This window comes from Quercus suber, unplaced genomic scaffold (assembly GCF_002906115.3).
Source record: "Quercus suber isolate HL8 unplaced genomic scaffold, Cork oak 2.0 scaffold_131, whole genome shotgun sequence".
In the NCBI taxonomy this organism is placed as follows: domain Eukaryota; kingdom Viridiplantae; phylum Streptophyta; class Magnoliopsida; order Fagales; family Fagaceae; genus Quercus; species Quercus suber.
The window spans coordinates 788,612-860,700 of NW_027069594.1; the positions used below are offsets into that span (position 1 = coordinate 788,612).

Here is a 72,089-nt window from a genome sequence, read left to right on the forward strand (position 1 = left end):
CTTCACATGAAAATGAATATATATATATATATATAAGTAAAAGATAATAAAAATAAACATCTAAAAAATTTACATACATTTTGGAGGATAGACAATGCATCTTTTGTTGCTTCACAGCTACCTTTCTGAAATGATCCACAAGTACCTTGTGGAGTACCAAAACTAGCAAATTTAATTGATGAAATTGGACGTTCATTGCATGACAATTCCAATGTATTATTACTCTCATTTGCGTTGCCACACACACTTCCAATTGTGATTGTTTGAAAACTGACTGATGATGGGTTACCACCAAATTCCTCAAACAATACCAATGTATTTTCATCATCTTTAATTAATGATCGTGGAACATGATACCTATAACAAAAATAAATAAATAAATTACATCTTAAAATTTAGAAAAATAAAATCAATTTTCAAAATCCCAAAATATAAAAATATAAATACTCTCACCATCTTTGTGTAGCTTGGCCACAATTGGTTAAACATTTTGAGCTACCATATGTACCACGATAATCACAAACTTCAACATCACAACCATCCTCATCGGCAATATAAGTTGGCCAATATCGCCCAATATTAAAGCCATTAACCCAAGCAAAACCTTTACCCATTCCTTGTAAATCTAAAACTATTGGATCTGTGCCCAAAGGAGCTTTAAATGTGGCCTGAAAAAAAAAATATAAGTAAATAAGTAAATAACTTGAATAATACAACAATAAAACAAGTAAATAGTAGTAAATTTAAATTAAAAAAAAAATTGTACAATTACCTTATACCAAGTGAAAGTCCTATTGATAGGAAATTGTTGGGCTTGCCATTTCCAAGCTTGGTGTGAATCCAAATCATAAAACTTATCTTCCAACCCTTTCAATCCAACCTTGTAAGTCCATTTATATGAAGATAAATCTTTAATAATTGTCTCGTCTCCTTTTTGTACTACCAATTGAACAGGTCCAGGAAGGCCCGTTTGTATCATATCAAACATTGGCCCATAATTCTGTTTACATTAAAATTATTTAATTAACAAAGAGACACCAAAAATCAAACCTTAATCCATATAAAAAAAAATTTTAAAATCAAACTTACTGCTAAACCGACTGTAACACTAAGCAACGCAATTTGATTTCTTCCTGGATTTAGTTGCACCTTTTGCTCAAATACAGAATTAGAAACTCCATACTTGGCCCACTCAGATCCTAATTTCAATAAAATTAAAATAAATAACCATTTAAACTCGCAATTAAAACTTGAAATATTAAAAATAGTTAAAGAATTGAATCACTTATTACCAATATATTTTCCATTGACATATGCATGAATGATTTGTCCGCTGCCATTTACTTTGAGGGACATTTCATGACTCCAAATTGGATCATATTCTTTAATATCCACACTATTAATTAAAAAAAAAAACTGATTAATAAAAAAATTGATCAATAAATGAAAAAATAAATAAATAAAAGTTAAGTCGTTTACCTTGTAATGTACCACAAATAATCACTAGTGTCATTAGTAGCAGCTTTTTGATCAATGAGTTGGTGTGCTGAAACATATCGTTTTCTTTGAAATACAGTATCCTTAAGAATCTCAGGCCTCCACGACCAACTAAGAGTTGCACCTTCATTCTCTGCTTTGTTTGCTGTCTTTACCATCACTGAAGTTTGAGTATTCACCTATAATCATATAATTATTATTCTATGTTAGTTAATCACAAATATTATTCTTTTACTATATCATAAACACTTTATAGTAAATAAATAAAAAACAGGTATAATATATATTAATATATAAATTACCTTTGCTGTATTGTATACTTCATTTTTACAATCTGGAAGGATGGTAACAGACCAAGCTGGAACCATATATTGATTCCCTTGAAAATTGATTGTAGCATCGGTGGTACTGTTTGCATTCCCCAAAAAGCAACTTGAAGATTCATTGGTTGCATATATAGTGGCCTAATTCAGATATATAATATGTCAAATTTTTCTACAGAAATACATATTTTTATAGAGTACTCATTACCATGACCCATTTTTATATTAAATAAATAAAATAGTGTGTGTCTTACCGAAACAGAATTGTTGAAGTCCATGGTAGAAACATTCCCATGAGTAAGAGTCATCTCCATTGACTTCAAAACTGCATGCAGTTGTTTCAAGTGCCCCCATTTTGGTTGATTTAAATTTCCTGTGATTTTGATAAATAAAGAATTATGGTATAACTTATTTAAAATTAGATATGTATAAAAATAAAAAATCTTAATGTAAAATAAAATATATAGTCACCATATTCATCAAGAGGAGCATCATAATCATATGAAGTGGTAATGTAGGGGCCACCAGCTGTGCGACCAAAATTAGTGCCACCGTGGTACTAAATAAAAACAACAATCATTTTCATCAGTTGCTATATAAACTAAGATAGTTCATTAATTTGTAATAAATAAATGAACATATTCATTCGAAATTTCAAACTCAATAATTAATAATAAGTACTAACCATATAATAATTTTGAAGTGTGCCTCCATTTTGGAAAAACCTTGCTACAGCAAAAGCAACATCCTCAGCAGTTCTGTGTGGATCTTTGTCACCCCAACTCTTAAACCTATAATTAATTCATAAGAAAATTTTAACAATATATTTTAATTAATTACATTAATACATGAAAATAATAATAATTATTCAACTAAATACAAAGTATAATACTCACCAGCCAGTCCAATTCTCAGTCCAGATTTTGGGACTATTAGGATTATTTGGAGTGAATGAATCACAGTAGAATCCATTGCATGTATTGATCTAATAAATGACAGTTAATTAGTAAATTCTAAAACTACTGTATAGTTATTTATAATATATATCAAAAAAAAAAAAAAAAATACTACCATTGGTTGTGGAGCATCGCTTTGTTGACACATAACCCATGGAACTCCTATTTGAAGTGATTCAGCCATATTTGCACACCAATCAATGTATGCTTTTCCAGCATCTCCATAAGATGTCATTACATTTCCATATTCATTCTCAATCTAAATAAAAATAAAAATAAAAACAAATTTTAGTACAACAAACAATTGGATCACCAGAAGAGAAACCATAAAGATGTATGGTAAATATTCATATCTCATGGAGAGAAAAACTAAAATAACTAAATTCAGATATATACCTGAGCAAGAATAATTGGACCTCCTTGTGATGCAAAAAGCTTCTCGTTTTTAACCATATTAACTATCATGGTTGTAAAATTTTGCATCTCATTCTATTTATAAAAAAAATAAATAAAAACATATATATTAGAAAGTACACAAAAAATTAATCATAACAATAATCCAATGAGAATTATAGAAGTTACCATAAATACACTATTTGCAGTCCGGAGCTCAATACCAGGCATATTATGCAACCAAACAGGTAACCCTCTAGGAAATTATCAAATCCATATTAGAAAATTTTAATTATCATAAGAATAATAAAAAATATCATGATGTTAAAAAAAGAAAATTAAAATATACCCATAGTTCCATTCGCCACAAATATAAGGCCCAATACGAAGAAAAACATAGAGTCCTTCATCTTGAACGGTTTTGAAAAACCTTATGAAATCAAGGTTATCGGAAAAATCATACTCGCGACGAGATGGCTCATGGGCATTCCAAAACACATAAGTCTCAATCATATCTAGTCCACCTTCTTTTGCTTTCTTTATTAGGTCGGGCCACATCTAAGAAATCACAAATAAAGTACATGTTAGAATCATAATCTGTACAATTTTACTAATAAGTAGTTACAAAAACCCTACTATCAAAAGAAGCAATCAACGAATGTGTCATTCCTAACTAGTAGGAGTAAATCCTAACGCTAACATATATAGATGAATATGGCTTAATCACTTATGCATCACCATCTAGTTAAGGTACACATCTTTTCTTTTCTTTTCTTTTTTCTGTTTTTTAATGAATATATAGTTTGAACTATGACCCACTACAAGTTTACTCCAAACTATGACTATATATGAGAAAATAATCAACCTAACGCACAACATGTTAAGTTTTTTTTATAAAACAACCCAAAACTAAAAATTCACAAGGATATTACTAATGTTATTCATATCATATATATATATATATATATATTAGCAATTCATGATAGTAAACAAAATAAAATGAAATAGTACGTACCCCAGGAGTGCTTCGAGGGTAATGAATTGAGCCAGAAATCAAAACCCTACGTGCGCCGTCAATGGTGATTGCTCTTCCATCATGAGAAACCTCATAGGCAGAAGTGCAAAGAGCGAGGAGGAAAAAACAGAAGCAGATAGCAGAGAAAATTTTTTGTGAAGCAGCCATGTTGCTGTGAACGATTGATTACTATGATTGATTCATTGAATCACCTATTATATTTATAGAGGGAGGAAAATCTTAACAAAAAAATCCTAGTGTAACTGATCTATTGTTATTATCCAATATCCATAATATTATCCAGCTAAGATATGATAAATAAATTTCCCCCTAAATCTCGTTTCAATCACGTATGGTAACAAATTTTATAAGTTGATAAAAAAGAATCTTAATTTGTTTCAATCCAAATTCTTCATCTAATCGTACTCTTAACATTTTCTCATATTGTCACCTAATTAATTGTCATGCATATATTTTAGGTTTTTTTTGTTCACTATACCTTTTAGTTGATAGAAAGTTTAACTTAAACCCAAGCCTTCCACAACTATCATATTGTACGTAAGTTATTTTTTTATTTTAAAAAAAAATTAAAAAATGAAGAAGGAAGTTTAGGATGGTTACAACGTTATCCCATAAAAGCTTTCTCAAAACAAAATAAAAAAGCTTATCCCATAAAAAAACTATAAATATACGTGAAGTGGGAAAAAAATATTGATATCATCAACAATTAAGCTTTTGTAGTATTTTTTAACAAAAAGTACTTCTTTAAATAAATCTTCTCAAAAAAAAACTTCTTTAAATAAAATAAAGATAAGTTGTTTTGTTATTATCAACTTCTTTAAATAAAGTAACAATAAGTAGTCGTTTATATCAAATTCTTTTTTTTTTTTTTTGGATAAATAACAAACTACGCTGTGAACATTAGTTTTAGATAAAGTAATAATAAGTATCAAATTTTTTAAATTTTTTTATTCTTGTTGTTATTTTTTTAAATACGTATCCTACTTGGTTTGTGCGCCAAACCAGCCAAAATTACATTTTGTTCGATCAATCTCATATTGTTCTCTCCTTTAGAATCGTTCTCAAATTGCTTTTTTTTTTTTTTTTTTTTTTTTTTAATGTTCTCAAATTGCTCATAATATTAAGCCCTATGCATATCACTAAATCCTACTTGAATTTGATCATAATTAAAATACTAATATGCGTCAAATACCCCTTCCAAAACTAATTAGATAAAGCGTGAATACCCAAAAAAAAAAAAAAATCTAATTAAAATGGAGACACCTAAACAAAAAGGAGAATCCGCATAAAAAGTGAGAAGATAATTTTATTACAATTGAAACACCATCTGCATCAAATAGATCTTCTAGGTATTAATGTTTTAGCTGTTATATATTGATTTCTTTTTCAAACGAAGTCTCTCTCTTGGTTTGAAAACAAAAAACTTTCTCACTCCCTCTCCAAGAAGTGGTTTGACATGGAAGACATCACCACCACTACAAGCAAGTATTTTTTTACACTTTACATGCACTTGATTGTCTTTCAAATATGCATACGGTTAATTTGGTCGTATATTTTATAATCATTTGCAAGATTAAAACGAAACTCTATTATGAATTTATGACTATCAAGATCTATAGATTCAACCAGCAAAAGACAAAGAAACACTATTCTAGCAAACAGATCATATAAGTAATGAACAATTGAAGGTAACAAATATAGTCATACAGTTATTTTGCATAATAAATTTGTATCAATCTGCTTCAATTGTATACATTTATTTTATAATAAATTTTTTTCCAAGTAAAATTAATCTTCTTGATGAATACTTCAATAAACCAGGATGCTAATGTTGTTGCGTGAAATACCTAGCTAATACCATAAAGACATACCTTATATCAAGACTAGACTCTTCAAAATAAAATTGGATCAGTTGATAAAAGTAGGCATACAAGGTCAGTAGTTTGGGAGAGTTATTGTAGCCTTGCAGGTATGATGAAAAATTATATATTATCATATAAAAAGCCTTCAAATTTCAAAATGACAATTTTTGCATGATTACATGTTAATTATAGTACTTATATATATAAAAAATATTATCACAATTAATATTTTTATTTACAAATAATTAAAAATATATTATTTGTTTTACGTAGTTTTTTACACTATTAAATTCCTAAAAAGAGGATTGCCTCATGCACATATTTTGATTTGGCTTCACATATGAAGCAGTAGCTCAATTCATGATGCATGCATGGATCATGTGATGTAGCAATTAAAAACTCATTATCCATTTCTTTATAATAATTATTTATTTTGTAATTGTTATTCAAGTAAAATATATATATTATAAGATTATGATAAAACCGTGCAATACAAGGGTCTTTAACTAGTATATATTGTGGGGGGAAAAGCCTAACCATACGTAGTGGGCCTAGAGCCCAATGTGAAGGTTATTGTATATCCGAAGAGGCTAAAATTGTTAAAGGGTACTTCGCACGAAAGAAGGATACTTGGGAGTGAAGAAGATCTGTCTGAAGAGAGCATCAGTATTTCGAAGAGATCATTCTTCTCGGATGTAAAGATTCTTGGTCATATAAGTATCTGGGGGGTTCGAATGAGTTTACTAATGATTTCAGCAGTCTAGATAAGTTTTGGATACGCTTGGAGATAAGAAGAATGGAGAAATATCTAAAAGGAAAAGCTGCCACCACCGTATTAAATGCACTGCAGCAACTTTTTTGGCCGCATTTATGTGGAGAAGACCCCTGAACAGTATAACCTCAGCTACCGCCACTCACAAAAAGCTAAGGAAGATACATGACATGACATGCACTCAAGTAGGGACCTAGATGAAGAACAAGTGGATGATGGGGATGATGGGGGAGGATGCTATATAAAGAAGAAGGGCTCATAATAAATGGGGGAGGAAAAAAAAAACAGAGGAGAAGAGAAAAAAGAAAGGTTTTACTGTAGCCATAAGAATTGTAACCAGTATTCAATTTATCATAAGTCTCTTCGGACTTCAGTTTATTTGATCTTTACGTGTATTTTTATGTTGGTTTATACTTGGATATTGTGATCAACCGTTGTGAGCTCCACAGTCAACTTAGCTTTATCATCCACACTCTACAAATTCATTGTTTTGGGCTTGGGCCACAAATCCTAACCCTATATATATATATATATTATTTAAAAAAATTGGATTGTTCTTCATTATTGAATTGAGGGTTTTCATATACTCTTTTTTTTTTAATTGTTTATTGGATTTTTTTTAGTTATTGAATTTAGAGAATGTTATGGTGATTGGTTAAGGATTAAAGCAATATTTAGTGACAAAAATATAGAATTAAGAATGCAGAGATATTACACTAGATGAAAATTTTGAAATGTATGCAATTTAGCTAATTGTTTCTCAATACAATTATATGTTTCATGTATTTATGATCATAATTTTACCATGCATAGGACTTTAACTAATTGTACAATTGAAATATATATATATATATATATACTTTTAACCAAATAATGGCCTCTTATTCTCTTTGATTATACTAGCAAGAGTTAGAACAACACGAATGCATCATAAAGGAAGAAACAAAAGATATACTAACAAAATGTGAAGTAGTTCCAAAGTATTTGCATGTAAAGCCATTTTTATGTATGCTATAAACAAGCCGAGTTTACACTCATCACCAAATAAGATTATGTCTTCAAACTTTGTTTATTTACATGTTGAGCAAACTCGAGCTTGTTTACAAGTTACTTGATTAACTTATTATTTTCCTATATATAGTAAACCCATGAGTAAAAAATGTTTTACTCCTTCACAAATATATGAGGTTTTACTACACATAGATTGTTTACGTTATGAATAAACTACAAATAATAATTTTATATCATATGAACTAATTAACAATCTTATAAAACTCAATTTCAAGTCTATATAAACATATTTTTAAACAAGTATACATAGTATTATATATATAGTTAATTCGAGCCCTCGTGTTCATGAACATATTAATATGTTTGAGTTTGGCTCATTTAATAATCGAGCCTAAAGTTGAGCTTGAGTTTGACTTATTTACTAAATAATTTTTTTCTTGAGTGAACTCATGCTAGGGAAGGAGCCTAAATCAACCCCCTTCTTTCTTATATTTTTTTCCGAGAAAAAAAAAAGTACAAAGAGATTTGACTCTCAAATGACCTATTTTTATTAAAACTGAAAACCCATCTAAAATGGAACCTAGTTTAAGCTATCAAACAAATTAGAACGGAAAATTATGAAAAATAACTAATAGGGATATAAATGGAGTCTTGGTTCATTTACAGCCCTATTTATATGTTAATTAAAGATGACACTTTATCTGCAATTCTAGACTTGCAAAATTTGAAAGAAAAAACATTTTATAATTAACATTTGAATAAAAAATAAAACTTTAGAATGATATTTTCGTATCAAATGGCCCTGACTTACATAACTCAATCTTCAACGAGGTGGTTGCTTTTTGTAGGATCTTCTTATTAATTATTAAGAATTCAAATGCAGCATCAAACAATTAACTTGAGCATCTTGGATTGTTGGAGAAAATTTTATATGTTGCAATGTAAAACAAACACCACATAAAATGTTGACTGGTACCTTTCTTTTCCTTGACCACGGAGACTCCATAATTTTACTTAAAATTCTCCAAATAGGGCTACAATTTTTATTGCGTTAGTCTTAATTATAAATTGACTATAAATTGACGCATCTCCAATTAGAAAGAGATAATTCAAAATTCAATTATAAATAGTTGAAATCTACCAATTACATTCATTACCATATCAGTTTGTAAGTTTTATATAGTAAAACTTGTAATACCATTAGTGATGGTACTCTCATCTTATAGCAGTATTGACATTAAACCAATATTATATTAACATTCAAAATTTTAGCAATAGCGGAATTGGTCAAAAGCTAAGTTGATCGAGAACATGGTTATTAGTATCCCAATTCGGATCTTAAGATGCTAACAACCTTAAAACGTCCTAATAAGATCTTTATTGGAAGGAAATCCATGTGAAATGTTGATCTTGTAGTAATACTAAAGATCCTATGCTATGAAAGAAAATTCAATTATCTTTTTCTTACTTTGGGCCTTCAAATGGAGCCTAAAGGTTGAACTTTAAAAATAAATAATACATATATATATATATATATAAAGATTAGCTTAGCGGCCCTAGTTCAAATTTTTTTTTAAAAAAAAAAACATTAAAACAATGCAAAAAAAAAAATCATGTCTCATGATACCTTAAAGGCTTAACCTAATCAAAAAAATCATAGAAGACAGAAGAGAAGAGACTAGAGTGTAGTGAGTGAGTGTGAGCACGATGGCGCCACTTTGAGAGAAACCATTGACACCTACGATGGTTTCTTTTTCTTTTTTTTTCCTTTTTTTCTTTTTTTTTTTTGTAATTCTAATGTTGATTAGTTACTTAGTTGCCTAACACAAACACTCACTAATTATACTTTTTCAGCAAACACTCACTAATTGTAGTTTCTCAATGTTACAAAGATTATTTGATAAATCTTACTGTCTTAGTCATTGTTTAATGGAATTGTTAGTTGTTTTGTGTTGTTAATGTGAGACATTATGTATTGCTATTTGTTTTTTGTTGTTTATGTGTGAGACATTATGTATATTTGTGTGTTAGAATTTAGAACTTGATATTTGTGAGTTGTAACTTTTGAACTTTTATTTATGTATTTGTAATTTGATACTTTTTCCTTTCATTAGTAATTTGTGTCAAAAAATTACTTTTTTTTTCAATTTTTCTTTAATATATATTATGAATTATAATTATATGTATTTTTTATTTTTTTTTTAATTAGAAAGTAAAATCTTATGATTCTCGTGCCAATTCTATGATCCGATTCACAAACCATCTCATTTATCCCATGTAGGATCTTGAACCTAATAACTTTGATCGAGAAAATGAAATCTAATCTTACTTAAATTAGACAAAATGTTCAAATGAAAATAATTAGAATTAAACTCGAATACTTAAAAATATATATTGATTAAAAAACTACCCTTAAACCTTGATTGCTTAAAGAACAAGCAATTTATTTAATCATCCCCCAATTATTGTCATAATTTATTGATGACATTGACAAATATAAGATTAATTCAGAGGCTGATTAGATGTCTTATATTATCCCCATATATATATATATATGGAATTTCATATTTTAAGAAACTCTTCTATTTCATCAAGTAAAAGTTACGGAATTTTATACTTTGAGAAACTCTGTCAGTTGATCAAATCCAAATATGTTAAATTTAGCTTCAATTTGTTCTCCCAAAAAAAAAAAAAAAAAAACTTCAATTTTTAATTTTTATAGAGATAGTATTAGGATAATCCAAGGCTTGACAATAATAATGGTACATATAATAATAGTAGTTGTAGGGACACAATTTGCGGCCCAAGCCCAAAGAAGAATTGGGTGATGGCCTAGTGAGCCAAATACAATAAATTTGTAGAGAATGAGTTAAAGAGTTAGGACTTAATGAAGTTAATAACGGCTACTATGAATTTAGAAGATGATCAAACAAGACAAGACTCAATGAATTGAATAAATTCACTGTCCGAAGAGATAATTTAGAGTATAAATCAACATAATAGATTATAAGTACAAGTTTGATTACTACAGCATTTCTTTTCTCTTTTTTCCTTCCTCCCCTTTCTCATAGGAGGTCTTTCATATTATATAATTCCTTTCTTTTCATCTTGATCCTACACTTGTCAATTATCTAGGTTTTCACTTGAGTGCATATCCCATCAGACATCCTCTTTAACTTTCGGTGAGTTGGGATAACTGAGATTGCACTGTTCAAGGGTATTTTTCACATAAATGCGGCCAGAAAAGTTGCTGCAGTGCATTTAATGCGGTGGTAGCAGTTTTTCCTTTAGGCTCCGCTTGGGAGGAGGAAATGGAATGGAAAGGAATAAAAATAATAATTTTAGAATATTCTTCCATTCTCTTATTTGGGAGTTTTAATGGAGGGAATGGAATGGGTAGGAGGAAACACTCATTCCTCTCTATTCCCTTAAAATCTCAAATTTTCATTCTCCCCAAAATTGGGAGGAATGGGAGGGAATAGAATTAGATTTAATAATTTTTTTACTAAAACTCCCAAAACACTCCTATATATTCAACCATTTATTTTAAAATAGGGGTCTAACAGTAATATTGTCATAAAATTATTCTATTCCATTCCCTCCATGTTGCTCCCAAACAGGATTACTTACATTCCATTTATTTTCATTCATTTCCATTCCTTTATTTTAAAACATCCAATCAAGGTTACTTAATTCCATTCCATTCCATTCTTTTTCATTCATTTCCCTTACTTAAATACATTCCATTTCATTCATTTTCATTCCCTTACGATCATTCCATTCCATTCCATTCTATTCCTTTATGAACTCCCAAGTGGAGCCTTAGATATTTATGAGTTCTTATCACCTTTGTATGTGCCTGAGGCTCATCCTTATCGTTAAAACTTCCTGGAAAGTCACGTAGATTGCCCAAATACAGATTTGATCAATATTCATCGTATCCGAGAATGAGCTCCTCCTCGGACTATATTTCTCCATTCTTTCCTTATGTGATTCTCAACTTTGAGGCCTCTCTCAATCATTTACTCTTCTTCGGATGTGCTCCTGTTCTCAGATAAGACACAAGGCCCAATATACAAATTTGGACTCTTGCCCTCGCAATAGTATATGGTGACATCATCATCCCTTTATCTTAGATTACATTACACGTTTATATCTCTGAAAACCACAAAAAAAATTTATTGTGTTTTAGATAAATTTTAGTTGTGAACGGATGGGGCTTAGGATTTATCTATCATCATACATATTTTAATTGGAGTTTGAGTTAGACTTTCTGAATTTGCATATATTATGTAAAAATTGGAGCTTGAGTTTGATTAAATATCTGACTAATAATAATTAAAAAGGGGGGGGGGGGGGGGGGGGTGATTTACAAAGGTAATCATGTAACTCCAAATATATCGTCAAAAAAAAAAAAAAAAAAAAAAAAAGGACCACCAAATATATCACTTTCAAGTTTCAGCTATTAATGAAAAATTAAGTAAAAGAAAAGAAGCCGATGTTTGAATCTTGACAGTAGAATTTTTTTTTTTTTTTTTTACCCTTAAAAGAAGCCAATGTTTTGAATCTTGACAGTAGAATTTTTTTTTTTTTTTTTTACCCTTAAAAAAAAAAAAAAAAAAGATTTGATTCACTAAAAGATAATAAGTACCGCCAAATATATCGTCAAAAAGATACCACCAAATATATCCCTGTCAGCCATTAATGAAAAACTAAGTGAAAGAACTCGGTTGATTCTTGACACCTCAAAAGGTTGTTTTTTTTTTTTTTTTTTTTTTTTTTTTTACATTTTAAAAATATGTTATAGATTAACTTGTTGATCTTTCTTGATATTTTTTTTAATTTTTTTATGAAAAAATTGAAAAAAATTTATTAAATCACTAAAAAAGAAGATATATCATGAATAAGAGTTTGTTCTATAAAACAAAGATTCCCTCCAATCTAAACACAACAAAAATCATCAATGCCCTTATAAAATTTTGTTAAAAGGTAAGTTGGCCTATTCTCTTGACGGCTTACGTGGGAGAATCCAACGTGGTGGAAATCCAAGCAGGCTTTTTGCACACTTATAATCACTGCATCCACTGATGGAGGAGGTGAGGCCAAATCAAGTATAGCATGACACACAACGCGGGAATCACCTTCATGTGTCAGGCCTCGAATGCCTACATCCTTGGCAAATTGCAACCCCATCTGAAAGGCCTTTGCTTCAGCTTCAACCACTCCCGAAGGTGCATGGATCTTTTTGCTCAAAGCTGCTATAGCCCTGCCTTTATCCTCTGGGTGTTTTGATTAAATGAAAATATTCAAGATTCAAATATTTGTTCTTCCATTTTGACTATTAAATTATAAAAATATAATAAAATATAGCAAAATATAATAATAAATTAGAATTTCCATCCTCTAACTGACCTATCTTCATTTTCGTCTCTATAAAATTTTTTTTTTATTGATATATATTTTTTCGATATAGTCTGTCTTGGTAAACAACTGGCATGCATTGCATAGAGGCATAAAAAATAAAATAAAATAAAATAAAATAAACCTCACATTGCAAAGACTTACGACTTAGGTGCTTAACATGAATAATGAAATATGATATCATTTGCAAAACATAAAACTTTTGTTTTTTCTTTTTCTTTTTTTGAGAAACAACGTAAAGCTTTTGTTAGTAGTTCCTTGTTCCACCCAAAATAACCATAACTCAATAAAATTTAATTCAATAGACTCTTTTTTTTTTTTTTTTGAGCAACTTCAATAGACTAATTTTAAAAGAGGAGTGTGTATATGCATAAGACATGTATACGCCTAGTTGGCAGTGTACATAGGCGGAGATAGCGGTGTCATGGGGTGAATTGCGAGAAATTATTACTTATACTAGGAGGACTGTTGATGTGGTCTACCCTAACTAATGAGATGATGCGACCTATAAAAATGTATATGTGAGCTTCCTAATCAGCACAAGGAATAAAGAATAAAAATTATCAGATGATGTCACATTTGCATAAATAACAGTATTTTATTAGTTGAGAGATCAAGGAGGATTACATCAGTAGTTCTCCTGGTAGACCTAATAATTTCTCGTGAATTGTACCCTTGATCCCACCAAAAATTACTTAAATAACTTGGTTTTTTAATTAATTTTCCCCCTTCCCGATCTTAAATTTTGAGCTTTCCTATTATTTTCTCTAATTTTTATGAATTTTATTTAATTTTTTTTATTTTATATAATAATTAATGGATTTTTTTTATGTCGTAAAAGTAAAATAAAAATACTTCCTATCTTATTAATGCCTCTTAAGTTAAATCTAATTTTTATGAATTTTATTTAATTTTTTTTATTTTATATAATAATTAATGGATTTTTTTTATGTCGTAAAAGTAAAATAAAAATACTTCCTATCTTATTAATGCCTCTTAAGTTAATGGGTTCAAAAACATATAAAATGACAACAAGGGTTAGGGAAGAAAAAATAATAATAATAATAATAGTGCAAGATTTTAATCCGGAGGAGGGGAAAAGAACACTATTATTATATTTAAAGTGATAAAAATAAAATAAAAAAAGAAGCTCAAATCCTTTATGTAATAACTTATCACTCTCTAAGAAAATTTGTATATAAGTAATAAAATATAAGAATAATTATATAATAAACACCTAAAATTAATATTGTTTTAAGGTTAAACAAATAAAAATAAATAATATTATCAATAAATGACACCTCGATTCTATTCTATTTTGTATGAAAATGAATAGAAAAAAAAAATTATTACCTTTAAAGTTATAAGAAAATGATATACAAAATAGGTCAAATTTCTTAATTTAATAATTTATCATCTTCTTAGAAAATTTGTATATAACTAATAAAGTATGAGAATAATTACATAATAAAATCCTCAATTTAATATTATTTTAAAGTTTCAAGTGCATATATGTCCACAATATATATTTTTTAAATGTTACAATTTGATCATTTGTTTAGGTTTATATTGATTAATATATTAGAATTTACATGAGTTATACTTGAATCTAGTGATAAATTTTGAATTAAAAAAATCACAAAATGGCGAAATTTTCCAACTTAACCTTTATATTAGTGGAGAATATATTTGGTATCAAATGATATTGTTGACGTGATACCATTCAAGGTTTTAAAAACCGGTCCAACAAATTGAACCTAGAATTAAGACCAGTCCAGTTCAGACAAATGCCTAAAATCGGTCGACAATCAAAAACTAGAGGCAAATCCAATTTTGCCCCAATCTAATTTTTAAAACTATAGTATCATTTGATACAAAATACTTTTTCACGTTAGTAGCGTGCTGCCAAGCCCATAGCAGGGTGTGCCCACACTAGCAACTTGAAAGAAAGTCATTCATACAACAAACCGGGTTGGTCACGTCTTGGAGGCACACAATCCTTTCTTGCATCTCTGCTCAAATTTTGTTGTTAAACCTTATTAATTTCTAATAATAGAACTACATTATTTTAAACTACATTTTAATGGTGAGAAGATGATGAAATGAGTAAATTGAATATATATATATATATGACTCCGGTTAATGTATACCCTAAAATATATATTACTTTTATATTTTTTCGTAAAAAAAATTTTAAAATAATTTATTAATGTATATTTTAAAGTAGTAAAACCCTATTAGAGTGAAAAATTAAACCTATAATGATAAAATAAATTAAAAATTAAAAACTAAAGGATGTTAAGCCAAAATAAATAATAGGACCCTCCAAAAAATTAATAATGGAAGGTGTCAACATCTTGAAGTTGAACCCTACACACAACCCCCGTAATATATGAGTACGACACGGAGGTCATTGTCATTGGATGAGCTCGTCACTCATCCAACGTGGTAACTCAGTTCACGTGGTATTAATGGAGCCAACCAATCAGAGTTTGACACCTATGAGTTCACACGGAAGTGGGCCCAGCACTGCTAGGTTATTATTGGAACGTGGGCCCACGGTTTTGAAGGCCGAGTTCTTAAAGCAACAATTCCGTGGGCTGACCGCTTGTTTACAAACTCAAAATGACTCTAATGCCCTGCTTCAACAGCTCTATGTCAATAATGTCCTTATTCACATTTCAAATCACGTAACTTCAATCTCTTCGTCTGTCCCCACTCCCTAGGAATCACTGAAATTTAGAATACAATTTTAAGACCGTAGTTTTACTTTTTTGGCTTCGTTCTGGGAAATTTTTTATTAATAAAAGAGATGCTTTTGTCTGCATGCATTCTTCACTATTGTTCTATGAAAATGATACTTTTGTATTATATGATATTGAGTTTGAATTAGAACACTACTTAATATTTTTCTTACTAACTTTAACATAAATATCATGTGATGTGAATCATGTTCTTCGTGGTTGCAGTTCTCCACTCCAAAAGAAAATTAAAAAATTAATCATGAAGAAGTGATTATTACTAATTACTATTAAATATTTTCCTACTAACTTTAACATAAATATCATGTTATGTGAATTATGTTCTTCGTGGTTGCAATTCCCCACTCCAAAAGAAAATCAAAAAAAATAATCTAGAGAAGTGATTATTACTAATTACTATTAAGGAAGGAAAAAAGTACAAGGATAAGAATTACAACTTTGATTTTTTTTTTGTTGGGTTTCAATTAACTTAATTTGTAAAAATATTTTATTGTCAAATAAGAAATCAAAAGTTCGACTCCTGCCTACAAAAAAAAACGGTATTGACTAAAACATATATTTACATAAGATTAAATTTAATTTATGGCCTCGACTAAAGCATTCACAATGGTTTCAACACCCTAAGTACCAAAAAAAATTTTTGATCTACATCTAATAAGCTATATCTAATTTTTGTTAGCGTATAGTAGCAATTTATTATAGCACCAAGCTAAACATTAAAAACTATTTTTTATTCAATTCTCTCTCTCTTCTATGCATAAAAAATAAAAATAGAAAATATAATAATAAAATAATATTTTATGTAGTGGTAAAAAAATAGAGTATAAAATGTATGATTGTATACTAAAATAAATAAATAAAAGTAAAATTTTAATGTATTAAATGCTAAATTATTAGCAAATCAAACACACACATTTAGCATAGAAAGTAAGATATTATGATATAGAATTTATTTAAATACCGTTTATTTTTGTTAAAAATTAAAAATTTATTATCAAAAATATTGTAACAAAATTATTTTTAAATTATAAATAATATCGTGGAATCCAAATTGATTGCTTATGCGCTTTTTTCACAAGTTTAGTTCTGTTGTGTACAGTGTTGTAGGACAAAAAAGGAAAAATAATTTCTAGTGCGTGTTGAGGTTTTCTAATAAAGTGTAACTTTTTAGTGTGGAGAGAGAGAGAGAGAGAGGGCATTTTAGTCATTAGCAAAGGCAAAAGAAACCTTTTGAGTACGGGACTAAGGAGTGGGTAGGCCTTAGCCACATCGCTTTCTACATTGACAAAACAAAACCCGGGCGGGCCTCCATTTTGTTTTCCAGTGGGCTCAGTGGTTTCAGTAATCATTGCTTCTCCACCTTCCCTAGATCTCTGCCACCTGCCCCTCAATCCAACGGTGCCAATTCACCCGGAATCTTTTTCACTCACAAAAACACGACTGTTGTGCCCACATCCCAACGTTTGGGTCCTAATCATTGGACATGGACATTTTATGAACATTGGGAATCCTTTTCAATAATACCACTCTACTTTAACAATATATTATATGTTGTGCACTTTATTATTATAATCAATTAAAGTCACATAATTACAAAACCAAACCATGGGCTTAGTCCAACCACTCCTATCATAAAATTAGGTAGCCAAAGATTTATAAAGCCACCAATTTTCATATCTCCCATTCCTACATAATTTTTTTTCATCTCTATCTCTTTTCTTGATACAAATCAAAAATTTTCCAATCATGCTAATCCAAAGACCTCGTCCCATGATCGGAAAGCTCTCTGAATTATTGGTCGCCGGCAACCGTGCCGGGTTTTCGGACATGGTCACGATTAGTCCAAGAGGTCCATTGGAGCTGAATAAGTTGCAATCACCTAGAGGTTTAAAGAACTATGACCTTGGTGGGGTTGGATTGGGTATTGTTGCTGCTCTTGAGAAATCTAGGGAAGGTTGTGGACGTGAAATTTTGGCCAAATATGCGGTTGCTACTGCCAATTTGAATCGATCAAGTCCTATTCCAGTTGATTCTAGCAAAAGTACCAGTACTTGTGGTAGGTATGGTAATAAAGGTTGTGAGGAACTTCTTCAAGGCGATAATTGTGAGGAAGATTATACTTACGTGACTTGTCATGGCCAAGGCAAGTCCATAACTAGGGTGTTTTATGAGATAGATGATTGTAGAACAAGTGGGCAGCAAAGAAATGGTCTCCAAAGATGTAATAAACGCAGCACTGTTACTGTTAAGGAATCGAGGCCAAGATACGAGGAAGATTTTTCAGCGTACCCAACTTCATATTTTCTCAGTTCATGTCACTTGTGCAGTAAAAAACTCCATGGCAAAGACATATACATGTATAGGTACAAATTCGAACACTTTCTCATTCTTTTCTTAGTCAAAATTTTGAAACTAAGCTCTTGTTATTGTTGTTGTTGTTATATAGAGTTTGTGAATGAATTATGAGACTAAGAATTGGTGTTTACATATGATATTTGCAGAGGAGAAAAAGCATTTTGTAGCCCGGAGTGTCGGTCAAGGCAAATAATGATGGACGAGAGAAAAGAACAACAGTGCAGATCAGAAGCACCAAGATCTGCAGATGTTTCGAGTTCATCATACACAAGAGGACAGATTTTCTCAACTGGAATTGTAGCAATTTAGCTTTTTTGGCCAAAACGAAAGATGACCGGACACCAAAATTAGTAGTGGTCATGATGAACTAGATGCATGGTGATAGTCCTTCGAGTATATATATACAATATACGGCTATTCTATACATACGAGAATTAATCAGATTGTTGTTGGGGTGGGAATTAAGGACAAAAGAAATATATTTTTGATATGATGCAAGTATAGAGAGCATATATATACATATGCTTTGATGATGAGAATCATATGCTTTGAATGAAAAGGGAACCCGTGAAAGAACTACAAACTTTGATATGTGGAAATTTTCTTTTCCCTTTTCCTTTCTTTTTTGCTGATAGTATATGAATAATAAGTGGATTAATCTCGACTTAGAACATAATGGTTAACGAAATCGATAGACGAACAAAAAATCCACACCCTTTTACTTTGAAATTCGAATCAAAACTTTCAATTGAGTTCTAACAAAAGATAATTATTTGACCCCGCTCACGTTAGGCGAGTTGATACTTCCTTAAGCCACGTTAGGCGAGTTGATAATTCCTTAAGTTTTAAAGGTTTGAGGGGTTCATAGTCCCAAGTTTGAGTGGTTCAGGGGTGGAGATACTGTGATTGTCAAAAATATATATATATATATATGTGTGTGTGTGTGTGTGATTTTTTATTTTTTATTTTAAAAAAAAAGAAAATGGGTGGAAATAAGTGCTTGTAACTCGAGTAGTAGTATATAATTTTTTTTTTTTCCTTTTCTTTTTGTTAATAAGTGGGAGAAGAGACTAGAATCTAAATTCTCACATTTCCACTAAGTTATAACTTATAAGTCAGTTGATTTAGATGGCTTCAAAGATATTACATACTACTATTTTTTTTTTCTTGATATCTTTACTACTATCACCTCCTCATTGTCATGGTCATGTTATCTCATTGTTTTTATTTCTTGTGTAATGGTTAAATGCAATCCATTTATGAACACTGTTTGGAACACCAAAAGTCTAAAAGATTCATCACTTGAAAGCTACTCATCTTTAATTATAAAGTCATTGTCAGATCATCCAAGACGGAACTCTCGCAATTTTACATTTTAGATCCCTACTTCAATTCACTATTGCGCTTTATATGACTTCCTTGCTTTACATTTCTTTTTAAACATGCAACAATATATAAGTTATAACACTGAGGAAAAGCAACAACACATTATTGTGCGATGAAATTTAAAAATGAAAATCAACTGAACCATTGATTATTGATATGACAATCATGAATTGAAAGAAGCTTTTCCTAATTGTCATCATGATGCAAAAAGGGGATAATATCTTAGGTTCCTCTCCCATCTAATAGTGGGTTTCATTAATTAAATTCATGGTGGAATCCATAATTTATATGAGGGTAGTATGTCCAGAGTATTCTATAACTTTCCTAAGTTCATAACCAAAATTCAAGCATTTTTTTCCCATAATCAACTTTATTAAGCAAAAGGGTCAAGAGGACCATAGAACCCAACCTCTTTACGCCTTGTAGAAAATATGTGCATGCCACATGATGAAACCTACCACTTGGGCCTCACCAAATTAACATGTTTGACCTAGAATAATCTAGAGGATTGGATGATCGGGGCCAAGTGGTCTCTCTCTCTCTCGATAATGACAAAGCAGTGAAGCATAGTGTGTGGGGGTCCCACTAAATAAATAAAAAAAAAAACAAAAAACTTACAACTATGTATTCCCATGAGCACCTACAACCACACCTCTCTATAAAAGGAAGACCATTTGGTTTAAGGGCTCTCTCTCTCTCTCTCTCTCTCCCCTAAGGACTCTCTCTAACTTTCTTAAGGGCTTTGTGTCATCGGAGGATACCTTACCGAGGACTCTCTCTTCACTCATCCATGTCTCTCTCTTTATTTGACCTTAATCTTCTCATGCTTTTCATGTTGTACCTTCAACAGAGCCTCCTTCAATCAATAAATTCATTGTAGGAATGTCAATCGAACCAAATTTGGGCCCACTACACACGGGCACCATAGACTTCACTATCCTCTCCCCTATTTTCTTCTCTATTCTCGCCTAATTTCTCAAATCTGTTCTATCATGGCCCGACCAATCTGATTTTTTTTTTATTATTATTGGTTGATCATTTAGATTGATTAGTATTTAAATTAGGGGTTGTCATGGATGTTTTGTGACAAGAGCCAAAAATGCAAGAATGGCCCAAATCTCTCATTGGGTTCTTTAGAAGTGATTATTTGTTGAGAGTAATCAAACCCAAAATTTCAATATTTAGTAAAGAAATGCTAATGGTGTTTTAACAAAAGAGAAATCAAAATGTCAATAACAAATATGCTAAAAATGCATAAAAACAACACAAGTTAGAAACTTTGACCTTGAGGAAGAAAGAGGTTATGAGGAAAAGAGGGAAGGTTTTCATGTACCCATATTTTTTATATAATGCAAGTATAGAGAGCATATATATATATATATATATATGCTTTGATGATGAGAATCATATACTTTGAATGAAAAGGGAACCCATGAAAGAACTACCAACTTTGATATGTGGAATTTTTCTTTTCTATTTTCCTTTCTTTTTTGCTCGTAGTATATGAATAATAAGTGGATTAATCTCGACTTAGAACATCATTAACGAAATCGATAGACAAGCAAAACACCACGCCCTTTTACTTTGAAATTCGAATCAAAAGTTTCGATCGAGTTCTAGCGAAAGATAACTATCTTACCACCGTCCACGTTAGACAAGTTGGTACTTCTACAAGCCTTAAAGGCTTGAGGGGTTCATGGACCTAGGTTCGAGTCGTTCCAGGGTAGAGAGGGATGCAGTTATACTGTTGATTGTCAACCAAAAAAAAGATAACTATCTGTGTGATTTTTTATTTTTTATTTTTTTTAAAAACAAGAAAATGGGTGGAAATAAGTGCTTGTAACTTGAGTAGCAGTATGTAATTTTTTTTTTCCTTTTTTTTTTTTTTGGGTTAATAAGTGGGAGAAGAGACTAGAATCTAAATTCTCACATTTCCACTAAGTTATAACTTATAAGTCAGTTGATTTAGATGGCTTCAAAGATATTACATACTACTATTTTTTTTTCTCGATATCTTTAATTACTATTATCACCTCCTCGTTGTCATGGTCATGTTATCTCATCATTTTTATTACTTGTGTAATGGTTAAATGCAATCCATTGATGAATTTATGAACACTGTTTGGAACACAAAAAGTCAAAGATTCATCATTCGAAAGCTACTCATCTTTAATTATAAAGTCATTGTCAATCATCTAAAGACGGAACTCTCACAATTTTACTTTTTAGATCCTTACTTCAATTCAATATTGCGCAATATTGTGCTTTATATGACTTCCTTTCTTTACATTTCTTTTTAAACTTGCAACAAGGAGGTGATATGACAATCATGAATTGAAAGACGCTTTTCCTAATTGTCATAATGATATTTGGTTTCATTGATATCTTACGTTCCTCTCTCATATAATAGTGAGTTTCATTAATTAAATTCATCGTGAGATCCATAATTTATGTAAGACGAGGGAAGTATGTCCAAAGTATTCTATAATTTTCTTAGGTTCATAACCAAAATTCAAGCCTTTTTTTTTCCCCATAATCAACTTTATTAAGCAAAAAAAGGGTCGAGGACCACAGAGCCCAACCTCTATACGCCTTGTAGAAAATATATGCATACTGCATGATGAAACCTAGGGTTGATCAAGCCCACTTGGACCTCATCAAATTAACAAGTTTGATCTAGAATAATCTAAAGGACTGGACGATCGGGGCCAAGCAGTCTCTCTCCCACTCAATAATGACAAAGCAGCAAAGCACTGTGTGTGTGTGTGTGTGTTNAATCTCCTCATGCTTTTCACATTGTACCTAGCTTCAACAGAGCCTCCTTCAGTCAGTATACTCATTGTAGGATTGTCAATTGAACCAGGTCTGGACCCAATACACACAGGCCGTACAGAACAATATATAATCTGTAAATCTGTAATCGTAATCTTATCTAAGACTTCTGGCTGAAAAAAGACAAAATAAACTTATCCAGGACTTCCTTGAAACCACTCTTTTAAACAAAGAAAAGCTGTAAAATGGATAGTGCATAGCTGAGTTGGATCGTCATATCCCCACAGAAAAATAGTACATTCTATCGCACACAACAGGTATCAAATAGAAATATAGCAAGCTAACCAGTACTAATGACAAGGGATTTTTTTTTTTTTTTTTTTTTTAAGGTAAAACATACTAGTCTTTAAGATGATCAACCCCCTGGCAAAGGTATAATGGGAGTTTTCAATTTATAATTTACTGGTAGTACATAAGATGCTGGGTTGCTGCAACATTCTGGAAGCCACCATCATATACAGCCTGATTAGCTCCAGCAGCACCAATTCCCATGGCTGCCTGCTTAAGGGCATATTGGCCTTGTGGATGCATAAGGGCTTGTGCACCTGCCATTTTGCTTAATGCAATATTTCGTTCATAGGCTGCAAGGTCAGCGGCTGAAAAACCTGGTATATGTGCAGCGGCTGGTGGGGGTAGAGGGTTGGAGCTTGTTCCTGGTGGAGTAGGCTTGCTACCCCATGAGCACTGCAAGACAAAATGTAAATCCAACAATGAAGCCAATTCTTCCCCTCCAAAAAAAAAGGTCAAGCCAACAATCCAATCAAGACATCTCCACCACAGACATTTTTGCTCATTACAAGCTGAGAATTCAAGGTTCTCCACCTACAGCCACTAGACTAGGCTCCCTCACATATCATAACTTCAACAAATCAGGCAAAGGTACTTGGGCCTTTATATTAAATTTTTCAAGAAACTATCAAACATCATTGAAGTGTAATAAAACCATTTTAAACATGCAGCAAAAAGCATGGATGCCAAACAAACACATTTATAAACTATGGCCTATGGGGGTTCAAAACCCGCCTAGGGAAAAGTCCCTCGCCTTAATAAAAAAATAAAAAGCCTATTTGATTTCCCACTTCTATTTAGTATTTACAGAGTTCGGGTGATCTGCATATAATTTAAAACAATGACTTGAGTTGAAATACATGTCAGTTCTGATAATATTTTGTTCATACGGTTATATGTCCCAATTCAATAACAAATAATCAAACAAAGAATTGAGGTCAACAATACTTCATCCTACCAGTAACTAAATCTAGTAAGCCAGCTTTATATCCAAAAATATACTCCCCAATGAAGAATGTACCTTTATTGGTTTGCCACAGAGGAACCGAGTATTCCCAATCTGAATAGCCAGAGCAGCTTCAGCATGTGTACTGTATCTCACAAAACCAAAACCTTTATCTCTTTGCACACGAATATCTTCAATGGTCCCAGCACCAAGAGCATGGAAATGACGGTGGAGATCAGCTGAAGTGACCTGTAGGTAAATGAGAAAGTCAAAAATCCAAACAGTGCATCAAGAATATTTGTAATATCAGCATGATTTTCAGAATCCTGATCCTGGATCTTAAAATCCTAAGATCCCCTAAGATCCTACCTCATAAAAACGATCCAGATTGATGTATAATCTTTCATGGGGTAGGATTTACATTGGATCACAATCTTGGATGATGGAATGTAAGACCTATGATCCTACTCTATAGAATCCTTACAATCCTATCCCATAGAATCAATTTGGACCAGTGTAGAATTGTTCATATAGCCTCTAAACTGACATCCAATAAAGTTATTATAATTATTTGTAATTATGTCTCACTATGGTGAGATTAAGATTGTCCAGCCCTATTGATCAAGTAATGGGTTCTGAGGGACTTGACATTTCTAATTATCTTAATACAATTAAAACAATTGCAAAATCTTTGTAACTTTGGAATTGGGATGATTTTCTTTTTGTAGCCAATGAAAGATTTGTTAATTTGGAACTTTACATATATTTTTGCTGTTGGAACTTGGAACTTGTAAGTTTGAAATTTGAAGTTTGTCATTTATTCATGCATTGGTAATTTGGTACTGAGTATTTAGTATCTTTTATGAGTAATTTGTCACATTTACTTTTTTTTCTTATGATTCTTTAACATATATTCTCAGTACTGATGATTTTTTCATTATGTTTTTTGTTACAGAAAGTGAAATCTTACGATTCTTGATCCGATTTCCCGATCCAATCCACGAAACCTCTCACCAATCCCACATAGGATACCAATCCTCACTGCCTTGACTATGTGGTTAAGTTGTTGCTACATGGTGAAGGAGATGAATCCAAGAAGGCTAAGATAGTCCACAGCCACTAAAAAAATATAGATCTAGAAAATTATATGCTAAAAATCATGAGTTAAGGCTTAACCCATCAGGGGTGAAGACCCTGGATTACAGGGCAACTAGTTATGGAGGGTTGGGTTAGTTGGGCATAAGTTTTACTGGGTAGAGGCCAGCTTAAAGGGCTCTTCTTTAGAAAGGTCCCCATGTTATCAAAGAAAAATAATAATAATGAGTCAATGAAACAAATACTTGCCTCTGGAGCAAGATTGCCCACATAAACGGTGGTATATTGAGGATTGTTCTCTGGAGCATCATCGTTAGTCTTCTCCTGACCATCGTCTGCACAAGGAAATATGTTATGGTTGTAATCTCTAAAACAACATAAATACATATATGTAAAAATCATATCTCAAGCCTTTATAAGACACTGGTTCCAACACATGCCCACAAAAAGGACAGAATAAATTATGCAAGCGAGACAACAAACTTTACTTTCACAACTAGATTTCCATTTAAAAAAAAAAATTTATTTAGTAAGCTATACATGCACCCAATGGGTCTCAGATGCATGACCTCACCCTGCACTTAGCACCTAGGGAGGAGGTGTCAGTTGAGATAGAGCTAATTTGCTAGAATATATGTGTGTGTGTGTGTGTGTGTAAGAACTTCAACTCTCAAGCTTAGCTCACCTGATGTTCCACTTGCAAGCTCCACAACACTCTTCGAGTCTACACTCTGCTTTTCATCATTATTAGTAGCACCTTTTGCAGCCCAATTACATCGAATTTGTCTACTTCCAAGCCACTTTCCTGTAATATCGAACCAAGGACTTAGGAGATGGAAATGTTGAAGGACTCACATGCATTATAAGATAAATTGGGTATTTCTACTAGTACAGATCTACAAATTAAAGGAGAACTTTATATTTCCTACAGAAATGTTTCAATAGTAGTCTTAAAGCACTAAACATGTTTCTTAGAATGCTAGCAAAATATTTCCTCCCCCCACCCCCCCCCCCCCCCCCCACCCCCAGAAAAAACCCTCCTCTGGTTTGATAAGCATTACAGGCTTCAGCTAATAATTCAAGAAATTTCTTATAAATTTTATCGTAAATATATGTTAAAAACCAATGACCTATATGTTTGCAAGAAATATCTCAATAAAACTTTAAGCCTTTCTACTTATTTCATATGATTTAAGTGTATACATTTCAAATTCTTTAAAAATTATCTGTCTGAATTTCCCACTTCTTTCCCATGTCATATCTTCAGTTTCTACACAGCTGATGATGGTCCATTCAGCAGAAGATAGAGTACTAAATAATAATTTACTTTAGAAATTAATTTTTTGAAGCATATGAGGAACAGGTATTTCCAATAATCACTCAGAAAATACGAAGCCACACCTAAATTTCAATGTTTTATTACTTCTTCATATGCTGATATTTCAAAAGAACAATACAAAGCAAAAAGAAGACTTAAATTAAAAATAATAAATAAAGGAGTATAAGAAAAAGAAAACAAGTCAAGGCAAAGAAATGTTACCATTTAAGTCATTTATTGCACCTTGGGCTTCCTGATAAAAATAAGATCAAATTACAATCATGAAATGAGGAGAGGATTTTTTTTTTTTTTTTTTTTGGGGGGTAAATAAATACATTTTTTTCCAATAAAATAATTCTACTACCTGCTGATTCCGAAAAGAAACAAATCCAAATCCCCTTGAACGCCCAGTTTTTTGATCCCACATCACCCTTGCATCACTGTAACCAGTGAACAAGTCAAATTAGTACCAAATATGCCAACTGTCAAGCACAAAATTTAAATGGAATACCACCAAAATTGCCATTGCCAATAACTCATTATGATAAAATAATATTGTATAATAAATAAAGGACCAGAATACAGTGCTTACGAACAACTGGGATAGACAGAAAAGCATGCAAATAATGTAGCATCAGTAACTTCAGGGCTAAGATCACCAACAAAAACATTGAAGTGACCTGATTGACAAAAAACAATATCAAAAGCTGTCAAAAACGATAGACACGACACCATCACTCAAAGGATAAAAAAGCTAATATATATATATATATATAAACCTGAGGTGTCCTCTCTCTGACTACTTGCATATGCCCAATTAACTTTAATAGGCTGCCCTGACCTGTACAAACATCCATTGAGAAATAGAACAGGAAAGTGTTAACCAACATTGAAAATTGAAGTAAGGTTAATACTTACAGAAGCCTCCCATTGAGAGTCACAATAGCAACTGCAGCTGATCTACGATCAAAGTAATCCACAAAACCATAGGATGACTGCATAAGGAAAAAAAAAAAGTAAGTTGAGACCTGATAAAGTAGGAAAGAAATCCATAGAAACATCTATGATGCAAATTGATAAAAAAATAAATAAAGAAGGTTGCTAAAACAAAGGCCCTAGACTTAAGCAGCTCAATTATTTCCCAGAAAGTATATAACACCCAAGTCTACCTTATCTTTCCTGATGAGTTTGCATCCTTCAAGGGGCCCAGCAGTAGCGAATACTTCTTGAAGGACGGGTTCAGTGACATTTGGGTGAATGTTACCTACATATCTGCATTTGCTCATAAACAAAAACATAAGCTTATTAAACACAAACATAAAGAAATACTGAAAATAGACTAGAGTGCTTTTAGTGTCTAATTGACATGCAAATTAATAAGGACCAGATACTTGGGACATGCATTGCATATGTAAGGGGGCTCATAAAATTACACAAGAAAGAACTATCAAATAAGATAAAGTGCATTATAAGTTTATGTGTGCACAAAAAATAATTGTCATGAAAATTAATAAAAGCATCTAAGAGACCAATAGATAGACTAATTAGGCAATAAAGCCACAAGCTTCACCTAATTCAAAATCATCCTATTGAAAATAAAAATGAATGAGAAAAAATGAAAAAAAAAAAGAAGAAAAGAAAATGTCTATACAACACTCACACACTGCGGCATGTACTTGAATCAAACCCAGGAGGCAGATTTCCACTCAAGATAGGCTCTATCTGCAAAGATAAAAATGTAAACAAAACAAGAAACCAAAAAAAAAAAAAAAAAACCCTAAAGAAAAACATCTACACTTCTCACATGGATTTCCAGGGATACATAAATAATTGTAAAAAAAAAAAAAAACCCATTAGACTCAAGCTTGTAATAACATATCAAAACCTAAAAACAAAAACACACAAAAATAATGAAGATATCCCAAAAGTTTCTAGGAAAAAGTTTCTAGAAGCTTAACAGGAGTTTTAACATGCATCAGTTTTTTAATTAGCCTTCTTCATTCTTTAACAGCATCCTACCCCAAAAAAAATAAAATAAAATAAAAAATTCTCTATTCCTTTTCTGATTAGGTAAGCACAACTCACACGCCCAACCCCACTTGCTTAAGTGAATTATTACAATGAAGAACATACAATTTGCGCTAAATAAAGAATTCTTTTTTAACTGTCAAAGCTCCTTGTGTTGTTTGAATTCATCTTAAATCAGCAAACCCCCCAACTATTGAACTAAACCCCCCCCCCCCCAAAACAAAAAAAAAAAAAAAAGGAGAGGAGTCTTTGCATATATATTCACCACATGGGTTTCATATGATCAAAGGGCAACAAATAATTACACCCACAAAAGAAGGTACTTCCAGTGTGTCACTAAACACATAAACTAGGGAACATGAAACACAATCTCAAACAATCAATCATATAACTAACTTTTTTTTTCTTTTATGATAATTCAATAGTTGGGATTTCAGGAAATGACAATTGAACTATTGACAATCACAATCATTTAAAATTTCAACCATGTAAAACCAACATAATATTTTAATCAGAACAAAAACACCACCCCAAAAAAAAAAAAAAAAACCAACTTTTCAACTGCAACCCCTTTATAAAAACTTTTTTGTGTAAAAAAAAATACATATAGAAAATTTTACAAACATATATTAACAAATCTCGACGTGCTAAAAGTTAAACGCTTTCATTAAAATAAATAATAATATTTGACGAAAAATGAAAGCAAAAGAGAGAAATGGAACCTGGGGTGCGGTGGCCAAGAGAGCAGGGTGGTGGTACAGTGATTGTTGCATCATCGCGTGCTGTTTAAACCTGTGCTGCTGTTGCATCTTCCTCAAAAGGAGATTGGGGATTGGGTTTTTTTTTTGTGTCACAGATTTCTAGGGTTAGGGTTTTAAGATGAATCAAAAGCCCAATCCAACGAGAAAAAAAAAAAGGAAAAAAATTGAAATCGAAGAAGAAAAATGAAAATAAAAATAAAAAGGAAAAAATAAAAAACCAAAAAGAAAAAAGGAAAAAAAAAAAAAAAAAAAAACCCTCGAAAGAGGGAGATGGAAACGAGGAGGAAGGATAAGGGAGAGAGAGAGAGAGAGTGAGAGTGTTCAGTAAAGAAAACGCAGTGTTTTTGTCTATGCTGCCCTTATAGTATAATGGGCACTCTATTTTACCCTTTTTATTATTTTTCTTTTAAGCATAGAATTTGATTTTTTTTTTGGTAAAATATCATTTTCGTCTCTAAACTATCACAAAAGTTCGATTTTCGTCCCTAAACTTTCAAAAGTTCTATTTTCGTCCCTAGACTATCACAAAAGTTCGTTTTTCATCCTTAAACTTTCAAAAGTTCTATTTTCGTCCCTAAACTTTGCCAAACGTATTGATTTTCGTCCCTCCTACATCAGCACTCTGTCAAGCCACGTCAGCACTCCGTCAGAACTTTTTAAAGTTTAGGGAAGAAAATAGAACTTTTGAAAGTTTAAGGACGAAAAACGAACTTTTGTGATAGTTTAGGGATGAAAATAGAACTTTTGAAAGTTTAGGGACGAAAAACGAACTTTTGTGATAGTTTAGGGACGAAAATGATATTTTACCTTTTTTTTTTCATAAGACCATTAAGGATAAATTACCTAGTTGGTCCTATCTTTTATATTAAATGTCAATTTGATCCTTAACTTTTTAATTATGTTAATTTAGTCCTTTCACTTTTTAGTGTCTTGTCAATTTAGTTATTACCGTTATCTATTGAATGGAAAAATTTAATGTGTCAAACAAAATAATAAAAAAGTATTTTCCCTGCCACGCTAATGGTCAACTGTGACATATCAGATTTATAAAAGAAAAAAAAAATTATGTTCACACAGTCGAATTGAAAGTAGAATACACCAGCCACCACAAAACAAAGAAAGCGACCAACAGCTGTTGTGGAAGTCTCTTCTTGGAAAAGCTTTCCAAGAAGAAACAGCTTCTTCTATAGCAACAACAGCAAAAGAAGTTGATAATAGCCGTTGGATGAAATAATATTATCAGATGGTTCGCTCTCTCACTCAGGCCAAGCTTCTAGCTAAGTGCATTGCAGATGGTTTTTCTCTCTTTATCCATCGACGGAGTTATGCGGCTGCATTACATGCCTCAGTGTCAGCAAGCTTAGCTAGTGGAGGAGGGTCTTGTAGTAGGAGTAGAATCCTGAGTAAAATAGAAGAGAGGGCTTATTGTGGGACACACGTGGTTTTTTTAGAGGATTCTGTGCTGCCCTTGGATTTACTGTAGAACCATTTCTAACTATGTTTGTTGTATTGCACCTTTGTTGAATTATCCATGGCAATGAATGACTATCTAGTACTGCGGTTTCAGTTATTTACATGAGGTAACCAATTAATTTTTATTTTTATGTAATAATAATGATGTTCTTTGTCTTTTAAAAAAATTAAAATTAGAATACACCTCCTAAAATTTTCTAAAAGACTAAAAACCCAGCCCAAGAACTAGGAGTGTCAAATTGGTGGGTTTAGAGTAGGCATAATTAGGTTGAGTATATAAAACTCATTTACCCATGAAAACTCATTTAACTAATTTCTTCTAACCTAAATCCAACTCAACCCAATTATTATGAGTAAACCCCAACCCACCAAATTACCCAATTATCAAAATTACAAAAATGCCACTAAAGTGAAAATGACCAAAGTACTCTAAAATCTTCAAAAATGACCCCAAAAAATTATGTAACAAGTTTTTAACGATAGATAAAAAAAAGTAATGTTAGTAGTAATTTCAAATAAGAACTAATAATAATTTGCTAAATATTATAAAATTATTGTAAAATTATGATGTGTACTGTATTTTCATGAGTCTTGGTTTTTAACTATGCTCAGTCCAGTTTAATATTTTATTAATAAATTTAATTTTCTTTTGACGTTTACACCACAGCTATTGTGATATATTTTATTTTTAATTTGTTGTGGACTAATATAATTGTAATTTAAAAAAAAAAATTCCCACCAAACCCAATTCCACGAATTTCAAGTCCAAAATAGAGAAACACAAAAAACCAGAAGAAAAACACACTTTCAAAGTTGTTAAAAAAAAAAAAAAAAAAACAGAGAGGTTTAACAAACCCTAAGCAGCTTTACTTATTCGTTGCGTACTCTGTATAGGATTCATCGAAAACAAAGGGCTCCATCCATTGACAATCACCGCTGCGCGAGCCATGGAGAGAAGGAGAAGATCGTGTGAGTAGTGCGAATCTTCCATAGCCATCTCCATTTCTGGCAAGTGAAAAGAGTAAAAAAAAAAAAAAAAAACTTTCGAAACCTATTTAAGATGTTGATTGCGGACTATTGGGTTTTTTTTTTTTTTTTTTTTTTATGGGGAGGGCTGGGTTGAATTTGAGTATATTGTTTTTGGGTTAAATGGGTCTCAATGGGTTTTTAGTTAAAACCCAATAATCATTGGGTCTAATTAGGTTGATGCCCATTTAACCCAACTAATAATTGGGTGGGTTTGGATTTAATTGGAGTGGGTGGGTTTGGGTGGGCAAATGGGTTTGGTCTTACTTTGCCACCCCAAGCAAGAACATGTTCTCGTCAACATCCAATAACTTCTCAACATATCTGCCATCGATTCCATCTGCTACAGCATCATCCTCCTCTCCATCAAGCTTCGCAGCAACCACCATCGAATCCCAGACCCCACCGCCCTCGTCACCAAATTCCTCGCTATCTAGCACGCCACATGTCACGAGAATGCTCATCACTACGGCGCTGATGCCGCTCAAATCCTCTTGATCAAAGGAGGAAGATTCACCATCCTATCGTCTATCGCTCTCCTCTTGATATTCCTAATTCTCCCTATCAATCTCTACGCCGAACCGCTTCTCTAAAACGACAATCAACCACATCACCAAAGGCTCTCCTTTACTCTGGATCCTTTTCCTCTTTGTCGTCGTTGTCATATTGGTTCATTTCTTTCTCTACATAACCTTTAATCCAGTGTGTTCTTGGACTGGGTTTTTAGGGATTTTAGAAAATTTTGAAAGTTTTAGGAAGGCCAATATGACTCCGTGGGAACATAAATTTTAGGTTTTTTTTTTTAAGGAATTAAAAAACAAATAAAATCCAACGTGGCTGCACAGTTAGTAATAATGTGTAGGAATTTTATTTATTTATTATTAATTTGCTTGACACATCGGATTTTTTCATCTGAAAGATAACGGCAGTGATTGAATTGACTCGACACTGAAAAGTTAAGGATCAAATTAACACAATTAAAATGTTAAGGACCAAATTGACATTTGGTGTAAAGGATAAGGACCAACTATGTAAGTTACCCTATCATTAAAACTCAAACAATTTCATTAGTTAACACATTTTCAAAACATTTTAGCAAAATAACATCTTGAGTGTAAAGAACTCGATTTTGTTGTGCTAAATCGAGCATAATAAACTCAAGTTCCATGCAACTCGAGATTCAAAGAATCAACTTCCAGGAAACCCAGATGCGAAGAAAATGAACAAACTTGAAGACAAAGAACAAACCCAAACCAGAAAATACAAAGAAGAAACCCAAACCAGAAAATACGAAGAAGAAACCCAAACAAAAACACAAGGAAACCCAAACAAAAGGTGTCCACAAAGGTTCAGCTTAGACTTCAGGCAGCGAGGGCAAAGCTCAAAGCGAAGGCTTGTTGAATTCCTTCATTTTCTTATCTGGGTAAAGGGGTTTGATGATGATTTGTTATTTTTCTTGTCTAAAACTTTGGTTTGATGATTTTTAGGTTTGTTGGAAATCGAGTTTATTACACTCGATTTAGAACCACAAAATCGATTCTCACACACTCGAGATGTTAGTTTGCTAAATAGTTTTGAAATCGTGCTAACTAACGAAATTGTTTGAGTTTTAATGTTATTTTGAAAAAAAAAATCCCATAGAATTCAGAAAATGCAATTTTTTTTTTTAATTACACTCTCCTCTTTTGAGATTTGAAAAAATAACACTCTACCCTAAACTTTAAAAAAAAAAAAAAAAAATACAATTCCCCCCTTAACATCCTATTGACCAAACTTTGTTAAATAAAATACTAAAAATGTTGTGTATTAACCTATCATTTTCTTAAGAGCATGTTTCCAAAATTATCTTATTTCATAGTATCTTAAATTAATACTAAGTGTGAACTTTGCATAGTATTTCTTTTTTCTTTTTTTAACTGGTTATAGAGAGATTTGTCATTGCAAGTGTTTTGGTACTTGATAAATTTTGCATTTTTATTATAAATTTATTAGTTATTTTTTTACTAAGTATTGTTAAAATTTTGTAAAGAGATTCTTATAAAAATTTAGAATATTTCATTAATAATATAAACAAAATGGGGGGACAGGGGAGTGTTAATTTCTTCAAACCTCAAGGGATGAGAGTATTTTCCCCCCCTTTTTCATTTGGGGTGGAGTATCATTCCCTAAACCTCAAGGGAGAGAGTGTAATTACCCTTTTTTTTTCTTTAAGAATGAAAAGGGTCAATAAAACTATCTAGTTATTTGAGGTTGTGTTTAGTTTAACAGAATTTGATTTCTAAAAATTATTTTCTACATTTGAGAATGTTTGGGGCAACATAAATTGTTGGTTAACCAGCAATTATTTTCCGTTGACCATAAAATAAAGAAACTTCTGGCAAAAAGTGGTTTACACTTTCATTTACCATAAAAACATTATCCGCTTGACCAAAACTCATCAACCAAATCTCTACCTCCCCACCCATCACTATCGTCGCCAACCGCTACCACCACCAATCGCCAATCACAATTTTTTTAAAAAATCTAAATTCTCCTTTTTTTATTATATATGCGCTTGGGAGATGAGAAAATGTGCAAAAGTAGTAGAAAATACATTTTCCATATTATTTTTAAGAACTCAACCAAAAAAACATTTGAAAATATGTTCACTTGAAAATATTTTCTAACCAAACATAACCTAAATCACCTATCTTATTCTTTTATCTAAAATAATCATGTAACTCATTTTTTTAGATTTCAATGGTCGGGAAGGGGGATTTAAACACTGAATGATTTATTCATTAGAAATACATAAAAGGTGTCAACTAGTTGTTGAGGTACAACTTTTCGCACATGCCACATGCCCAATCTTATTTGATCTTATTTACTCACTCACAAAAATTCCCAAATATCCTTCACATAATATTTTGGGCCTCTACAATTATTCCCCATCTTCTTTGCCTAAATTGGGTCATAATATAAACCATCACAAAAAAGCCCAAAGTCTCACATCCTATCCAATTTATATCATTATTTGGCAAAGCCAAAACCAACCCTATGAACCTAATAGATACATTTCATTTTATTCAAACCTATGCCCAAAGAACCATGACAATATTTATATCAAATCCCAAGATTATCCATGCTTGGCAATATTTATACCAAAACCCAAGACAATCCTTGCTTAGCAATATTTATATCAAAGCTCAAGATGACTACTTGACAATATCATAGCCCAAGATAAACGATTTGGCAATATCAAAAGCCCAAGACGATTACTGCTTGGCAAACATAAATTTTAAAACTCAAGACTTTTACCGCTTGACACACAAATATTTTGAAGCCCAATATCATTCAGCAAATATTATCATATTATTTCAAAAGCCTAAGACTGATATTGCTTGGCAAATCATATTATTTCAAAAGCTCAAGGCTAATAATGCTTAGCAAAACATTACTATTCTAAAAGCCCAATATTAATAATACTTGGCAAATAATATGATTTAAAGGCCCAAAATTAATAATACTTGGCAAATATATCCACAAGTGGTTCGGGTTAGGTTTGTACCCAACCCACAACCAACTTTATCAGATTGGGTGGGGAGTTCTCAAACTCACAACTGACTCGTAAGAGTGTCAAATTTCACTAGTCGGGTTTCCGTCAGGTGGTGATCAGTTTCGAATTAAGAATAAAAAAATTAGTATTCATTATAGAATTTGAGCTACAGTAAAAATAAATTATAGCACATTTGCAAAAAATTTTAAAAATAGCACCATCAATCTTCAATGTAGCATGTTTTTGGTGGTTAGGACTGAGAATTGTTAAAAATAGCAATATAGCAATTTGAGAGCATCACTACAAATGCTCTAAGATGTAAAAGCTTTGTTAATGTTTGGTTTGCTAAAATAACTTTATTGATGTAGAAACCCAATGTGAATGTTTTTAGGCTATCAATGGTCTGTTTGATAATGTTGTTCTAATAACGTTATTTAAATGTTGTGAAAATACATATTGTATTGCTTAAACAACAAAAACTGTTGTTTAAACAAAACTAACATTATTATTATTTTATTTTATTTAATAATTCAAGAGGAAAAACTAAAAAGAGGATCAGATTGGTAAAACAATGGCTTAAAAGTTAGGACCACAAAGGGTAGGTGGTGTTAGGCTACCCAATTGCCTCTTATTACTTATTACTAGGGCTGTCCAGATCAACCCGCCACCCGCCCGGACTCGACCCGGAACCACCCGATCTGACTACTCTGGCGGTCGGACTCGGGTCCTGACTCCAAAAAATTGACGCTGGCAAGTCGGTTTTGGATCTCTTCCTCAGGAAATCGTGGAACTCGACCCGCCCGAAGACCATAAAATCCAGCCATTTTTTCCAGATTTCGACCACTTTTTCATTTAAATCCGTTAATTTCTGGCATAATAAACACCGGATATGGCCGAACTGATGATTTCTCATCAAGATTTGACAGAAATCTCGCCAGATCCAACGAAATCTCACAGGATCTTGGATGGATCTAGCAAGATCTCACCGGATCAGGCGAGATCTCGCCGCGTTTCGCTAGACACTAGTGAATATCAGGTTCACTTGAAACCGACGACCTCCATCCAGCGACCCAAACCAACCAAACCGCTACTGTAACGAGTCGGTTTCGGGTTGAAAAATAGCCCACTTGAACTTCTACAGGTCGGTTGCGGGTTGGCCAAAAACCCGACCCGCCCGACCCATGGATAGCCCTACTTATTAAGCGAAAATGCATTTTTGGTCTCTACATTTTGGGCATATTCTCAATTTAGTCCCTAGGTCAGTCCTTAATTTTTAAAAATCATTTTTAAAATAGTTCTTACCATCAACCCAGTGACAAAAAAAGTTGAGGTGGCAAACGGAGGTCCTAGGTGTCAAACCCATTTATTAAAATAATAATTAAAAATCCAGCGTATCCCACTTACACCCACGTGACCCTACCACCTCATCTCCCACGGACTTAGCCCTCACATGTCCCTGCCATGTCAATTTTCCCGCCCATTTAGCCCACACGTGACCCTCTCGTGACTTAACTCATAAACTACCTTCAATCCTTCACTAAAAATCCCCAAATTTCACCTGGAAACTAAACCCTAACCTTTCCAAATCAACTCGTGTTCTTCCCCAACATCCAACTTGAAAACCGTAACATTCCCCTGAGAAAACCATTTCCCTGAAATGTGAAAACTAATAATCTGAGAAATCGTAATGAGTTAAAACAACAGAGACTTTTACCGCAGCTGATAAGCTGAGAGGTGCATATCTATTTCTTTCTATGTGTGTATCTATTTATGTGTGTATATGTGTGTATATCTAACTCTCTTTGAAAAGGTGTGAATGTGTGTATATTTGTCTCTGTCTTTGCCTCTTACTTTTAATGCTTTTTGTCTCTCTCATCGATTATGGACCACAATTTGAGTGCTTTATTATGCTTTTATTTATATAATGTTGTCTATTTGGTTGGTGTATTTTTTTGTTTGGCCTTTAAGGATCATGGTGGACCATGTGTGTTCCCTGTTATTAGTAAATGATATATATTTTGGCATTATTTTATGTTTAGAATATATAGAGTCAATGCATGTTTGACTGTTTGGTTTTGTTTTGTCTTTATTGAAATAAAATATTCGGTAGATAATTTTTCATGCATGCAGAATGGACGAGTCTTTTACTCTGTATGTGCATCATGGTGGACATTTTAGTGAAAATTATCAAGAGTATGTTGGGGGTGAGGTAGGGGTAGTAGATGGTTGTGATCCTGATAAGTGGTCTAAGGTGAAATTGAGTCCATCTATAAAGATTTCGGGTACACATGTGTGAGTATGCTGTGGTACACAAGACCTGGGGATGATCAGGAGGGTAGGATGTTCCACTTGATCAAGGATGACAAGGATGCAATGTTCATGACTGGTTTGGTGGGGGGTCATGGACATATTCATGTATATGTCTAGCATCCAGTACATGACCCTATCCTGATTAATAATGGTAATGGTGTGACATTGGACCTTGTTGTAGAGCCCTAGCCTGAGCCTGATGGGTATAGTTTTAGTGATGGGGAACCTGCTTATAAGGATGGAGATGACTTCTATGATGGTGATGATGATTTTGATGGTTATCAGTACTTCTATGAGGGTGATGAGGATGATAGGGATGATAGGGGTAGGGATGATTTTAATGGTTATTAGTATTTCTATAAGGGTGATAAGGATGATAGAGGTGAAGGTCCTGGTCCCACTAATGGAGATGGTAAAGGTCATGGACCCACTAATGGAGATGGTATCTAAAGTGATTCTAATATTGAAATACTTAGATGCCAGAAACCTAGTAAGGAACCAATTGTTGAGGAACCACAAGGGGATGGAGCTGTCACCACTGACAGTAATGAGAGTTCTAGTGATATTGAAATGGAAAGGACTACAAAACTGAACCCTAACCAAAAGTATGTGGGTGAAGATAATAATGATAGTTGGGACAATGATGTTGTGGTAACATTGCCAAATCAAATGGGGGTTGGTGTAATGAACTTAGATTACACTAGTGAAGAGCTGTTAAGTCTGACTGAGTCATCATTTAATGGTGATGATGAAGGGGTTGATGATAGTGACAGTGAGGGTGATGCTGCTCATAGACATGTGGATAATGTCACTAGGTAATGTCACTAGGAGGAAGAAGTTTCCAGTGTTCAAACCAGTTTCTAATCCTGAACACATGAGGTTTGAGAAGAATATGTTGTTTGTTTCCCCTAAACAGTTTAAGGATGCTATCATTGAGTATGCAGTGAATTGTGGATGGGGTGTGAAGTTTGTGAAGAATGATAAATTAAAGGGTTAGAGCCAAGTGTCAACCTCCCTGCAAGTTTACAGCTTACCTAGCAAAGCTACCAAGAGAGATGAATTACCTACTTAAGACCTTGAACTTGGAGCACACATGTACCAGGAGCTACAAAAATCCAAGATGCACTGACAAGTTCCTTGCAAGGAAGTTGATGGAAAAGGTAAGGAGACAACTTGATATAAAGCTGAAGGATATTCAAGAAGCAGTGCATGAGAAGTACGTGGCGAATATCAGTGCTGGGAAAGCCAACAGGGCTAGGGAAAAGGCTCAAGAGTTTGTTGATGGGTCTTACACAAAGCAGTACAATCAACTCTGGGATTATTGTGCAAAATTGAGGAGATTTAGTCTTGGTAGTACAATCATGATGAAAAATCACACTTATAATGAGGGAGACTTGGCAATTGAAATGGGTTTACAAACAGGATTGCCCTACTTTGAGAGATTGTACATTTGCTGGGCTAGGTGTAAGAAGAGATTCTTGGCAAGTTGTAGGCCAATAATTGGATTGGATGCTTGCCATCTTAAACCCTAGGTGGGGGAGGGGGGGACAACTGATTGTTGCAATTGCAAGGGACCCCAATGAAGAATATTTCCCTTTAGCTGTGGCAGTGGTGGAAGCTGAAACCAAGGACTCATGGACTTGGTTTATAAACTTGTTGCTAGCTGATATTAGTGACAACAAGAGGTGAACATTCATATCAGACCAACATAAGATATTTCTATATTTTATTTTTATAACATGAGAAATATGAACAACAATTATATGTGATGTATATATACTTACTTCTTGTTGTCTGCATTTGGCAGGAATTAATGCAGTCATTTGCAGAGAACTGGCCTCATTTTGAACATAGGATCTGTTGTAGACATTTGTACAACAACTTGAGGAAGCAACATCTTGATCTCCTAATTAGAGAATTGTTTTAGAGAGCAGTAAATGCAACTTATGCATAGAAATTTGAAAGGGCAATGAATAAGATGAAAGATATTGATGAGGGTGCATACTTTTGGTTGAAAGGACACACCACAACAATATGAGCTAGACATATGTTCAAGGGTAATGGGCTAAGTGATACTGTCCTCAACAATATGTGTGAAAGTTTCAACAGTAGAATCATAAAATTTAGAGAGAAGCCCATTATTAGCATGGTATACAAATTTCCTATACTTTATATATGTAGGTTTGAGTTATATATTTTTTAGCATGCACTAATATATGGGTTGTTTATGTAAGCAACTTGAAGACATTAGGTTGTATTTGATGAATAGGTCCCAACAAAATAGACTGAATATTTTGAAGGTAAAGTCTGAGTTGTGCTTTAAAGTATGTAAAAGATTGCATACGGGGAAGATGAGTAGCAATAAATGGTTGGCTTGTTGGTCTTCTCACACAAGATTTAAGGTTAAGAATGGGCTACAAAGTTTCATTGTGGACTTGGATAAGAGGACATGTACTTGTAGGAAATGGGACATCATTGGTATTCCATGCTGCGATGCAATTTCATGCATATTCTTCAATAGGGAGGCAGTTAAGAAATACACCAATGACTGCTACAAAGTCAGCACATACAAGACATGCTATGAGCCCATCATTAATCCCATTAATGGTCAAAATATGTGGACCCCAACTAAACTCCTACCTGTGCAGTCTCCAATAAAGAGAAGGCCACCTGGCAGGCCCAAGAAGAAGAGAGTAAGGGAACCCAATGAACCAAAAAGAGGTCATAGCAAGGGGTTGGGTATTGCCAAGAGGTGTAAGTCATATAAGAAGATAAGCCATAATAAAAGAAGTTGCAAAAGTGAGGTTAGAAGGAATTCTTCACTGCCTACAACTGCTGGTGGTGGTCCAAACAACAGGAGTTCTAGACTAAAACAGGTATAATACTTGTTTGTGCATGAATTTTTTTTTTTTTGTTTGTACTTGTTTCAATTTTTTAATGTTAACTTGATTGTATGTGTTGTTTATAGACAATTAATAGGGCTCATGCTGGTGGAGCAAGTGGAGGAGTGGCCATCAATGAGCCAAATCCACCAAGGGTACTGCCTACCAAATAAGCTGGAAGCAGTGCAGTAACCACCAAACAAGCTACAAGCAGTGTACCCCCTAATAGTACGACATCCAATCCAGACAAGAACACACATGGAAATCCAAAGAAGAGAAAGAAGGGCAGTGTCACAAGTGAGACTTTGAATGCATCAAGAAATGCATCTAGGTACAGAGAAGCATTGAGGTTTGCTGAGAGTCAGTCATCTGTGCATGGGCCAATGGGATAAGCTGGTGGAGACTAAGCAAATTCCTTTCTTTTCTTTTTTTTTTGAACTTTTTTGTGGTAGTTACTGTGAAAGTTTGTCAGTGGCAGCAAAATGCCTTTTTGTTGGTTGTAATTATTGCTAAATTATGGTTAAATTATGTACATTTTGGTAGTGTTGAACTATAGCAGCTAAGTACTGCAATTTGAGATGCAATCACCTTTTTATTTTTGTTGCCTAAATAATGGCTAAATTATGCAAATGAAGGTGTAACTTGAATTGAATGCAAATTTTAGTATCTGATGGTTTTTTTTATTTTTGGCAAGTAATATTGTGATTTGTTTATTGTGGCAAGGATTGCCAATATGGTTTGTGTATTGTAATTTAAGTATTATGCCTATGTGGTTTATGTATTGTGATTTGTGTAATATGGTAGGAATTGCTGAGGCTTTGTCAATGAATTGTGTATTGTGATCTGTGTATTATGGCAGGGATTGTCTATATGGTTTGTGTATTGTGATTTGTGTAGTATGACAGGGATTGCTTGGGTTTTATCAATGAATTATGTATTGTGATTTGTGTATTATGGCAGGGATTGCCTATATGGTTTGTGTATTGTGATTTGTGTAATATGGTAGAGATTGCTTGGGTTTTGTCAATGAATTGTGTATTGTGATTTGTGTATTATGACAGGAATTGCCTATATGGTTTATGTATTGTGATTTGTGTATTATGCCTATATGGTTTGTGTATTATGATTTGTTTATTATGGTAGAGATTGCTTGGGGTTTGTGTATTGTGATTTGGGTTTTTTGGACAGATTCATGTATGTCATGTATATAGTGCAGTCTGTTTGCACACAATGACTAAATTGGTAACTTCAGTTCAATGAGTTACACACAGTGACCAACTTAAGTTCATTATATGGCTAATAGCAATTTGCTCCAGCATTTATTAGGTATTTAGTTATTTACTAGTTACCATTTGTGTCCAAAGGCTCTTCACCATACGACCCTTTTATAAGTTATTTCTGTCAAATCAAGAGCAAGATTTAGTATAGGAAAAGGCTTGGATAGAGCACGATAATTGCATTTAGTTGGCTTTAAGTAAGACTAGGGCACCTTACAGGTGCAGCTCATGCCAGATAAATGTCAAGTATTTTCCAGTGGGCAGTTTGCACACAATGACTGAATTGGTAACTTTAGTTCAGTGAGTTACACACAGTGACCAACTTTAGTTCATTCATTTATTACAAAACCAGATAACATTGAACAATTTATCTAAAACAGCATATACACTTTATGTTCAATCCATGATAATTTCATTTCATTCAAACTGAAATTACAAAGGTAATTGGAATATAGTTTTCCACAAAATGCTCCATAAAATGCTTCATACAAGGCACTTCATTTATCTACCTTAACCCCACATACCTTAACCCTGCAATACACCATCGAACCCACCAAAACTAAAATCACACAAAGGCAGATCCCACACATTAGCAATGCCAAAATCAAAGACACTATTAAACACTTCTCCCGCTTTTTGCAAGTTGAAACTTCAGCCTCGAGTCTGAGAATGGTCTACCTCTGTTCTAGGATAAGGACCTTACCACGCGGACAAATCTCATCATCAACCCATTGAAAATATTTGCACTTAAGTCCAGCCTGAAATTCAAACCAAAATTTCAAACCAAATCAATCAACCCACATTGGCAAAGCCAAAACCAACCCTATGAACCTAATAGATACATTTCATTTTATTCAAACCTATGCCCAAAGAACCATGACAATATTTATATCAAATCCCAAGATTATCCATGCTTGGCAATATTTATACCAAAACCCAAGACGATCCATGCTTAGCAATATTTATATCAAAGCTCAAGATGACTACTTGACAATATCATAGACCAAGATAAACGATTTGGCAATATCAAAAGCCCAAGACGATTACTGCTTGGCAAACATAAATTTTAAAACTCAAGACTTTTACCGCTTGACACACAAATATTTTGAAGCCCAATATCATTCGGCAAATATTATCATATTATTTCAAAAGCCTAAGACTGATATTGCTTGGCAAATCATATTATTTCAAAAGCTCAAGGCTAATAATGCTTAGCAAAACATTACTATTCTAAAAGCCCAATATTATTAATACTTGGCAAATAATATGATTTAAAGGCCCAAAATTAATAATACTTGGCAAATATATCCACAAGTGGTTCAGGTTAGGTTTGTGCCCAACCCACAACCAACGTTATCAGATTGGGTGAGGAGTTCTCAAACTCACAACTGACCCGTAAGAGTGTCAAATTTCACTGGTCGGGTTTCCGTCAGGTGGTGATCAGTTTCGAATTAAGAATAAAAAAATTAGTATTCATTATAGAATTTAAGCTACAGTAAAAATCAATTGTAGCACATTTGCAAAAAATTTTAAAAATAGCACCATCAATCTTCAATGTAGCATGTTTTTGGTGGTTAGGACTGAGAATTGTTAAAAATAGCAATATAGCAATTTGAGAGCATCACTACAAATGCTCTAAGATGTAAAAGCTTTGTTAATGTTTGGTTTGCTAAAATAACTTTATTGATGTAGAAACCCAATGTGAATGTTTTTAGGCTATCAATGGCCTATTTGGTAATGTTGTTCTAATAACATTGTTTAAATGTTGTGAAAATACGTATTGTATTGCTTAAACAACGAAAACTGTTGTTTAAACAACACTAACATTATTATTATTTTATTTTATTTAATAATTCAAGAGGAAAAACTAAAAAGAGGATTAGATTGGTAAAACAATGGCTTAAAAGTTAGGACCACAAAGGGTAGGTGGTGTTAGGCTACCCAATTGCCTCTTATTACTTATTACTAGGGCTGTCCAGATCAACCCGCCACCTGCCCGGACCCGACCCGGAACCACCCGATCTGACTACTCTGGCGGTCGGACTCGGGTCCTGACTCCAAAAAACTGACGCTAGCAGGTCGGTTTTGGATCTCTTCCTCAAGAAATCGTGGAACTCGACCCGCCCGAAGACCATAAAATCCGGCCATTTTTTCCAGATTTCGACCACCTCTTCACTTAAATCCGTTAATTTCTGGCATAATAAACACCGGATATGGCCGAACTGATGATTTCTCATCAAGATTTGGCAGAAATCTCGCCGGATCCTACGAAATCTCACAGGATCTTGGATGGATTTAGCAAGATCTCACCGGATCAGGCGAGATCTCGCCGCGTTTCACTAGACACTAGTGAATATCAGGTTCACTTGAAACCGACGACCTCCATCCGGCGACCCAAACCAACCAAACCGCTACTGTAACGAGTCGGTTTCGGGTTGAAAAATAGCCCACTTGAACTTCTACAGGCCGGTTGCGGGTTGGCCAAAAACCCGACCCGCCCGACCCATGGACAACCCTACTTATTAAGCGAAAATGCATTTTTGGTCTCTACATTTTGGGCATATTCTCAATTTAGTCCCTAGGTCAGTCCCTAATTTTTAAAAATCATTTTTAAAATAGTTCTTACCATCAACCCAGTGACAAAAAAAGTTGAGGTGGCAAACGGAGGTCCTAGGTGTCAAACCCATTTATTAAAATAATAATTAAAAATCCAGCGTGTCCCACTTACACCCACGTGACCCTACCACCTCATCTCCCACGGACTTAGCCCTCACGTGTCCCTGCCATGTCAATTTTCCCGCCCACTTAGCCCACACGTGACCCTCTCGTGACTTAACTCATAAACTACCTTCAATCCTTCACTAAAAATCCCCAAATTTCACCTGGAAACTAAACCCTAACCTTTCCAAATCAACTCGTGTTCTTCCCCAACATCCAACTTGAAAACCGTAACATTCCCCTAAGAAAACCATTTCCCTGAAACGTGAAAACTAATAATCTGAGAAATCGTAATGAGTTAAAACAACAGAGACTTTTACCGCAGCTGATAAGCTGAGAGGTGCATATCTATTTCTTTCTATGTGTGTATCTATTTATGTGTGTATATGTGTGTATATCTAACTCTCTTTGAAAAGGTGTGAATGTGTGTATATTTGTCTCTGTCTCTGTCTCTTACTTTTAACGCTTTTTGTCTCTCTCATCGATTATGGACCACAATTTGAGTGCTTTATTATGCTTTTATTTATATAATGTTGTCTATTTGGTTGGTGTATTTTTTTGTTTGGCCTTTAGTGAAAACTAATAATCTGAGAAATCGTAATGAGTTAAAACAACAGAGACTTTTACCGCAGCTGATAAGCTGAGAGGTGCATATCTATTTCTTTCTATGTGTGTATCTATTTATGTGTGTATATGTGTGTATATCTAACTCTCTTTGAAAAGGTGTGAATGTGTGTATATTTGTCTCTGTCTTTGCCTCTTACTTTTAATGCTTTTTGTCTCTCTCATCGATTATGGACCACAATTTGAGTGCTTTATTATGCTTTTATTTATATAATGTTGTCTATTTGGTTGGTGTATTTTTTTGTTTGGCCTTTAAGGATCATGGTGGACCATGTGTGTTCCCTGTTATTAGTAAATGATATATATTTTGGCATTATTTTATGTTTAGAATATATAGAGTCAATGCATGTTTGACTGTTTGGTTTTGTTTTGTCTTTATTGAAATAAAATATTCGGTAGATAATTTTTCATGCATGCAGAATGGACGAGTCTTTTACTCTGTATGTGCATCATGGTGGACATTTTAGTGAAAATTATCAAGAGTATGTTGGGGGTGAGGTAGGGGTAGTAGATGGTTGTGATCCTGATAAGTGGTCTAAGGTGAAATTGAGTCCATCTATAAAGATTTCGGGTACACATGTGTGAGTATGCTGTGGTACACAAGACCTGGGGATGATCAGGAGGGTAGGATGTTCCACTTGATCAAGGATGACAAGGATGCAATGTTCATGACTGGTTTGGTGGGGGGTCATGGACATATTCATGTATATGTCTAGCATCCAGTACATGACCCTATCCTGATTAATAATGGTAATGGTGTGACATTGGACCTTGTTGTAGAGCCCTAGCCTGAGCCTGATGGGTATAGTTTTAGTGATGGGGAACCTGCTTATAAGGATGGAGATGACTTCTATGATGGTGATGATGATTTTGATGGTTATCAGTACTTCTATGAGGGTGATGAGGATGATAGGGATGATAGGGGTAGGGATGATTTTAATGGTTATTAGTATTTCTATAAGGGTGATAAGGATGATAGAGGTGAAGGTCCTGGTCCCACTAATGGAGATGGTAAAGGTCATGGACCCACTAATGGAGATGGTATCTAAAGTGATTCTAATATTGAAATACTTAGATGCCAGAAACCTAGTAAGGAACCAATTGTTGAGGAACCACAAGGGGATGGAGCTGTCACCACTGACAGTAATGAGAGTTCTAGTGATATTGAAATGGAAAGGACTACAAAACTGAACCCTAACCAAAAGTATGTGGGTGAAGATAATAATGATAGTTGGGACAATGATGTTGTGGTAACATTGCCAAATCAAATGGGGGTTGGTGTAATGAACTTAGATTACACTAGTGAAGAGCTGTTAAGTCTGACTGAGTCATCATTTAATGGTGATGATGAAGGGGTTGATGATAGTGACAGTGAGGGTGATGCTGCTCATAGACATGTGGATAATGTCACTAGGTAATGTCACTAGGAGGAAGAAGTTTCCAGTGTTCAAACCAGTTTCTAATCCTGAACACATGAGGTTTGAGAAGAATATGTTGTTTGTTTCCCCTAAACAGTTTAAGGATGCTATCATTGAGTATGCAGTGAATTGTGGATGGGGTGTGAAGTTTGTGAAGAATGATAAATTAAAGGGTTAGAGCCAAGTGTCAACCTCCCTGCAAGTTTACAGCTTACCTAGCAAAGCTACCAAGAGAGATGAATTACCTACTTAAGACCTTGAACTTGGAGCACACATGTACCAGGAGCTACAAAAATCCAAGATGCACTGACAAGTTCCTTGCAAGGAAGTTGATGGAAAAGGTAAGGAGACAACTTGATATAAAGCTGAAGGATATTCAAGAAGCAGTGCATGAGAAGTACGTGGCGAATATCAGTGCTGGGAAAGCCAACAGGGCTAGGGAAAAGGCTCAAGAGTTTGTTGATGGGTCTTACACAAAGCAGTACAATCAACTCTGGGATTATTGTGCAAAATTGAGGAGATTTAGTCTTGGTAGTACAATCATGATGAAAAATCACACTTATAATGAGGGAGACTTGGCAATTGAAATGGGTTTACAAACAGGATTGCCCTACTTTGAGAGATTGTACATTTGCTGGGCTAGGTGTAAGAAGAGATTCTTGGCAAGTTGTAGGCCAATAATTGGATTGGATGCTTGCCATCTTAAACCCTAGGTGGGGGAGGGGGGGACAACTGATTGTTGCAATTGCAAGGGACCCCAATGAAGAATATTTCCCTTTAGCTGTGGCAGTGGTGGAAGCTGAAACCAAGGACTCATGGACTTGGTTTATAAACTTGTTGCTAGCTGATATTAGTGACAACAAGAGGTGAACATTCATATCAGACCAACATAAGATATTTCTATATTTTATTTTTATAACATGAGAAATATGAACAACAATTATATGTGATGTATATATACTTACTTCTTGTTGTCTGCATTTGGCAGGAATTAATGCAGTCATTTGCAGAGAACTGGCCTCATTTTGAACATAGGATCTGTTGTAGACATTTGTACAACAACTTGAGGAAGCAACATCTTGATCTCCTAATTAGAGAATTGTTTTAGAGAGCAGTAAATGCAACTTATGCATAGAAATTTGAAAGGGCAATGAATAAGATGAAAGATATTGATGAGGGTGCATACTTTTGGTTGAAAGGACACACCACAACAATATGAGCTAGACATATGTTCAAGGGTAATGGGCTAAGTGATACTGTCCTCAACAATATGTGTGAAAGTTTCAACAGTAGAATCATAAAATTTAGAGAGAAGCCCATTATTAGCATGGTATACAAATTTCCTATACTTTATATATGTAGGTTTGAGTTATATATTTTTTAGCATGCACTAATATATGGGTTGTTTATGTAAGCAACTTGAAGACATTAGGTTGTATTTGATGAATAGGTCCCAACAAAATAGACTGAATATTTTGAAGGTAAAGTCTGAGTTGTGCTTTAAAGTATGTAAAAGATTGCATACGGGGAAGATGAGTAGCAATAAATGGTTGGCTTGTTGGTCTTCTCACACAAGATTTAAGGTTAAGAATGGGCTACAAAGTTTCATTGTGGACTTGGATAAGAGGACATGTACTTGTAGGAAATGGGACATCATTGGTATTCCATGCTGCGATGCAATTTCATGCATATTCTTCAATAGGGAGGCAGTTAAGAAATACACCAATGACTGCTACAAAGTCAGCACATACAAGACATGCTATGAGCCCATCATTAATCCCATTAATGGTCAAAATATGTGGACCCCAACTAAACTCCTACCTGTGCAGTCTCCAATAAAGAGAAGGCCACCTGGCAGGCCCAAGAAGAAGAGAGTAAGGGAACCCAATGAACCAAAAAGAGGTCATAGCAAGGGGTTGGGTATTGCCAAGAGGTGTAAGTCATATAAGAAGATAAGCCATAATAAAAGAAGTTGCAAAAGTGAGGTTAGAAGGAATTCTTCACTGCCTACAACTGCTGGTGGTGGTCCAAACAACAGGAGTTCTAGACTAAAACAGGTATAATACTTGTTTGTGCATGAATTTTTTTTTTTTTGTTTGTACTTGTTTCAATTTTTTAATGTTAACTTGATTGTATGTGTTGTTTATAGACAATTAATAGGGCTCATGCTGGTGGAGCAAGTGGAGGAGTGGCCATCAATGAGCCAAATCCACCAAGGGTACTGCCTACCAAATAAGCTGGAAGCAGTGCAGTAACCACCAAACAAGCTACAAGCAGTGTACCCCCTAATAGTACGACATCCAATCCAGACAAGAACACACATGGAAATCCAAAGAAGAGAAAGAAGGGCAGTGTCACAAGTGAGACTTTGAATGCATCAAGAAATGCATCTAGGTACAGAGAAGCATTGAGGTTTGCTGAGAGTCAGTCATCTGTGCATGGGCCAATGGGATAAGCTGGTGGAGACTAAGCAAATTCCTTTCTTTTCTTTTTTTTTTGAACTTTTTTGTGGTAGTTACTGTGAAAGTTTGTCAGTGGCAGCAAAATGCCTTTTTGTTGGTTGTAATTATTGCTAAATTATGGTTAAATTATGTACATTTTGGTAGTGTTGAACTATAGCAGCTAAGTACTGCAATTTGAGATGCAATCACCTTTTTATTTTTGTTGCCTAAATAATGGCTAAATTATGCAAATGAAGGTGTAACTTGAATTGAATGCAAATTTTAGTATCTGATGGTTTTTTTTATTTTTGGCAAGTAATATTGTGATTTGTTTATTGTGGCAAGGATTGCCAATATGGTTTGTGTATTGTAATTTAAGTATTATGCCTATGTGGTTTATGTATTGTGATTTGTGTAATATGGTAGGAATTGCTGAGGCTTTGTCAATGAATTGTGTATTGTGATCTGTGTATTATGGCAGGGATTGTCTATATGGTTTGTGTATTGTGATTTGTGTAGTATGACAGGGATTGCTTGGGTTTTATCAATGAATTATGTATTGTGATTTGTGTATTATGGCAGGGATTGCCTATATGGTTTGTGTATTGTGATTTGTGTAATATGGTAGAGATTGCTTGGGTTTTGTCAATGAATTGTGTATTGTGATTTGTGTATTATGATAGGAATTGCCTATATGGTTTATGTATTGTGATTTGTGTATTATGCCTATATGGTTTGTGTATTATGATTTGTTTATTATGGTAGAGATTGCTTGGGGTTTGTGTATTGTGATTTGGGTTTTTTGGACAGATTCATGTATGTCATGTATATAGTGCAGTCTGTTTGCACACAATGACTAAATTGGTAACTTCAGTTCAATGAGTTACACACAGTGACCAACTTAAGTTCATTATATGGCTAATGGCAATTTGCTCCAGCATTTATTAGGTATTTAGCTATTTACTAGTTACCATTTATGTCCAAAGGCTCTTCACCATACGACCCTTTTATAAGTTATTTCTGTCAAATCAAGAGCAAGATTTAGTATAGGAAAAGGCTTGGATAGAGCACGATAACTGCATTTAGTTGGCTTTGAGTAAGACCAGGGCACCTTACAGGTGCAGCTCATGCCAGATAAATGTCAAGTATTTTCCAGTGGGCAGTTTGCACACAATGACTGAATTGGTAACTTTAGTTCAGTGAGTTACACACAGTGACCAACTTTAGTTCATTCATTTATTACAAAACCAGATAACATTGAACAATTTATCTAAAACAGCATATACACTTTATGTTCAATCCATGATAATTTCATTTCATTCAAACTGAAATTACAAAGGTAATTGGAATATAGTTTTCCACAAAATGCTCCATAAAATGCTTCATACAAGGCACTTCATTTATCTACCTTAACCCCACATACCTTAACCCTGCAATACACCATCGAACCCACCAAAACTAAAATCACACAAAGGCAGATCCCACACATTAGCAATGCCAAAATCAAAGACACTATTAAACACTTCTCCCGCTTTTTGCAAGTTGAAACTTCAGCCTCGAGTCTGAGAATGGTCTACCTCTGTTCTAGGATAAGGACCTTACCACGCGGACAAATCTCATCATCAACCCATTGAAAATATTTGCACTTAAGTCCAGCCTGAAATTCAAACCAAAATTTCAAACCAAATCAATCAACCCACTAAATAAACAAACTAAAGAAAAAAAAATTGAAATAACTTAGACTTTACCCAGTAATTGGGACACCCATAGAACCTTCTTCCTAGATTATTCTCTATCCAGGACACCACTAGAACTAGTTTAGCAGGGCTGGGGTAATAACACATGCGTGATGCTTTCCTCTTCAGGCTTGCCGAGGATGATGAGCTTGATTCCATCTCTTCAATGTGGTTTTGATGAGTGGGTGAGGTAGAGTTTTTGTCTATGAGTGATTTAGGGTTCTTCGTGTGTGTTTGTCTAAGGGGTGGTTGAAGGTAGTTGATGGGCAGGGACATGTGAGGGTCACGTGAGGGCTAAGTTCGCGGGAGATGAGGTGGCAGGGTCACGTGAGGGGTCACGTGGGTGTAAGTGGAATACACTAGATTTTTAATTATTATTTTAATAAATGGGTTTAACACCTAGGACCTTTGTTTGCCACCTTAGTTTTTGCTGTCACTGGGTTGACAGCAGGGATTATTTTAAAAATGATTTTTAAAAATCAAGGACTGACCTAGGAGCTAAATCAATTTAGAGACCAAATCGAGAATATGCCCAAAATGTAGAAACCAAAAGTGCATTTTTGCCTACTTATTACTGTCACTCTCAGGATATTCTTGATGGTTCTCCTTTATTATTATAGAATTGAAAATGTAAAGTTGGTTGCATCATCATCATGCAAATTTTTAGCAACCGAGCAAATCGAATTGGGTCGAGATGAATGAACTTGTTTCATTTTTATTTTCTTAGTAAACAAACATTAGAACAAAGAAAGGAGAACCATCCCATCTGATCTCATCCTTGAACAAACTTGAGAACTTGTATTATATGTAAGTTAAATTCCATTGTATTTCCAGCGGACTGCTTCAGAAAATTCTATTTTCGACCCATTGTTCTTGGGACATTTGCTACAAAGTTGGGTTGCATTTAGCCGCAAAGTGTTTATTGTGTATGGTATGGATCCTCTTTAAGATAATTATCAAAAGCCCATTGTAATCCAAGTACCAAGGATCAAAAAAATTAGGTTGGCTACGAAAAAGGAATAGTTGGGTTGCAAGGTTGGCCGACCATTACAGCACTTTGTTATGTATAGGCCCAACCGGAAGTAATGGAAAGTTTACTTTGGGCCTTCATGTTGGATGTAGGATGGGTTTGAGAGTTAACCAATTTCGGGTTGAGAATTGCCCAAAGTGGCTGGTGTTAATACAGAAAGTATAAGGACACAACAAAATTTCAATTTTGAGTTGTGATAGGTCTTAATATAATATTTTTTATTTTATTTTAACTTATAGTAAATCGAAAACTCAATTTGTTGTAAAAATATTGGGATTATACAAAGTCCATAGAACAATACAACAATCCACCCCGACCCAAAAGGTTTTAAAAAACCCAATAGACAATGAAGATAAAAGTATGTTTCAGGTTTCGTCATTTTTTTTCTTCCAACTAGTTGTCTAAGACCACTATTAAATAATAAAAAAAAAAGAGAAAATAAACATTTTACAATGAAACCATTTGGATTAGGTGCATGGATCATTCAACTTAAGTATACTTTGTTACGTCCAAAATCTTGACATATAAAATATCTGAATATAAATCGTATAAAAAATATGCTCATTTGTTCAGAGAAAAAATAACAGCAAAAATCTAAACAATTTAATTTGTATGGAAAGCTAACAAAAGCAAAATTCATTTTTGAATCTAATTAAATTTTCTCTATGTGTGTGTGTGTGTGTGTGTATTACCTAATTAGTAATGGACCGTATATTGTCATGGTATATATATGATTAGGTTTTTTATGGTTTATTTATATTGAATTTCTCGTTTTTTACATAGAATTAACTTACTTGGCACAAAAATTAAAATATTTACATTAAATGAGACGTGGTGCAAAATTAAAACTCTAATTGAATTCCAATTTTCCATTGAATTAACTAACTTTGTACAAAAATTTAAAAATTTAGATTAAATGAGACACGTGGCGTAAAATTAGACTTTAATTGAATTCCAATTTGAAATCTAATTAGATTTTCTCTTAGCTTTACCTATTAATATATATTTCTCCATTGAATTAACTCACTTAACACAAAAATTAAAATATTTACATTAGATGAGATACGTGGTGCAAAATTAAAACTCTAATTGAATTCCAATTTTTACATTGAATTAACTAACTTGGCACAAAAATTTAAAAATTTAGATTAAATGAGACACGTGGCGTAAAATTAGACTCTAATTGAATTTCAATTTGAAATTTAATTAGATTTTCTCTTAGATTTACCTATTATATATATATATATAGAGAGAGAGAGAGAGAGAGAGAGAGAGAGAGAGAGAGATTGCTAACAAAATCCACCTATAAAACTCAATATATTGTAGTAATACACAAATTAGATGCAAATTAGGCATGTTAGATTATAGTTATGAAATTATAGAATATTTATATATTTAATTTTTACCTCTCAATAAAATTATATATTTTATAAGTTTATGACTAAAACAAATTTAAAAAAAAAAAGTTTATAACCAAAATTGTGCAACGCTTTGGCCTTTAACTAGTTCAATTAATGTTACCCATTCATAAAAGAATCCTCCTCTTGAAAAATACAAATCCTTTATCTTACTTCTTGTGTTCCACTTTATATTCCACAAATAACAACTTTCTGTGTATTGCTTTACTTTCCTTATAAAATAATCAATAATTTTTTTTTTTTTTTTGTTTTGAGAATCCGGACCTAAACGCCCTGTATTATTGAATGAAAAGAGATGAATTACAATGAATCTCGAGCGACTAATTATAATCAATATTTAAAATAGCAAAAAAAAAAAAATTACATACCACAATTAATTTAGCATAAAGTAAAACATAAAATGCAGAGAAGATGATTTGTATTCTCCGCTCGACTTGTAATAAATACATGAGATACCATTTAGTTATCTCTAGTTATACACAACATCATCATCATCATCATCATCATTTCTATTATTATTATTATTATTATGAGAGAAAGGTAAGAACCGCACCATTATTATTTAGAGGAAGAAGCAAAGTCCAGAGATGGGCTTGAGAGCTAGATATTAATTTCCTATCTAATCAGAATTCCCACTTCTTTTTCTTTCTATTTTTTGGATGAACACTAAAACAGCCTCATGCCTGTGATCATTTATATCGTGACACAATATTTTTGTGAAGCACACGACTCAAATCCGACAACTACGCAATTAATTACACAAAGCAGCAAAAGATAATTCATATTTCTGTGATTGTTGAACGCAATCAAAACTCATGACAGCACACATTTCACACTTCACAAAGATAAAGCAAGAATAGGTCAAAGAAAGACCAAACCCCTACCCTACCACCTTCAACACATCATGTGGTAGTGGCCAATAATTAAAAAAAAAAACTATATAATAGTAGTAGTATATACTTATACTCCACTAAAGTCGAAATGAATGTGTCCTTTTCTTGTTAATTATATATACCAACAAAGGCTTAGACGTGAACAATGTGACAATGTAGAGTATTCTTTTATGTACTTTTTCTTTTGGGTGTGGATGCAAAAAAACCCTATTACGCACCTAATTTTTCCTACTTGTTGACTCATGCATGTGGACCTTATTATAAAAGATATGTGTGCCATTCCAATTCTTTTATTATCCACCTTCCCTTTTTTTTTTATTTGGCTTGTCTTAAATATGAGACCAGTTCCTATGTTCAAGACCTCAAGTTTCAAATCCGCGTGCTTTTGGCTTACACGTCACTAACACAACTCTCAAGTTGGAGATATTTTATTCAACACAAACCATTTTTATATTATACACACTCCATCATCATTGTCATTTTATGGGGTTCACTATTCAACTTTGGAGTCCTTATTTTCAGATTCTAAAATGAACTGCTCCTTTCATCAAATTTCATATTAGTCGATTTATTTGACTTGTGGTCCATTAGAATACCACTTTTTGCTAAAAATTGAAAATAAAAAACTGAAAATACTGTAAAAAAAAGATTTTTTAAATGTGTGAATAGTACAGTGGGGCCCATTTTAATAAAAATTTTGTTAAAAATAGTACTTGATGAATAGTGCACAAGACCCATTGACAGAGACACAAACGTGCTAAAAAACGTTTTCAGTGCAATCCAAACTAACACTTGGTTAAAAACACTTTGGAATAGAACCAATTCATAATACTCAATGTGAAAGTTAAAGATAATTATCTCACTCGCCCTTTTTTTTTTAAACGAAAGAAATTAAAATATACATTTTCAATGCTTGGTTAAAAACATTGAAAATGTGTGAATAGTACTTTGGGCCCATTTTAATAAAAATTTTGTTGAAAATAGTACTTGATGAACAGTGCACAAGACCCATTAACAGAGACGCAAATGCGCTAAAAAACGTTTTCAGTGCAATCCAAACTAACACTTGGTTAAAAACACTTTGGAATAGAATCAATTCAAAAATAGCATTGAAAATGTATATTTTTATTTCTTTCGTTTAAAAAAAAAAGGGCTTGTGAGATAATTATCTTTAACTTTCACATTGAGTATTATGAATGGGTTACTAAGCACCAAAATTAAGACAATTAAATTAAATAAAATATATTGCACAGAATTAGATAACAATTGAAAACTAATTTAGATTCAGGTTGTGCTTCAACTTTAATATAGTATGTATGATATATGATTTGCGAATAAGATCAGATTTTAGTTCTTGGTGAGAGTATTTTTCATCCTTATGATTATTTTCTTCTTTGTGAGAGCATTTTTGGGTTGGGAAAATATCTCTAGTAACAGTTATACCATGTTAGTCATGATTTTATGGAATTATGGCATGTGATTTAATTTATAGGTTTATTTATTATTATAAAAAAAATTAAGCTACTAATTTGTTATGTGATTTATTGGGTTATTGTTATAAAATGAGAGAATTGATATAACCGTTGCAAGAGATTCCTTTTTCCCTTCAGTCCATTTATGGGAAAGAAATGATATCATAATACAAAATTGTTAGGGGGTGGGGTGAATAGGGGGGCCTGTCTCATGTCCTCTAAATTTGGGTGTCAAATCAATTAATGGGGACCAACTTGGACCTTAGAGAGCAGAAGCATGGCAAATATCTGTTGTTGTAGTCGTGGTGGGAGCCATTCTCATTAGATTTTGACTAAGAATAATTAGGTCGGTAAATAAACCAAATCATTCATAAACAACTTGAACTCGGCTTGATAAAAAATTTGTTTATATTCGTTTATTTATAAATAAGCTAAGTTTGAGTTTTTGTTTTAGGCTTGTTTAATAAACAAGTTGAGCCCAAGCAAAAAAAAATTATTTGTGAACAAGTTCGTGAATAATAAGGCTTGATACAAAAAATGCCAAGTTTAGGCTTGTTTATAGCTTAATATATGTTTACTAAATAAACTCATTATTATGACATTACATATGTCTTAATAATAACATAGTCCACACCACTACCCATTAATTTTTCTTTTTGTTTATTTGATTTTTGGTGATATAAGCATTTGATAATGCAAGCCAAACTTGGCACAACTAATTAATCAAGCCAAACTCAAATTTTTTAACATTCTCACAAACCCGAGCTCAAATATTGTTTTTAAGCTTGTCTCAAGTTCGAACCCAACTTAAGCATTTAAATTTTTATTGACTAGCTAATCTCAAACATGCACTATTCAACAAAACTTGGCTCGTTTACAACCATATTGCTAATATATTTGATTAAACAAAGAACAAAGGATTAATCATATTCTTTGCAAAGAATTTCAAACTCCAATTTTTTTTTTTTTTTTTTAATCATCAGTTTGGTTAAAGGATTTACACAAAATGAGAGATCTTGGAAAGTATATACTATATATATACATTGGACAGCCAATAACGTAGTGTTGGAACATTTGGCGTTCAAATAAAGCTATGCTTTTTAATTTTAAACCACAATAATAAGCACATCCACTGAGAAGGAATCACCAAATGAAAAATTAAGTACTTCATTCATCCATTCAAAATTATCAGAACTCAGATAATATTCATATCAAATTTAATTACATCACTAAGATTCATCGAAAGTTAGATCTAAAGGCAGGTTCACTAGAGCCGAAGCTAAAAGTGAAAACATATTATAAAGTAGTCTTTAAAAAAAAAGCCCACTAAAAAAAAAGGAGGAGGAAAGCAGGCTTGAATTGTAAAATGCCTAAAAATGAATATAAAAATTAACTCTGCTTTAGCTGAGCAGCCAGGCCTAGCCATGGCTTGGAATCAGCTGGCTTAGTTGGGGGGGCTTCCTCTGGGTTGTTTATTTGGTATGGTGCTTTTGCAGTGATCCTGTAAAAAATGCCATGTGAAAGTAACAAAGATCAATTATTGAACAACAAATATATAATAAAGAATACTAATTAGTTTGTCTAACTGTAGCCACAACGTGCACAAAGAAACATCAACAATTTTTTTTTATTGCTAATTCATTTCACTTTTGGTCATTAAATAATACAATGGTTGAAAAATGTGCCAATCTCAGAATGGGAGACTGATATTAAAACCTAAACCTACCCAAACCCCTCCAGAAATTAATTTAGCAAAATTTGCTCTGGTGACAATCAAGAATGCCTTGAATTTGATCCCACAGCTGATGCTGAAAAAAATTAAAAAATGCTAGACCACTCCAATCACCTAGGAACCTAGTGTACAAGTTTATTTGATACATCTGCAGCTAAAGTTACACAAACAAATGGTATAATTTTTTTTTTTTTAAAATATGTTTTCCAATATTTTTTTCCAAAATGCCTACCTATCTTTTCTTTTCTCCAAGAATCGGTGCAATGAAGCTCTCCTTGCAATTGGTAAATCTGCAGTAAATAAATAAATACAGACTTTAATCAACAAACATATTCAACATGATGCTCTAAACATTCTATCTTTCGAGCTTGTCAGTAAAGAAACAAAGGCAATCACAAGAAATTACCAGCAGCAAGAGGCTGAGGCGATGGTTGAGCGCGTTCGCTAATCACTTTATTGCCAAAATTTGGAGGAACAACGCCGCTAGAGCTAGTAGCAATTGAAGTGCTGGATTCAACAGAGTTCCTGGCCAAATTAGGAGCAAAGGCAGGCTGGTTGTTAGTAGCCGGATTAGAAGCAAAGGGGGTGTTGTGACTCTGGGAGGTTCCCTTGCTTGCAATCTTTCGAGCTTGTCAGTAAAGAAACAAAGGCAATCACAAGAAATTACCAGCAGCAAGAGGCTGAGGCGATGGTTGAGCGCGTTCGCTAATCACTTTATTGCCAAAATTTGGAGGAACAACGCCGCTAGAGCTAGTAGCAATTGAAGTGCTGGATTCAACAGAGTTCCTGGCCAAATTAGGAGCAAAGGCAGGCTGGTTGTTAGTAGCCGGATTAGAAGCAAAGGGGGTGTTGTGACTCTGGGAGGTTCCCTTGCTTGCTAATAGCATCACTTCCTTTGCCTTGTCAGCCGGAAAATCATTGAACACAATTACTTGTCCACCATAGAATATTGTCATTTGGGCCTTTTCAGGCTCTGCCGTGGCAGGCTTGTTCACTCTGAAACATAATAAACATATTACAATCAGATAAACAAATATTTCTGTACTAAGATTGTGTACTATAGCTTCTATTCTACTTCACCATGTGCAAAAATAGTTATGTTTCACCATGTGCCCCCAATTAATCAACCCATATCATTAATTAGTCCATATCTATGGTTGATGATGTAATTATAAGCCATAGAACAAATAGAATACCCTATTTCCAACTTATATTTTGGGCATCATACTTGATATGGGTATTTTTGAAGACTAGTTAAAAAAGCATAAGAGAGAGCGAGTAACTGAGCTTACCTAGAGTCAGCAATCTTTGGGGCCTCCTCCTTAGGAAATGGAGTAGTAAACCCAGCAGGTTGAGAGAACAGATCAATGGATTGAAGGTTCCGATTGGCCGCCTCGCTTTGGCCTGAAACATCACTTAATTTCTCATTCACCGGAAATAAATTCATTGTTGAGGCTGATTGACGGTACATCTCAGGTGTCCCTGTTACAATTCTACAAATCATTTTCTATACCTTGGCTAAAAAATAAAAAATAAAATAAAAAAGCTATGCAAAGTAAAGTGCCTAATCACTAGTCACTACCACTGTGTTTCAAGGAGAATTAATTTATAATGCAATTTCAGGAGGGCCCTTTTCAAAATCCAATTAGACCCAAGACCAAGTCTTTTTGCAACCATAGGTTGAGAGATATTCTCAACAGATATTGAGAGGGAAAATTTCGAAAGCATAAAGAAGAAACAAAACGTTAACTACTTATATTATTCTTGTTACCAAAAAATAAAATAAATTCGGATTTGAGTGTTTTGAGGAGAAAATCAAGGACATGTCCTACAAGTTTGAACCATTAAATAGGAATATTGATATTTTTGTGGATATTGGAATAAAGAAATTTAAGGTAACTTTTACAGATCCAAGTTCTGGGTTTTTCTTAGAATCACATACCAAAATGGAAATTTGGGTTCAACTTATGCTCCCATAATTATAAACTAAAAAATGAATTAAAAAAAAAAATAAGAAACCACAAACCGATTATAAACAAGCTACTGAAATCCCAGCCTGACTACGACTATTTGACTTAAGTTAAGATTGTGTTTCGTTTCATTTTCATTTTAACAGAATCCCAAAAAACCAGACCAGTTTGAAACATTAAACTTTCAAATCCCTCTCCCTCTCTCTCTTTTCACAACCGAAATACCAGAAATTCAAACTGTAACCCAAAAAAAAAAAAAAAAAAAACGTACCGTTGGATTCGATGTTGCAAGTCATGCCGAGGCTGAGATCTCCAAAGGAACCCTTCTCCTTAAGGTACTGACTCAGCAAGCTACACCTCTTAGAAAAGCTTGCCTTTTCCGGCGACTTCCCTTGCCTTTGCCCTGAAAACTCACAAAACTCCGACGAGCTCGTCATCTTTCCTTGAATATTTTCCAAACAGACCCAGATACAAAATCCAATTCCAAATCCACTCACCAAAACCCAAAAAAAAGTACTCCTTTCAAAGGTTCAGAGAATTATCAAAATTTATACACAACCAAATCAGAATACACCTCGTTGTTTCTGCTCTCTCTCTGTACTCTCTATGGCACATATATTTTATCTCTCTTTCTCTCTCTGTGTGCTCTATTGTATTATTATATATATATGTGTGTACCTGCTTTTCCTATCTTCTCCTTGAGGCTATAATATATATAGTATTATTATATTTTTGCTAATGTTTGGTTTGGTTGAGAGAGTTAAAGCACGAGGAATATATGGTGCTTTATAAGCTTGTTCCTCGCACCTTCGAGAGGTGGACTCTTTATTATTAGTATTATAATATTTTATTATTATTTTGCTTTTTGCTTTTTATTCTTGTTATTTCAAACACGTGTTCTTTGCATCAGTAAACGGCAACCTTTTTTTTTTTTTAATTTTTCAGTTTTTCATGCCAACTCGCCTTTGCCCACGGTTTTTGTATTTTAAGATTTCGATTGATGTTACCTTATTAGCCCTACACAGCTGTACATTACTGTTTCACACGTGGGATTCAGTATGTTTGGTCTCTTTATTCGGGATTTAGTTTTTGTGTATTTGGTATTTACATTACTATTTTTTTTCCCCTTCAAACTTTTTATTTTTAGAAACTATCCTATAAATAGATTAGGGCAATAGTTTTTCTCCAAATTGGGTTGGTGGTGACTGGAGATTCTTTCGGATTATTACTCGGAAGGTTATAAGATTATATGTAAATATTAAATCACATGTTTCGTTAAATCATTTAAATAAGTCACATGTTTATTAAGTAAGGTTATAAATTAATCAAGTTGTTTATAAAAACCGTTTTATCTCGACTTTGAAAATTTTGTTTTACGTTGTTTTTTTAGTAAATAAGTTAGGTGCAACCCTAAATTTAGACTTTTCTATGAAATGAGTCAAATTCAGACATAATAATGCATCTACAGACAAACGTTTGAGAATGATTCACAAAAATATATGTTTTTTTTATTAAAAAAAAATCAAAGTTAAAATGGGGGAATGAAGATTTGAATATTTGACATTTTCATTGGAAATATTATGACAGTTGCTACATGGATCTTCATTTTTTTGCTTTTTTTTTTTTTTTATAACAAAAAATACTTAGATATTAGATACTGTAAGCTTGTAAATAAGTTCCTCACATATTAAATTAGCATTTTTGTTGATAATATAAACAATAAATTTCATAGTAAAAAGTCTATATGTTTTTTACCAATACAAGTTCGGTAAATTAATTTTTGATAAATTGATTTTTTATAGGTTCATAAATGAATATTATAGTATTCAAGTAACTCAAATAATATAATTTTAAGTTTATAACTATAGCTTATTTATTAACTATTACCATCAATTTCAAGAAAAAAAAAAAACTATTACCATAAATTTGTGAATAAGTAAAAAAATAAAAAATAAAAAGTCATGATTTTTGCCCTACATAGAAAAAAATGAGTTAATCATGTAACTCATGAACAAACCTGAAATTGTTTGATAATAAAACAATCAAAGATTAAACATGTAATCTAATTGGTTGATAAGTTCAAGCATGACTTGTGTTTAAAATAAAAGTAATAAATTTTTTTGAATTCTTAGTAATCTAATGGTTTGGTTTATTTATAGTCCTACTTTTAAGTAGGTATTATGAATAAAAATATGCATGAAAAATATTTTAAGTTTCCATACGGTGGATTGCAAAAACTTTCTTATACAACCCAATTTAAAGGAAATTTCTATCAATTTTGGTAATGATTATAATTAAAATGATTGCAATGTTATTTTTTTAACGAAAGGTTTTAAGTTATAGATGCAGAATGAGTATATGTATTTTCTTCCATTAATTATATTTTTTTCTAAAAAAAACTAAATATATATATATATATATATATTTTTTATGGGAATCTGTAAAACTACATTAATTACAATGGAACCAATTTGACAACAATAATGTTATTGTTATTATTTTACCATAAGTGTCTGCCGGGGAATTATTTATTTCTAGTAGCTTATCTATATATATATATATATATATTAATAGACAAAGTTTAGAAAAAATCTCATTAGATTCTATAATTGAAATCCAATTTTGTGCTATGTATCCTGAAATATTTATTGTGGGGACTCAACTTGGATTGGACCTAGAGTATGAATGGATTTTCAGCCCAAACAATAAATTTGTAGAGAGTGGATCGAAGGTTTAGGCGCTGGCTGGCGTTCACGAAGCATGAACTCTTTTCTTTTATTAAAAAAAAAATACTTAGAACTATTTACAACTGGGGGATGCTTCTCAGCCCATGGCCGAGGAGACCTTTTCCTCTTTTACTTTACTCGCTCCTTTTATATAGTTTTCATTGTCCTATCTCGTTCTTCCATCTGTTGATCATCCATTCGCCTTTCTTCTGACCGTCCGTCCCATCAGAGGCCTTATCAACACTCAAGTGGTTCACCCTGATCAACGTCGCCCTGCTAAGGGGTTACATCCCTATTAATGCAGCCAAAGGGGTTAGGTGAACGCATTAAGTGTGGAGGTGACAGCCTGCTCTGGGCTTGTCCCTTTCCAAAATTATCCTTAGTATGCCGAGGACGAAGAGGTCCTCGGCGTGGATCTAAAAAAGAGTTTCTCCCTAATTTAATCTCGGATGGTCATCCTTCCTCGGCGTGGGCATTGGGCCTACTACACGATGGGTTGAGGCTATCAGGGCCACGGGCCCCACATTTATTTTTAGAGAGTTCTATTTCTTAATTTTGGAGTTAAATGTGAGATCATATCATAAATATTCATTCAAGTGATTTATTGAGTACAAAAACCAAAGAGTCTAGAATTAATGAAATGTAAAAGAAAAAAATGCTTCACAATATTAAAAATTAAGAATAAAAAAAAATATGGACAATTTACATTTTGTACCTAATAATATTATTATAAGAATTTTTAAAGAGTTAAAAAAATATAAAAATAACTATCAATAGTATTTAAATTAAATATGTAAGAATTATACTATGGGTCTTAATGTATATCTTTTTAAGTATATCTATGCAATGCATATGTACTGGGTTACAAATCAGTATATGTTAATGAGCAAAATTTAGAGAAAATCCAATTATATTCTATAATCGAAGTCCAATTTTGCATCATGTGTTCTAAATTATTTATTTTTAGAGAGAGTTTTATTTTTTAATTTTGGAGTATAATGTGGGACTATATCATAAATATCCATCCAAGTGAGTTATTGCATACAAAAACCAAAGAGTTTAGAACTAATGGACATTTTACATTTTCTACCTAATAATATTTTTACAAGATTTTTTAAAGAGTTAAAAAAAATAAGAATGACTATCAATAATATTTATATTCTATACGTAAGCATTATACTATGCATTTTTTAATGTATATATTTTAAGAATATCCATGCATATGCATGGGGTTACAAGCTAGTATATATTAATATGTAAAGCTCAAAGAAAGTCCAATTAGAATTTCAAATTAGAGTCCAATTTTGCATCATGTATTCTAAATTATTTATTTTTAGAGAGTTTTATTTCATAATTTTAGAATCAATGTGGAACCACGTCATAAATATTTATCTAAGTGAGTTATTAAGTACTAAAATCAAAAAGTCTAGAATAAATGAATCGTAAAAAAAAAAAATGTTTCACAATGATAATAAATAAAATAAATATGGACAATTTACATTTTATACCTAATAATATTCTTACAAATTTTTTTAAAGAGTTAACAAAATATAAAAATGACTATTAATAGTATTTAAATTACATATTAGGAATTATATTATGTATCTTATTGTATATCTTTAAGTGTATCAATGTATATGCATGAGGTTACAAACTAATTTCCATAATATGAGACAAAAAGTTAAAAACTAGTCTATTTTCAAAAAGCTGACAATTAAATTATTTGAAAAAAAGAAGAAGCTTATATTCCAATGCTAAATGCACACTAAGTACTCCAATTTGACAACAATTTAAAATTTTAATTGGAACAACAACCTTTTATGTGAACTTATAATTAATACTATTATTTTTATTATAATCAATTACCAAAAAAAAAATACAAGTTCCTAAAAAAATCAAGAAATATTTGTCAATTTTTTTTTTTAATGTTAAATTGTTAATAAAATCCAATGCACAGATAAATCCTAGTCTCTAGTAGACCAGACCACAGCACAATACCCACATGGGCAGCTGCCAATAGTTAAAAAAACAGTAGAAAGAAAGAGGGATGAAGCAAAAGATAGCGTGTTGAACGGGAACGGGATAGTTTAGTAAACGGCCATAATTGATTGGGAGTCCACGGCGTTAAGAATAACGGCGTTACGTGCCGTCCTGCAGGTTAGCAATACGACCAAAGTGGGCTCACACCCACATGTTTTTGTTTTTCCTTTTCTTTGGTTTTTACACTCATGAGTTTCATATTCCAATTAATTCATTTAGTTAATTTTTTATAGTTGAATAAAAAATTTAAAAATTTTTTTTTATATCAAAAACTAATTGGTATCTTAATCTAATTATAAAAAATTATTATTAAAACAAATATTAAATAAAACTCTTTAAAAAAATCTTAATAATATAATATAATAAATGAATGAATAAAAAAAGGGGCGGTAAATGCAACGTCTAGAATATTAAATAGGGNTCAGTATATGTTAATGAGCAAAATTTATAGAAAATCCAATTATATTCTATAATCGAAGTCCAATTTTGCATCATGTGTTCTAAATTATTTATTTTTAGAGAGAGTTTTATTTTTTAATTTTGGAGTATAATGTGGGACTATATCATAAATATCCATCCAAGTGAGTTATTGCATACAAAAACCAAAGAGTTTAGAACTAATGGACATTTTACATTTTCTACCTAATAATATTTTTACAAGATTTTTTAAAGAGTTAAAAAAAATAAGAATGACTATCAATAATATTTATATTCTATACGTAAGCATTATACTATGCATTTTTTAATGTATATATTTTAAGAATATCCATGCATATGCATGGGGTTACAAGCTAGTATATATTAATATGTAAAGCTCAAAGAAAGTCCAATTAGAATTTCAAATTAGAGTCCAATTTTGCATCATGTATTCTAAATTATTTATTTTTAGAGAGTTTTATTTCATAATTTTAGAATCAATGTGGAACCACGTCATAAATATTTATCTAAGTGAGTTATTAAGTACTAAAATCAAAAAGTCTAGAATAAATGAATCGTAAAAAAAAAAAATGTTTCACAATGATAATAAATAAAATAAATATGGACAATTTACATTTTATACCTAATAATATTCTTACAAATTTTTTTAAAGAGTTAACAAAATATAAAAATGACTATTAATAGTATTTAAATTACATATTAGGAATTATATTATGTATCTTATTGTATATCTTTAAGTGTATCAATGTATATGCATGAGGTTACAAACTAATTTCCATAATATGAGACAAAAAGTTAAAAACTAGTCTATTTTCAAAAAGCTGACAATTAAATTATTTGAAAAAAAGAAGAAGCTTATATTCCAATGCTAAATGCACACTAAGTACTCCAATTTGACAACAATTTAAAATTTTAATTGGAACAACAACCTTTTATGTGAACTTATAATTAATACTATTATTTTTATTATAATCAATTACCAAAAAAAAATACAAGTTCCTAAAAAAATCAAGAAATATTTGTCAATTTTTTTTTTTAATGTTAAATTGTTAATAAAATCCAATGCACAGATAAATCCTAGTCTCTAGTAGACCAGACCACAGCACAATACCCACATGGGCAGCTGCCAATAGTTAAAAAAACAGTAGAAAGAAAGAGGGATGAAGCAAAAGATAGCGTGTTGAACGGGAACGGGATAGTTTAGTAAACGGCCATAATTGGATTGGGAGTCCACGGCGTTAAGAATAACGGCGTTACGTGCCGTCCTGCAGGTTAGCAATACGACCAAAGTGGGCTCCACACCCACATGTTTTTGTTTTTCCTTTTCTTTGTGTTTTTACACTCATGAGTTTCATATTCCAATTAATTCATTTAGTTAATTTTTTATAGTTGAATAAAAAATTTAAAATTTAATTTTTGTTTATATCAAAAACTAATTGGTATCTTAATCTAATTATAAAAAATTATTATTAAAAACAAATATTATAAGATAAAACTCTTTAAAAAAATCTTAATAATATAATAAATAAATGAATGAATAAATAAAAGAGGGGCGGCAAGTGCACGTCTTGACCACCAATGAAAAGCTGAAACGTGTTTAAAAATGTAAAAGTGTTTGCAGACTGAAACTCCGCGTGTTAATTTCCCATACCCCCAAAGGGAAAGGTAAACAAAAGCATATAATATAAAACTATCAAAGCATGGATCATGGATCATGGGTCATGGTTGGATTGGACATTCACAGTTGCACATGCTGATACTCCTTTTTCTTTTTCTTTTTCTTTTTTTGGTTTCTTAGGATAGTAAAACACATGTTTATATATATATATATATATATATTGTGATTTGATAATCTTGCCGGGTTTATTTAAAAAAAGAACTTTATAAATCCAAGTTGAATGATACCCCCTTCACCTCATTTTCTTTGTTTCTTCTTATTAAACATCGAACCTTTTAATAAGTGGAGTGTTTAAAATAAAAATAATATAAACTTTTCAAGAGGACTTCATTTATTATATTATTATTTTTTCTTTAATTAAAAAAAATCTTAAATTATTCTTCTTAATTTTAACTAAAAAAAGAAAAGAAAAAGAAACATGAATAGTATTATATTAGAATTTTGAAATGAATAAGAAATATTTCATGACATCTTGTAAGATAATAGATGTAGAGATAGGGTTATATTAGCGGATGCCATAAAGGCAATTATTAATAAATTATAATAAAAAAGTTTTAATATTGCTTTCTTGAAAATTATAAAAAAATTGTTAATAATTTTTATTATTTTTTCATTCTCTTAATAAAATATTTCTAATAATAGCTTAAAAATTAATGTTCTTATGGATATTGGTTATCATTTTTTATGGAGGAAATAGCAGCTCGAACATTGACTCAGATAGGAAAGATCCATGCCACTTACAAATCCTATGTTTGGACATTAGGACTCGAGACTCGAGAGGGGTGGAATTGAGAAGTAAAAATGGCCGACCTATAATCCCAATATTCAAGATGATAGGCTAGGATCTTAGCCCCACCTTAATTCAAATTATTGAAAATTTGAGTAACTATTCTCTTTTCTCATTTTATAACGTAAACGCAATTGAAAGTTTGAAACTAAAGAATACTCACAATAAGAAGAATTTCATTATTATTGAGAGAACCAATAACCTCAAGCAGACTTAAGAATAAGAGAATGATTTTTTTGGTGCTCCTCCTTACTACGACAACTGTCCTTGATCACATTTAGACAACACAGTCATCTGTTTCATTAGTGAACAAATAAAACAAGACCTCGTGAATATGTTCTTTGTTAAACTTGACTTTGTTTTTATACCTTATTTTATGACCCAAAAAAAAAGGTTAAATTATCATTATATTTTTTGAGAGAGGTTAAATTATCATTATTAAATATTAAAAGTCAACTTCTCATTATGCTTATCCAAAAAATATATACATATCATTATGCTAGTTACATGCTGACAGCTAGTATTTGGCATTGTATGGGTAAAAAAAAAATTGTAAATAAATTATATGTATATATATATACACGGTTAGAGTCATGTTAGAACCATATAAAGTTGTATAATTTTTGTCACAACTTGATATGTGTTAAGCTATGAGTGGTAAAGGTATAATGATAGGTTTATATGAGAACATACTTTTACTACTTATAACTTACCATACAAAAATTTGTGCAAATTTATGTGGTTTTATCATTATTCTTTCTGTAACATAGAGAAGATTCAAGATATGGAAAACATCACTCTCATTGCACAGCTCATACATGTAGAAAAGAACATCCAATCTCAACGTATCAACATAAAAATAGTTATCAAAAGTTCAGACTACTTACGACTTACCACACAAAAATTTGTGCAAATTTATGTGGTTTTATCATTATTCTTTCTGTAACATAGAGAAGATTCAAGATATGGAAAACATCACTCTCATTGCACAGCTCATACATGTAGAAAAGAACATCCAATCTCAACGTATCAACATAAAAATAGTTATCAAAAGTTCAGGACCACGTATTTGTTTATAGATAAAATTTAAATATGTAACAAATGATGGTTGGATTATTTTTCATTAAATATTGATAATAGCCTAAGGTGTAAATAATGTAACCTAATTATACGTTAAAAAATATAAAAGTTGTCTCAAAGTACGCAAACAAAAATTAATAAAAAAAATAACAATGTTAATCGGTGTCGTTAGGACAATTCTTAATAAGTAAATATTGACAAGTATCGTGTGGTCCCACTTAATAAAAAAACTAAATAAATAAAAAAAAACATAAAATTAGCCCCCACAAGAAGCTAAAAAAAAAGAAGACATAAAGCTGTTGTTTTTATTAATAAATTATTTTATAAAAATTTTGATACCGATTATATATAAAATTATTAATTATTTTTTATTTTTTTATTAAAAAAAAGAGAGAATAATGACGGGACATGATGGAAATCCCGTGTGAAAAACGCGGAGAAAGAGAGAGGTGGAGCAAATATAGGTTTTTAAGGGTGGGCGGCTACAGCTAGCTAGATAGCTAGGGCGCACATGCACGGCACAACCCCACACGTAAATTGTAAACGTGGCGAAAGGCGATTGGGTGGAAGAGATAGGGACATTTTCCTCGTGATCTTGACGTCTTGGGTTTTTTTTTTGTTTTTCAAATATGGGTTCGGTTTGGTCGTGTGGTCCCCTGCTTTGTCGCATGTGGGAAAGCTTTTTCTAAGTGTGTGTTTGAATTTTTTGAAGAGACAGTACAACTTGGGTTATCACGGGTTTGATGGCTACTACTGACCTTCTCTCTTTCTCTTTTCTTTTTACACCACGTGATCTTCGTGTTCCCTCTCTGTACTTCCTTGCGAAACACCCTTGTAATTTCTTTTATATTTACAAATCTACCACCTGCCGACCCCAGATAATTTTAGGGTATTACTTAAATAATGCCTTTACTGTGAACTGAACTCTCTTTTTATTTATTTTTGTCCTTCATAAGCTTTCACAAATTCGACACTTTTGGTGGATCATCAAAGCAAAATATTCCTTTTTCTTTTCTTTTACTTATTAACAATGGTTGAGTTAGACAAGTCTTTTTATTTACTTGGAAAGAATGGGAATTTTTTTTTTAATATTTTTTTTTGTTACTTTTTCGGTTCCGTTGGTATGAACTATGAAAGAAAATACTATTTTTTGGAGCGGAAGAAAGTATATTTGTTGTTAAAGAAGATTAAATTAGGACCCCGTAAATGGTATTGGAGTTTTATTGATTTACACCTCGTTTGGCATTAGATTACAATTTTTTAAAGAACAAATATACTTTGCTTATTTTAAGCAAAAAAAGCAATGCTAAATACACATTTAGGATCTATTTAGATACCGCTTATTGTTAAAAATTAAAAATACTGTAACAAAATAATTTTTAAAAATGTGAATAATGTCGTGGAACTCAGTTTTAATAAAAATTTTACTGAAAAAAGAGGTTTATAGGTCCTGTGAATAGTGCATGGAACTCACTGATAGATGTCCATTGTAGAAAAACGCCAAACACTAAAGTTTTCATTGTAATCCAAACATACACTTTATTACTGAAAACTGAAAACACTGTACCAAAATAATTTTTACATGTGTGAATAATGCCGTAAGACTTAGTTTTAATGAAAATTTTATTAAAAAAAGAGGTTTGTGGGTCCCATGAACAGTGCACGAGACCCATTGACAGACACCCATTGCAGAAAAATGGCAAACGCTGAAGTTTTCATCGTAATCCAAACATACATTTAGTGGATGATTTATTGTGTGAAGATTATATTTGGCACAAGTTAGACCATGATTAGATTGGTGGGTACTAGTAGAGTTTGAAAGAAGATTATATTTGGTACAAGTTGGCATTCCATTTGATTCAAGTGTGAATAAATATGGATTAAGCTATGGAAGTAATAATTATTTTGGTCAATAAAATTTTGCTTTGACTAAGGTGGAGTTATCCCAAGAAGAAAGAAGACTATTTGATGGATTTTTGAGTTAAGGTGGAGATTATTGGCAAAATTTCTCAAATTCTTACTGTGGCTTCGATAGCTATTTGGGTTTTCTTGTTGAAGAAAGAAAAATTAATTTGGATACTTTTTGGGTTTCCTTGGTGAAGAATAAAATCTAAAGGATTCTTTAAAATCACTTATATATTTAATTATTTCACATGTGAAAATACACTCTTAGTTTCTACATTTTCGTATTTGTGTCTTTAATTTCACAAAATGAAACTTTTAAAAACACAAAAGGCCAAAACAAAACACTCCCAAAATATATAGATAAAAAATGTATTTTACCTATTTTATTTTAGTCCTTATACTTTTTTAAATGTTTGAGAACCGTTTTTGTCGTTGATTAATAAATGGAAAATACTAACATGACAATAAAAATTGAGAATTGGTCTCAACTTACCATCCTCAAACTCATCAACGAACTTCATCCAAAACTCGAGTACCTAAATCACAAACCCATCATGGATGGGAGTTAGTGCTTATGATAGTTTGAAGGTGGTGTTTCGGCATGGTTGATCAAATCTCCTTGGGGGATGAGGGCGATTGGGTAGATAATGTGTTTGTCATTTGTAATTTGTATACATGGATTCTGGCTTGATTTTGTTGACGAGTTTAGGCTTTTAAAGAAATTAATTTGAATCACATTCTCAATTTTTATTGATCTACTCAGATTATTTTCACATGTAGAATGTCCTCTAACCGATTGCGTTACTTGAATTTTTGAATGTCTTGAATAATAAAATCCTAGACTCGATCAATTGAGTTTAGAAAATGACTTGGGTCAAAAAGAATACCTAATTGGTTAGACTTCAATACTTGTATCCCAATTAGGACTGGTTTGGAGAGTGTTGCGTGTCTGCGTTTGCGCATCTGCATTCCATTTTTGTGGGCCCTTCGTACTATTCACATAATACGTAAGTACTTTTTTTAGCAAAATTAATTTTAAAACTGATTCCTACAACATTATTCACACATTTAAAAGTTATTTTGCTACAATATTTTTAATTTTCAATTTTCAGCACACAAGTAGTTTTTTTAGCAAAATTAATTTAAAACTGATTCCTACGACATTATTCACATATTTAAAAATTATTTTATTATAGTGTTTTCAGTTTTTAGTTTTCAGCAATATAGACCACTAACTTGCTGAAATGGACTTTCAAATAAAAAATTTCCCAAAAAATCAGATGTTGTATGGACCACTACATGATCATCCATTTATAGAATTAAAGTACTCAAGACAAAGTCACAAACATCTGTGTATTGTCTATGATGATGTACTCGCAAGAGAGACTTTTCTTTGTTCATGGACCACATCAAAACTCTAGAACTTGAGCAGTTGTGCTGGCCAATGATTTTATTATTTTTTATTTTATTTTCGGCCAGTGGTGAAAAGTTTATAATCCCTCAATCTTTCTACCCTATTATTTACAATGATATATATATATATATATATTACAATCTTTACGGGATTTGGATATGTTATTACATAAAAAAAAAAAGTTTTTTATAAATTTTTTAATTTTTTTTTACAATCGACAGTATAACTCCATCCATTTTCACTTTAAGTTTATTCAAATCTGAGTTCATAAACCCTTTAAGCCTTTAAGACTTAGAAAAATACCAACTCGCTTAATGTAAATAGTGAAAAAAAAGAGAGGCATGTTTATTCTAGAATTTATTCTAGAACCGTATTTTTACTTGCACTTATTGGTAGATGGCCAACATTGTCTTTTCATTGGAGCGAATATAAGTAGCTAAATAGAAGTGTAGCGATTTACTCAAAATGAGAAGGAGGAAAAAAAAATTATTGTTTTGTAAAGGAGTTGTCATGTCAAGTGTGATTGAACAATTTTTAATTCTTTTGAGAGTTTTCTTAGTGCTTATCTTGAACATTAGTTATGATGAGGTTGCTTGCTTTCAAGCCAAGCACTAGATGCGCATGTGGTCTTAATAGTCGGCTCTCTCTCTCTCTCTCTCTCTCTATTTTTATTTTTTCATTAATAACTCCTTTTATCTTAAACCTTAATAATTTACAAAAGCAAGGAATATGTTGAAGCTTCTGGATTCAGATGTCGGCATAACACAAGAAGATTAAAAAACATTGCTTTTAAGGGTCTATTTAGATATTGTTTATTGCTAAAATTTAAAATACTATAACAAAATAATTTTTAAATATATGAATAGTGCCGTGGGACTCAGTTTTAATGAAAATTTTGTTGAATTAAACAACTTGTAGGGTCCTGTAAAGTCGTAAACAGTGCACGAGATCCACTGACAAAGACGCAAACATGCTGAAATTTCATTTCAGCACAATCTAAACTAACACTAAGGTGGGGTTTGGA

The 72,089-nt window shown here is 32.4% G+C and overlaps 5 protein-coding genes across 5 annotated transcripts in view; 1 reads left to right on the forward strand and 4 right to left on the reverse strand.

Moving 5' to 3' along the window:
- Positions 1-2,960, reverse strand: part of LOC112034117 (beta-galactosidase) — a 3,112-nt gene extending 152 nt beyond the window's left edge. Inside the window, exons 1-12 of the mRNA XM_024066896.2 lie at positions 2,892-2,960; positions 2,717-2,805; positions 2,506-2,611; positions 2,292-2,379; positions 2,075-2,193; positions 1,800-1,961; positions 1,480-1,676; positions 1,293-1,396; positions 1,090-1,199; positions 773-1,000; positions 454-668; positions 78-357 (exon numbers count right to left, since the gene is read on the reverse strand). Of these exons, the coding sequence (XP_023922664.2) occupies positions 78-357; positions 454-668; positions 773-1,000; positions 1,090-1,199; positions 1,293-1,396; positions 1,480-1,676; positions 1,800-1,961; positions 2,075-2,193; positions 2,292-2,379; positions 2,506-2,611; positions 2,717-2,805; positions 2,892-2,960 (1,767 nt within the window). The remainder of the gene's footprint in view (positions 1-77; positions 358-453; positions 669-772; positions 1,001-1,089; positions 1,200-1,292; positions 1,397-1,479; positions 1,677-1,799; positions 1,962-2,074; positions 2,194-2,291; positions 2,380-2,505; positions 2,612-2,716; positions 2,806-2,891) is intronic.
- Positions 2,961-2,972: 12 nt separating this feature from the next.
- On the reverse strand, positions 2,973-4,352 carry LOC136068720 (beta-galactosidase 15; the record flags this gene model as incomplete). Its single annotated transcript, XM_065776242.1, has 5 exons — positions 4,185-4,352; positions 3,556-3,727; positions 3,359-3,423; positions 3,227-3,265; positions 2,973-3,035 (listed from the first exon to the last, which is right to left on the reverse strand). Coding segments are annotated over exons 1-5 (507 nt in total), but the record flags the coding sequence as incomplete, so codon positions are not given.
- A 13,277-nt stretch (positions 4,353-17,629) lies between these two features.
- On the forward strand, positions 17,630-18,987 carry LOC112034124 (FCS-Like Zinc finger 13). Its single transcript, XM_024066907.2, has 2 exons — positions 17,630-18,396; positions 18,535-18,987. The coding sequence occupies exons 1-2, from the start codon at positions 17,780-17,782 to the stop codon at positions 18,695-18,697; spliced, it is 780 nt and encodes a 259-aa protein (XP_023922675.2). The 5' UTR covers positions 17,630-17,779; the 3' UTR covers positions 18,698-18,987.
- A 3,764-nt stretch (positions 18,988-22,751) lies between these two features.
- LOC112034116 (oligouridylate-binding protein 1) lies at positions 22,752-29,273 on the reverse strand. The gene is made up of 12 exons (XM_024066895.2): positions 29,004-29,273; positions 27,914-27,975; positions 27,423-27,525; positions 27,172-27,248; positions 27,033-27,094; positions 26,846-26,933; positions 26,618-26,693; positions 26,476-26,506; positions 25,621-25,740; positions 25,185-25,270; positions 23,916-24,089; positions 22,752-23,290 (listed from the first exon to the last, which is right to left on the reverse strand). The coding sequence occupies exons 1-12, from the start codon at positions 29,088-29,090 to the stop codon at positions 23,006-23,008; spliced, it is 1,251 nt and encodes a 416-aa protein (XP_023922663.1). The 5' UTR covers positions 29,091-29,273; the 3' UTR covers positions 22,752-23,005.
- A 27,173-nt stretch (positions 29,274-56,446) lies between these two features.
- LOC112038919 (protein TIFY 10A) lies at positions 56,447-59,758 on the reverse strand. The gene is made up of 5 exons (XM_024071755.2): positions 59,269-59,758; positions 58,320-58,509; positions 57,695-58,023; positions 57,260-57,317; positions 56,447-56,796 (listed from the first exon to the last, which is right to left on the reverse strand). Exons 1-5 carry the CDS (start codon positions 59,432-59,434, stop codon positions 56,685-56,687), a joined length of 855 nt encoding a protein of 284 aa, XP_023927523.1. The 5' UTR covers positions 59,435-59,758; the 3' UTR covers positions 56,447-56,684.
- Between the last annotated feature and the right edge of the window lie 12,331 nt (positions 59,759-72,089).

What these genes read in the sequence shown, in the direction of transcription:
- LOC112034124 (XM_024066907.2), top strand. Translation starts at nt 17,780, where the DNA reads ATGCTAATCCAAAGACCTCGTCCCATGATCGGAAAGCTCTCTGAATTA. An exon ending in AAAGACATATACATGTATAG is followed by an intron (nt 18,397 to 18,534) that starts GTACAAATTCGA and finishes TGATATTTGCAG; the next exon opens with AGGAGAAAAAGCATTTTGTA.
- LOC112034116 (XM_024066895.2), bottom strand. Translation starts at nt 29,090, where the DNA reads ATGCAACAGCAGCACAGGTTTAAACAGCACGCGATGATGCAACAATCA. An exon ending in ACTCTCAATGGGAGGCTTCT is followed by an intron (nt 27,095 to 27,171) that starts GTAAGTATTAAC and finishes ATGTTTGTACAG; the next exon opens with GTCAGGGCAGCCTATTAAAG. An exon ending in TGGGCAATCTTGCTCCAGAG is followed by an intron (nt 24,090 to 25,184) that starts GCAAGTATTTGT and finishes ATTTACCTACAG; the next exon opens with GTCACTTCAGCTGATCTCCA.
- LOC112038919 (XM_024071755.2), bottom strand. Translation starts at nt 59,434, where the DNA reads ATGACGAGCTCGTCGGAGTTTTGTGAGTTTTCAGGGCAAAGGCAAGGG. An exon ending in CCAAAGATTGCTGACTCTAG is followed by an intron (nt 58,024 to 58,319) that starts GTAAGCTCAGTT and finishes ATTATGTTTCAG; the next exon opens with AGTGAACAAGCCTGCCACGG. An exon ending in TTGGAGAAAAGAAAAGATAG is followed by an intron (nt 56,797 to 57,259) that starts GTAGGCATTTTG and finishes CATTTTTTACAG; the next exon opens with GATCACTGCAAAAGCACCAT.